Source organism: Cyrtonyx montezumae, unplaced genomic scaffold (genome assembly GCF_038088225.1).
Source record: "Cyrtonyx montezumae isolate F1298 unplaced genomic scaffold, pur_monq_1.0 scaffold_2, whole genome shotgun sequence".
Taxonomy (NCBI): domain Eukaryota; kingdom Metazoa; phylum Chordata; class Aves; order Galliformes; family Odontophoridae; genus Cyrtonyx; species Cyrtonyx montezumae.
The window spans coordinates 24,353,503-24,425,591 of record NW_027071936.1 but is presented as its reverse complement, the minus strand read 5'-3'; the positions used below and the strand labels follow the sequence as shown (position 1 = coordinate 24,425,591).

At 39.9% G+C, this 72,089-nt stretch overlaps 1 protein-coding gene across 1 annotated transcript; it reads right to left on the bottom strand.

Moving 5' to 3' along the window:
• Positions 1 to 53,906: 53,906 nt before the first annotated feature.
• BMP3 (bone morphogenetic protein 3) lies at positions 53,907 to 67,712 on the bottom strand. Its single transcript, XM_065736615.1, has 3 exons — positions 67,427 to 67,712; positions 58,190 to 59,100; positions 53,907 to 54,196 (listed from the first exon to the last, which is right to left on the bottom strand). The coding sequence occupies exons 1-3, from the start codon at positions 67,710 to 67,712 to the stop codon at positions 54,005 to 54,007; spliced, it is 1,389 nt and encodes a 462-aa protein (XP_065592687.1). The 3' UTR covers positions 53,907 to 54,004.
• Between the last annotated feature and the right edge of the window lie 4,377 nt (positions 67,713 to 72,089).

The window sequence follows — 72,089 nt, the reverse complement described above, 5'->3', positions numbered from 1 at the left end:
CAGAAGTATGTGAAAGTCAAGTGTTATAGCTGAGTTCAGAGCACTGTAAATTAAAGACTACCAACTCCAGTGTTTTGTCACCAAGGTCCTTGGATTTGCTTTCCCCTCAAAAACTGGCACAACTGGTGGGGAAGCATTAAGGAAGCAGAATCTTGGAAAGTGACATTATTTAAACAAGCCCTGAGCTGTCACTATGCCAAACATCAGCTCTGTTTCCAGTAAATAAAATATAAACAGATACTAAAAACTGCCATCTTCCCAAGGAAAACTTGGCCGGCACTTCTATTCTACTGCCCTCATGGTACTGCTGCCCAAATAAGCTGGCCACCAACCAAGTTACGAGCTGAAACAGCTGCAGCAGTTTCAAGCTAAGCCCAGAGTGACTGCAGATAGGCTGTTTTCTTTGCTCAGAAGTACTCTAGCAGATCACAGCTTCAGAAGTGTTTTACTATTGCTTGTAGAAGACTTAAAATGTAAAGCTGCGGATGAAATCTGTGTCAACCAAGATATTGCTGAAGATATCATGATAGTGCTTTTTCATTAAAAGAATAGTTGCATGTGCATCACAGCTCATTTGCCTTTTGGTGACCACACAGTGAAATCTGATTTAAGACAAACCAGTCAGCTTCATTTCCTCTTCTGGAAATGCTTCTGACCTGACAGTATTTTCTTCATATTGAAAACATTGCCATAATAAAGGATGCAACAATTACTTAAAAGATGTCAATCCCATACACTTAAACTGAGCAAGAACAGCCAACTAGCAAAACAGGATCTTCACATGTGAAACTGAATGAACGATTAACAGCAGAAACCCATTGTGGATAAATCAATTTCAAGAACTTTTTCCAAAAAACACAAGATGGAAGAACAGGAAATATCATATGAGCACGAATCCCAAACAAATACACAGGTTGCTGCAGTGACGATTGCACAGAACTCGTTCATCACTCTGTCCCAAGTAGTCCTGTCAGGAAGGCCCTCAAAGGCTCTCCCCACTTTGAGGAAAACTCACCGACCTGCCATGTTTTCTTTACCGTACCTGTCAGCAATTCCCTCTTGTAAACAACATTCAAGTTATCTGTATTTCTGCCAGGTTCACGCAGAAATTGCTTGGAGCCATTGTCCTGGCAGTAATCCCACTGTGGGACATTGCCACCTTGTGGGTTCTGCTAGTATGAGATAGGAAGCTGAAGAACGAAAAAAGAATTATCTTAACAGACCAGGGATAATGGTGAATCCCAATTCAGGAGCTTCTGCTTATACGTTTAAATTAAATAATATTTCTTTAAGAGATAAGACTGAGACAAGATCAAAGTTAAAAACAAAACAAAGACAAAAAAGAAACAAGATGAAAACTCTCAAATGGAACACTCTCAAATTCTGATGATAACAACCCAGAACCCCCACTCCTAGACCAGCTTCCTAAGCAGAATGCAAAAGCTGATCTTCCAAAGCACACAGGTGTCACTCGGACCAAGTAAAAAGCTCTCCTAATGGTCTGCAATGGTTTTTCTCCTGAGCAAGTACCTGCAAGTGTGTGGTTAATTGAGAGCTTAGCAGTTATTATGAGTAGAGAAGGTAGCATTTTACTTGCTAATATATAAATACACTAGGTTAATTGCCCTTCTGCGTTTCAAGTAACAGCATCATTACCACCTAATTTCACAGTCAAGTAGACTTGCCAAGACAAAAGCATTCTTCAAAGACGCTTTAGATTTGTGTTTTTTGTCCTGTTAGGATTTCATTCTACTTGGGAGTATTAAGTTGCATTCACTTTAATAAAAGGCACAAGCAATTTAGTAGTCCTTTTCATGAAGGATGATTTTACTCTCACTAACCTTTAGGAACTGAAGATGTCTCAAATGCATTCAAAACTGTGTTCATTTTCTTTTAATAATTCAGCAGATATGACAAGCGTCATCTCGTCTCTTTGCTAGCAGGCCCACTCAAGGACACCAAATGTGGTCACTTTGAATATCAGATGCATTTAATCAAAGCCATTACCCTCAATGATCGCTAGAGCCAAGAACACAGGTTAACAAAAGCTTAGAGAACTAAAATTAGAACTGATGAAGTTTTAAGAATATTACAATTCTCTTGCCATTTCTGTCACAGCTTTTAGTCCCATTGTTATGAAGCTGTCATTGCCTTAACTAGTCTTCTAGTCTCTGAACACTCTCTGAGAGCACAAACCCGAGCAGCAGCTCAAAGATACAGAAATTACACTGTGCTATGTTAACTTCCTTCTGCAATTACTTTAGGCTTCTAAAATCTGCTAGGAATTATTAATGATATTTTACCGACTAAGAACAGCAGCCTTATTAGATTAAGGGCAAATCAAAAGCAGAACCTAGTCTCATTCTCTTGTCATTAGAAAGCACCGCTGCCTCAAATCCATAGCTACTTCAGGACAGCCACCTGCCTCTTATATTTGGGATGCAAAGGAATAAGTATTTCTGTGGAAATAATTCTTATTTTTTACTTTCAAAGTGTTCCCAATGATAACAGCAAGAGTATGATCTGAGCACTCTATCCAATCCTCTACTTTCAAGTCACAGAAGACAACTGATGGCCAACAGCATGTGTTTTTCCCCTTATTTGTATGTGACTTGCCTTGGGACTGACTTGACTGCAATCAGAAATTCCTGTTTCCCCAGAGACAGAGCTCGCACCTGAAGTGCCTTTATAACAAAACAGCTAACAGTACAAGCTGCTCTTTATACAGAGTAGCAATCCTACACTGAGAAAACTGCCAGCAACATTTTGTACAACAGCACCATCTGGGTACTCCTACCAGAAACAGGTTTAGTAATTCTGCTGTTAATCTTTCAAGTGTGGAGGATGAGTCATCATTGTGCTAAATAAATAAACATGAGTTGTGAACTATGAAAAAAAAAGTCACACAAGGTCAAATTATGAAATAGATCACTATTTTCTTACTTTTTAATCATCACACTGAGAAAACAACAATAACTTGGGAATCTTTCCCCTCTTTTGGCCATCCAAGGCACTGTGCCTTCTCCACATTTTTTCCATACTGTCCAATGAGCCAAACAGTTCAGTGGAAAAAGGCAGCAACCTCCTAATGTAGCCCCACCATCTGCAAGCCTACTCCACCTAGACTTCATTAGTAAGTGGAAACCCATTTCCAAGCCTGGATTCCCACCTGTTCTTTGGCACAAGTTGGCCTGCAACACCCATCATGGTGCAACACCAATGGAAGAGTAACACTACTATAATTGTGCATATGACTTTGTGAGCTGTAAACAGATTTAAACCTCTGCATTGTCAAAGATAGAGGCCCACAGCAGAAGATACAACATGTTATAACAGATACAACATGTTGGTACTTATGTTATCTTCTATCTACTAGATGCCTGAGATAAGTCTTGGCAATTAGTACAGGTTTGGTAAAATAACATTCTTACATCAACTTCAAAAATCAATGTTTAAACACTTGGCCATAAAAATTTGTATTACAAATTACTGCAGATAGTAAGATTGACTCTAGCTGGATCAGGGACATGGTTAAGCGGGCATGATGATTATGGAACAACATTTTGGACTCAGTGGTAGAGATCTTTTCTAAATTTAATGAGCCTATAATTCTATAAAAGAATGATTGTTTTAATTTCTGATTACTATCAAGAATAGTCTTTATATTGTTACCACAATAGCAGATGCACTATTTGTATTCACTCCACTCCCCCTTTCCCTTCCCAGTATATTCAAGGAGATAGCTGATGGGTAGCCAAGCACTGGCAGTACCCAATGAACCATATCAAGTATTAACACAGCCTTGCAGCAGCATTAGCAACAGCTACCTCCAGTTTCATGCCAACAGCAGCAGGGAAAGCGTCACACTGCTCATTTTTTCCAAAACCTGCCAGGCTTACCTTAAGTTGCAAGGGAAAGCTGTAGAATCTAGAGGAAGAAAGGATTAATAAGTGAGCCATGACAGTTTTACTCTGGAGAGGTCTCCAGCATGTTTAGTATATTAATTAGTATATTAAACAGGTTCTTTTGAAACAATGTGTAAATAGTAAACTAAGCTGTAGTCAGGATGGTTAGAGTTATACAGACGCACAGATGGGATGCCTCTGAACCTGTGTACATGCACAGCAGACTAAAGCCTTCTCCCTTTTCAGGATGCTAACTCTGCATCAGATACTACCCGTTGTGAGATCAATGTAATCTCTTCCAATTAACATTTACAATGAGGCCTTTCCTGCAAGAAGCACAACTGTGGGTAGATTGGGAGAACAGAGAAAACAGGCAAAACATCACAGAGTCCATCCCTTCTAGGTCACTGGTCCCAGTTACAGCAGATTAGAAGGCCATAAAGCATTACCATCTGCTCTGTCTCAGGCACATTGCATAGAATGAGCTGAGTGATCTTCATCCAGCTCCCAGTAAACAAGTATTCACAAAGACACTAGCATAAATTACATACAAAGCAGTACATGGCAGAGGTCTTCAGCACTGCTGTCAAATCTCACACTGGCATCCAGAGCAGGTGGCATTTAATCCTTCTGGTGGCTGCCTATCCAGGTAGGCTCAGGAGCAGAAGTCACACCAGTGGGCCTACAGACCTGTCTTGTCCATTGACCACTACACTGCAATTCTGGATGAAATTGACAGTGCAGAGTGATCAGAAAGGTGGTGTGACAGATCATTCACCTCTGTTGCTTTCTTACCTATTTCTCCTAGAATAATCAAGGTTGGAAAAGACTGCTAATATCACGAAGCTCAGCCATCAACCCATTCCCACCATACCCACTAACCATATCCCTGAGTGCCACACCATACCGCCACAGCTATTGGAACACAAGACAAAGAACAAGCAGCCAAGAGCCTTGCTCAAGCCTAGTGGAATTTGGTGGCTGAAGATGGTAGACAGCAGATGAACAGGGAAAGTTGATGATGCAGTGAGAGGAACAGGTGAGTAATGATGGCATTTATAATAAGCGGGAAGATGACTGGGATATCAGGAAAGTAGCTGAACAAAACACCTTTAGCCCTGATTATTAGGTACCATTGCAACAGGTAATTTAATAAAAACAAAACCTTAATAGAGAACTTCAAACTGCAAGCAAGTTTGAAATAGTTTTTTTAGCTCATATGGTCAGCGAAAGTCTGCAGTTTCTTAAAAATGCATAGGATATCCTATCACTCAATCAGTGAAGATAATGAACAAACTTCTATCAGAAGTATACATAAGAGCTTATTTCTTGTAATTGACCATGGTGATGTAAGCATCCAGAAGCTATGTACAAGTGAAGCACCTCTGACAACCAAATACAAGAAACAGATGAGAAGCAGACATCCTCATTCTAGACTATAATTATTAGTGACACAGCGAGTAGCATATTTTTATGTCATTGCAAGGCAAAAGACACTTATTAAGTAAGACAGTTTGTCATAGAGTTTAACTAACACCATGCAGCAGAAAATTAAAGCAAAGCTAGGAAAATCTCATCCAAACACCAATGGGAAAAACAAAAGCAGAAAAAAAACATAACACATCCCTAGGCCCTTCCATGATGAGTACCAGAGGATTAAAAGGGAATTCAATTTGAAAGGAAATTTAACAGGACCTAAAGGGAAGCAGACACTCATCACTGCAGCAGGCTGTATAGTACTAAATTCAGGAATAATCTGGAAGTTAAGCAACTGACTGACTCTAATTTATCTATTTCACAATTAGACAGCAATTGTTTGATCTGTTCAGCTTAAGTGGGCACCAAGCAGTGAGCCTTATACCCAGCACCTTCATTTTTTCATGCTGCATACACAGTATGACTCATTGGGCTAAAATACAGTCTCTTTCAAAAAGATGTATGAATGGAAACCAATATTTCTCAGTCATATTCAAAATTATGGCCTAATGTCTTTCTTGTTTGAAAGACAAGGATCACTCCTTGTTGCCTCTAGCATTTATTCTAGCTTCCACATTGCCATATACGTGATTTAGAACTTTGACACCATTTACCCACACAAAGCAATTCATGGAATGCTTCCTGGTCACTATGACATATCAGAATAACTATATCATTTAAGTTAACAACTCAGTAGACAAGGTAGTGTAATTTTTTCGTGCCCCATCCACCTTTAACCCCTCCTGGAACACAAAGGTTTTGTCATACATCGATTTCACCAGCTCTCATTTGGTTAGCACTCCCCTCAATTCCTCTGGTGCTATGCTTCCAAATCAATGTCAGCTTTTCACTTCAACAGAGATCAGCTACTGCTGGACTGTATGTACGTGGTTTGCTGCTTCAAGACCCAAGCATGGTCAGCAGGCAGTGAGGAGACCAATACAAAATTCAAAAGACCCACCTCTCAAAAAAGTCAAATTAAAAGAAACTTCATTTAATCCCAGCAGTGCATGTACTACTGATATTGCCAGTTGAGATTGTCAGTTAGAAACAAGGAATCAAAATTCTCCATGGCACTGAGTGACATAGTTAGCAGGAATATTAGGGTTGGGCTGACAGTCAGACTTGATGATCTTAGTGGTCATCACATAGAACCTCATCTAAAGAGTCATGAAATGATCATCAGCGGAACTATTTGATTTTGTTCCATTTATAATGTATTGAATTATACAGAACTCATAAGAATATTAATTATAAGCATACTAGAATGTATCTTCAGTCTAAAAAAGATACAATCAAAAGAAACCACTACTGAATAATAATAATAAAATAAACATAAAAAGACAACAGAGTGCAATGCAATTGTGGTAAAAAAAAAAGATGTTTTTATTATCAACAAAATTTCTAACTGTACTTGAGCTGAAATGAAACTGAGGTTACTTCCATAATAACTCATGACTGCCTGTTTCTGCAAGATGAATGCTATATGATGTTCGGTATTACTGTGCTTTATCAGCCTAGAAGGCACAAAGCAGAACGTAGAGGTGTGGAACCTGCTGAATGTAGCCATAATCATACAAGCTATGTGCAGACCCAGCAATAAATTGATTCTTGAGTTTGTACAGCAACTAAAAACAAACAAAATTTAAAGCTTTTTCAGTTCTAACAAGTCTATCTTCAAGATTGCCTAACATTTGAAAGCATTCTGTTCATAAAGATGGAAATTCGTTTCTGATCAGTTCTTGGCAATACCAGGCAAAGCATTCACAGGTAGGCCAGGAATTACATTCAGAAAGAAGAGTTGAACTCACCAAACCCATGAAGGAGTGTCAGTCCTTTGCAAGAAGCAGCCTAGGTCCAAGAGATGTCCTACCTTCAGTGGTTGGCCCTTATGTGGCCAGCATTAGGGTGGCTCCACACTGGGTCCACCCCTTCAGGTGGCATGGGGAGCACAGGTGCAAACAATGTGTCTGTGCTCCTTCTGCCAGCCACAGCCCTTCACCAGGTGCTCCATCACCATTTGAAGCCATGACTTAACAGTTCCTCTGTAAAGGGTATCACTTAACATCAGTTTCAGAATGGTTTGGAAAGAGACCAAGGATGAAAAATATAAGCTTTGACAATGCAGAGCACAGAACCACACCAAGCTAAACCATGAGTACTAAGACTTTGGGTACTGGCCAACAAATAATCACATAGAAATTGAAAAGCCAGGGAATTCCAATAGGACTAAGAAATTCCAACACGACTCCTCTACCAGTAAAAGCTTTACTAACTACTGTTCTGTGGAAGTTCCAACTGAAGGCTTCACCCAGGTTGTCTTCAAGTCTTTCCAGAGCTTGTGTGCATGACAGCCATCAAAATAGTCACAGGAAAGATGCAGAGCTGCAAGCATTTACAGCCCATGGAACTGTGGGACCAGTTCGGCAAACACTGTGTGTCTCCCTAAGCTGTATTTGTTTTCAGAGCAGTCATCTTAATCACATTTGAACCAGTCATATCTATGAGCCTCCAGCAGAGTGCTGCAAAACAGGCGTTTGCGTTGCTGTGGTACATCATAGAACACTGGCAAGCCTCAGATCTTCAAACTTCTTCAAATAACTGAATTACAGACCGTTCCAGAAAAATAGACAACCCTTTTGATAATCAAAGGCAATCCTGCACTATAAGTATTCCTAATTTAATCTTCAGTTTCAGTCTTTATTTTTTTAATTTTAATTTTTAATTTTTATTTTTTGATATGTAAAAATCCTTCCAGTGTTTTTGGAGGTAACCTTAGAGTAAAACAAGTGTCAATTTCTTTGCTGACCTTTCAAAGTTGCTTAAAATGTATAAACTATACTTCAGATGATACATTCTATTGGTTCATAGGTACATCAGGTTGGAAAGGACCTACAAGATCATCTAATCCAACCATCCTCCTATCACTATCCCTACCCAACTACTAAATCAAATCCCTCAGCACCTCATCTAAACGCTTCTTGAACAGCACTAGGGATGGTGTCTCAACCACCTCCCTAGGCAGGCCATTCCAGTGCCTGACCACTCTTTCAGAGAAAAAATATTTTCTCAAATCTAATCTAAATCTTCCCCGGCACAACTTGTGGCCATAACTATACTTCAAGTTTAATCCTGATCATGTTACTTTTGCTATACACAAAGCTTAGTTATCTCTGTGAGATCTCTATCTTATTTTTAAGACAAACCTTTCTACAAAACTATGTAAACAGGTCTCTAGGAATGGGGCTTATTTGTTTTGTGCCTTCCCATTAACTGATTCTGAAATGTAACAGGAAAATAAATAAATAAACCCCAAAACTTGCCAGTTTTGGGGTATCAGATTTTATAACAGTTTTAAAACATACTGATTAGGATTTGAAGGAGTGTTAGGTAAAGAAAGCTGGATTAATGCTTAATTTAACAATGCCTCGATACCCATTCTGAATGGACCATCCATGTTCTGCTCCAGCACTTTCCCAGTTGAACACCTCTTTCTAAGAGATTAAAATGGTATAGTGTGGGCATCAGCTTCAGCTTATAGATAATGTAAATCCAGCAAAATAAATGAATCTAGTAGATATTTTCTTTATTTTATCAAAGCTTTGAGAAGAGAAGCAACTGGGAACATGCCTTACAAAGCATTAGTACTGAACTGCACCAGTTGATAAATTTCAAACCACAGCAATATCTTCTTTGAGTGAAAGGTTGATCAGCTAAATATTTCTGCATTTAACATGGGAAGAAGGTCCTTCTCCTGAGAAATGAAAAACATTTGGAAAACAGTCAGGACTTGGGAGTGCTCAAGTAAGATCAAGTCCTATGTGTGCTGTTGGCCCCTCCCCTCCTCTGGTCCACTGCAAGAAAACTCCCCTCTCATCCCTGCCTCCACCAAAAGACAGCTAAGAACCAAGGTGTGACAGTATGTGACTGGCACACTGGACTCAAGTTTCCATTTGGAATATGCTACAGGAAGGCCTAAATGCAGAGCACAGAGGGTTAAGGTGGAAAGAAGAATTTCAATCCCAAAGGAATTTTAAGCTCCCTCATGAAAACAATGTTGACAAAGGGTGATTATTAAAGAACTCAAGTCACAAGAATAGGAAACAAAAGATTTCCTTCTGCATATTTTCAAAACATTCAAGGCTGAATTAAATGTAATTACAGTCTCATGGCAGAAAATAAGCCTCTGCAGCTTGTACCAGAACTTTCTGAAAAGAATGAGCCAAGGGCTAAACATTGTGTAACATTGTGTCTGCCATAGACTTCTAAAGACTTCTTGCAGCCTGATTTTGCTCCAGCTCTAAACATTTTCTTAAATCAAGTACATTCTCCTATTCTCTTAATAGTAATAAACTCAAATATGTAGTCTGGAAACTGTAAGTCCAAAATAGCTCAGAGTTATGAATGGCTCTGTACAACAAGATGGCTATCATTAAAAACAATATTCTTAGATATCCCTTAAAGTGGACAATCTTTAGAAACATTTAATTATTGTACTAGGTGTTATTTTTGTTGGTGGTGGTGGTGGTTTTTTTTTTTTTTTAATCTTAGCAATGAAGCCTGGCAATTTTTTTACATTTTTACTCAACTCTAAGATAAAATTATTTTATATTGTCATCACAATCACTCACAAACTGCATACGACTAGGAAATTTCAAGGAAATTGTAGCAGCTTCAGTGCTAGATGCTAGGATACAGGCAGCAGACTCTTCTCAGCAGTGAGTGGTGACAGGACAAGGGGAAATGGCCACAAACTGAAGCATAGGAAATTCCACACAAATGTGAGAGGGAATATCTTCACAGTGCAGTGACGGAGCACTGGCACAGCTGCACAGAGAGGTGGTGGAGTCTCCTTCTCTGGAGACATTCAAGACCCACCTGGACGCCTACCTGTGCAACCTGGGCTAGGGAGTTGCTTTGGCAGGGGGTTGGACTCGGTGATCTCTAGAGGTCCCTTCCAACCCCTACAATTCTATGATTGTGGTACCTGCTGGCTTCATTGATAAAAGAGGAAAATGAAGTATTACCTGCAATCATGTTATAACTCCACTTTCACTGGTCATAATCAGTAGCAGAAATTAGGCTTACTGGTGCTATTACATCTGAAGATAATAGATAATAGAGTAAAAAGCAAAAGTGAAAACCAGATTTGTTGAAATAAGAATTGGTATCATGTCCCTTCTTCTTGGTCTCCAGGAAACAATAACACAGTTCATCACATACAGTCTTCTGGGGGTTCAGTTTATTGAACTAGAGAGCACTAAGATGAAGGTCCACCAACATAAAAGCAATCATGACATTAAATATGGGTATAAGCAACACAAGCGCACATCAGGGGAGACAAACCACTTAAGTACCTTAGCAGCACACACTAATCGATGCTCTCTGGCTATCATCCCAGGCCAATGTGTGTGTGCTAGTGCTGCAGCTGTATACATCGTCTGTTAAAAAATGATCAGCACTTCCAAATAAGGAGCAATGTGAGTGTATTTTTGTCCTTTGCTGCTTCTGTTGAAAATATGCCTTAGCAAAAATACACACATGACATAACAACCAAAAATATAATTTTACTTAATTTTTGTTCCAAAAAATATACCAACTCAGTTTTACACCTTTCCCATGTCCACTTTTCCTGCCTTTATCATTCTGAGAGTAATTTGTCTTTCCTAACCACCACTACCAATACTGGGCTGGAAAAAAATCTTCTATTCAGACTGAATATGTCTGCCAATTCCCACCTCCACCTATACTTAGACATAAAGAAGAACTTACTGAAAGGATGAAAGATAAGAGGAGCTTTACATTGTATACTTAGAATGCATTGCTGAGTTTTATCTAGCAAGTATAAAATGTGCAACATTTTTATACCACCATGTCTTTTACTCCTGTCTCTTTTTCACTCCACAGCTTCTTCCTTAGACAGAGCTAAGGAAACTAAGAATTGACAACTGCTCTGAAAAAAAAGTAAGTGCAACTAGAGGACACACTGCCTCCAACATGCATTCACAGCCTTTGAATTCATATTCTAAAGAGAAGAAGCTGTGTTTAGACAGCTATTCTCTGTCCCATTAAAGCATGACCCCAGGTTTGAGGAATCTCATACCGCTTTTCTAACTAAGCCTGTAGTACCTGACAAAGCTTTCCAGCTTACTGATTTGCTAGTGAGATGCTCCAGGTTTTTAGTCATCATCTAATTGCACTTAAGTGTTCTGGATTCAGCCCGTTCAGTTCAGGCTATTGTTCCTACTGCCTTTAGGCCTCATGACTCATGATTTCATAACAGCTTCCATTCACATTTAAATAACACATTACAAAGGTGATCTGAAATTAAGACAGTCAGTGGCAGAAAATTACTGTTTGAAATCTTCCTAGTAACTTTCCAAATGCATGCATCAAAACAGTACAAGACTTTTCACATTCTAAGCCACAGCTAATATATTAACTTGTATGAATGCCCTTTCACTTCTATCTCAGTTCAACAGTAAATGGATAAGTGTTCTCTTCCTGCATCTGTATGTTTTAAAGATGTACATTCAGCATGTAAGCCACTTATATCACAGTAATAGGAAAAAACAGTTGGCTTTACATCAGTATACTGCTTTAGCAACTTCAAAAGTGTGTGCTTAACTAAACACTTGTCTGAAATTACTCTTTCAAGTGTCTAAAACCATTCTTAACAGGAAAATAAAAAATCATGATGATGCACCTGAAATAAACATTTGAAGACAGTGCCTGACCTCAGGGGCTTTAAGTCATATCCCAGAAAAAAAAATGTAGCTTAGGTTGACTCAATACTTTCTAGTCTTTTTGAGCAAAGTAGCCATATATCAGGCTAGATCTTCATTTTTTTTAAATTGTTCAGACAAATTTGTTCGAACTATTTCTTGATACACTTGATCTAAGTGAAATTACACTCTTCAAGTACTGTTTTCCACTTTCAAGTGTCAAAAGAGCACTGTGCCATGACCTTCACAATACCCAGATTTACCCTCACAAGTCTAGTTCTAACAAGACTGCTGAATAAGGGGTGTATCAAATCCTTACTTCCATAATTGAAAGCAAATCTGCTAACAAACAAAAAACAGAAAAATAAAAAATAAAAAAAAGCCAACACAATTGTTTTCAAGTGCATGGCTGCCACCTTTCAATGCTTCAAATGCTAGTCATGTCTGCCTTTTTTTTTTTTTTTTTTTACCCAAGCTGCATGATATGAGGCAGCTGAAAGGTTATCTCCAGTGAATCACCTGATTTTGTTTCAGAGTTCTGGCACACCCTCAAACAAGTGAAGGCAGCGTGTATGCAAAACATATCATTGTTCTAAATAAATAAATATTCACAACGGGAGTAGGGAGGGGGTAAGCTCACAATCTGTCTTTCCATTCTCTTCAGTTACTTTTCCCTCTGGCTGTCTTTACTGTGCAAGATCATTGAAATTCAAAAGTTCCCTACCATTAGGAAATGTAATAAAACCTGAATTTATGTAATTGTAAAACTGCTAATTTACTGAAAGACAGAGCAAGATGAGAAGGCAGAACATAATTATCCCTATTAGTAGGTAACTACCTGGTATCTTATCTGATGTTTTTATAAGAAAATAATACATTTAGATTGTTCTCTTGCAAAGAAAGACCCCTAAAGCTGGAGCTACTGACTCAAGCACAAGGATGGCAGAGTGAATAGTCCTTACGTACAGACATGCAAGTATAATTAGATTCCTGTGATGTCCATCATGCTCACATCACATCAAACACAAACTGTTGGGGAATCTTTCCTTCTTTTCTTGTCTTACAATAAACCTATGTATATGTTTATAATCACAGAACTGCAGGGGTTGGAAGGGATCTCTAGAGATCATCAGTCCAACCCCCTGCCAAAGCAGCTCCCTAGCCCAGGTTGCACAGGTAGGTGTCCAGGCAGGTCTGGAACATCTCCAGAGGAGAAGAGTCCACCAACTCTCTGTGCAGCCTGTGTCAGATATAACCTGAAGAATTTCAGAAATACGGAACACAGTTATTCTTCCAGTTGACATTTATTTGGAGAAGACTCCAGCAGTAACTTGTAATAAATTTATATTTTATTACAAGTTTTTTAATTGTATTTATATTCTGCAGTATTTTATATTCTGCAGTAACTATGGGTACAGTATACCAACAGTATTAACAAAAACCATACCTTCGTAACTTCAGGTCAGCAATAAGCTGCACATTTATTGAGTTTCAGAAATAGATAGGCAGCTTGCACAAAGTGACAAATTCCCTTATATCTCTTTCTTTTTTAACTCAGGATACAGGAAATGTCTTGAAGCTACTGAGTATTTATTCTGTGTCCAGTTGAGCCTCAAATCAAATCAAAATGTAAGCCAGCCCATTTAAGAGAGTAAAAAAATGTCCAAAACAATACAAACTTCTTTCCATAGGGTGCTAATTCTTTGTGTAGAATACTAATCTATAGCTCAGAGACTTTTCTAACTAAAGTTGTATAGACAGACACAGCACCTATGGTGAATTACAAACAAAACACCTGTTGGGTGAATTTTTGCTTGAATAGGCTTTCTCTATTTTCTTTACCCCAAAAAGAGAAAGAATGAAAGCTAAAGACTCTCCTATTTGAATAAAGGGAGAGTCCAATGGGACATACTCCTGTGGAGTCTCCCAAAGTATTGGACTTTGCTGGTTTCTTTTTAGCCTAACTTCCTAATCTCATTGTTTCTTCCTCTTTTCTTTGTTGGCTGAAGTAATCAGAGGTTACAGACTTCCTGGTTCACCAAATACATGTTCCCCCTTCTATATGACCTATTAGGTCTGCACTTTAAGTCCAAAGTACATAAGATCAAATTGCCTATAGATCTTTGTAACTATAAACTTATTTTTGATGAGTATACAGACTGAGTGAAAAGGAATTTGCAAGCTTCTGCATAACCTGTGAGCAAGGGAATGTCATTTGCAAGCCTCTGCATAAATGTTTTATTTGCAAGTACATTTCAAGCTTCTTTTATCTCAATGTGTATTACAAATCACAACCAGATTTCTACACAGGTAGATTCTACTGCATATCCCTAATCCATCGTGGTTTTCTCTTCCTCTTTTACTACTAAAGAACAACCAGGAAAAAGGAGCCACTGTTCATCAGGGAGGGTGCACACATGGGAAGGACAGCTTACCTGTTTGTAGGCAGGTGAGGGCTTTGCATGGGCTGATGTCCTGAAATGCACTGTCTGCAAAATAGAATTACAGAAGATCCATCAATCCAGATTAATACTGTCATATATACTGGAGAACCTTTCCTTTAACAGTACATCTCTAAACATTAAAACAGGCAACTGCTGTAAAATAAAAGAGTGTCTCAGCACCAAGATATGTATGCTGCTTCTAAGCTCTTCATTCTCTCAGCTAGCTGACATGAACTGTAAATGTTTTTCTAGGTTTATGTTGTGTAACCTACACTCTTGAACATATGTTGAGGACCACTTTTTACATGGGTAGATTGTGATAGGATTGTGATACCCTGGCACAATCTGCCCAGAGAAGTTGTGGGTGCTATATCCCTGAAGGTGTTCAAGACCAGGTTGGATAGGATGTGCTAATAGCTCACTTAATAAAAGCATATTTGCTAGTGACGTGATCTATAAACTTATGAGTTCAAGGCAAGATTAGCCTCTGAAACTGGAATTGATTCCAGTGTGACTTCTTTGCTCTCACAACCCTTGGATCCCACTACATTAGACTGCCCAAAGCTCAATCAGATTAAAGGATTTCAAGGCATTAATCATATAACAAAAACAAATGTACACTATATATAAATTTAAGACATATTTCAAGTGCAGAATAGTGATTGCGTGGAAACAGCTATGCATTACATATGAAGTTATAAATTGCTCATGAGTTCCAACATGACATTTAACAACTGGAAACACAAAGCAATGGGATTCTCTTCAACGGCCACAGAGCTCATCACCAGTGGTTGTGTTACCCAACTATAAAGCAGTCTTTTATTCTGAGACATTTGTAAAACTCATAGAGCAGTTCTTGTTTCCATTCAGCATTTTCAGAGTTAGCAATTAAGAAAAACAGCATAAAATTTAGAGGAAAAAAAACAACAAAAATAACATGTAGCCACTGGAAAAAATAAAAAACAAAAAACAAAACCACGAATTCATAGTGTTACTTTTAGACTTAAGATTCTGTCAAAACAAACAAACAACAACAAAAAAAACAAAACCAGAAAAAAACTAGGAGGCCTTTATCCCCTGTTAAAGGAGATTTCACCCTCTGAAGTAAAATGACAGGAAGTACTGAAGTAAGATGTACTGGATGTGAAAACTTTCTCTGAAGAGTTATTACCTGACACTAAAAGGGGCCAATCTCCTTGCACTGAAATATGAAGAAGACAACAGAAAGAAAGATGAATATTAAGTTATCTTAGCTGCATACAGCTCAAGGTTAACTGGCAATGTAATGTTTTGGTTCACCTCAGGTCCAAGTTCTTATCCATCAGGGTCTCTTTATTTAACCATCATCCTTTCTCTTCACCAGATAGTCCTATGACCAGCAAGCCCAGAACTATCTGTCTTGTATACAGTCACTGTGCACAGCCTGTGCTAAATGTGTAATACAGGTTGAGGAAGTGGTCTTCTCTGTTTCAACCACCAAAGTTCAATGACAGGACGTTCAGTGCTTCAGTTGAAAAATGATCTCCAGAATTTTTACCAGTAGACATCATCCAAAGCTCCAAGAACACTGAACATACTTCAGATCTCTTCAAAGAGTGCACACAAAAAAAATGCTTGGGAAGCAGCCTTGTGATGAAATGATGCTTTTGATGCATTCATCCCGAGAAGCGAAGTAACACAGCTTGCAGCAAGTCTATTCACAGCAGAATGCCTTATTAAAACTCACAAGTTAAGATCCATCTCATTAGAAGAATTACAGCTTTCAGAACATTTACCCTTTTCAGGAAGAAGTTCACTTAACTGAAGACACAGCCAGATTAACATATTTAAGGGAAACCATTTAATATCCATGTAAGCAGTATTTCAGGAGGCATGACTGAATCAAATACATTTGAAAGGGGTCTCTCCTTTTAATTGATAGTACATACAATATTTAGTTTTAAGCAAATGAATTGAATGGCATTTCTCATCAACATGGATAAAATGTCCTTTGTTTTGAAAAAAAATCCTACTTTCAGCCAAGCAGTGTCCATAAAGATTTATGTGGAACTAAGTGCCACCTAGCAGTAGAGACAACAGGCCTGAAGGATAAATTGTTTTTAGAAGACCAAGGCTAGCCAATGCCTTCTTTCCCTTCATTTTCCTAAATGTTCCTGTGTTTAGGATGTACTGGAAATTTTTAGGACACCTGATGGCTTCTCACAATGAAAAGGTGAAAAATATTTTCAGCCTAACTCAAGTTCATTGACCTAGCCTAGGGAACCTGATCTTGAACTGTTCAAAGCATTTGTTTTTTTCAGGTTTTTTGGAACCAAGAATATAGGAACTCTTATTTTGAGGATGCAATTCATTTCTACAGTTTTCCCAGTCTCTAAAAATCCCATATTCCCACTTGATAATACACTGCATGTTTTTACCTATAAATATTCTATGCATCATCATCCACCACATGGAGAACATAAAGTAACTTCTTTAGATTGTGCTCACTATTATGACCATTTAATGACTGAGATGTGAACCAACAAGCCAGAATCTTGCTTACTATGTAACTATCACTTAAACTCTATCCTCCCCACCTCTTTCAAAAGGAAGTTTTCTTGTGTTCCACCCAATACACCCCTTGTACCTCTTACAGGAATTTGATTTGTGAAGAAGAAAATGCTATGATGCTAGCATCCCAAGTTGGTACCAGATTGAATATATTTTCTAACGTGTGAAGGCAATTTATGATTATGGATGATCTCAGAGCAAAGCAATATAAAAGTACAACTCAATCTCAGTGTTATAGTAATCATGGATATTGACAGTATATCCCTCAGAATCAGCTGCCAGACCAAATCACTTCCAGAATGTGTATCAGGAGAAAGTTTCACCGTTTAATTCTCCAGTCACTTCCACATTGTTTGATGCAAAGTTTGCGTTAACTTTCCATTCTAAAGGAAAACATTTATTTAAAGTAACCATTCATTTTCTTAGTGATATTTCTTCAGAAAATTTAATATAAAGTGCTTTCTTCTCATGCATCTAGTCCTGTCTTAAAATTCTGAAGTCCTTCACCATGCAAGGCTTCCCTCCTTTATCTAACTCTACTTGTACAAAAGACAGTTCAAGTTTCTCTTAGGAACACTAAATTCCATGGAAAACAACAATCTGTATCTAAAATATCTGTTTCTATGACCTCACATAATACCTTTCCAAGCAGGCAGTAGGATGAGCTTTATTCCCACCCTTTAAAGAACCATGCCCATAAGCAAAGCCCATAAACAATCCTTGTTTTTTAGTGTTACACTTGACAAAACAAAAAACTTAAAATGTCCATTAGGGTACAGCTTACACTGCACAGAGAAGGAAGAACAAGGTAAGGACACTGATTGTAACAGCCTCTGAAACTTAAAAGCACTATTCAGCATTACAAAACTTCAGAACTAATACTCTTCAAAACAGTCTTTAATATTTTGAGAGAGGCTAACAAACTTTAAGCACGAAATACTACAAACTAGCATTAGAGCCTGATAAACCGTATATAATGATGCACCACATGTTATCTACATTCTCAAATTAAGCAGTCCATTAACATATCCATTAAGTAAGAAGGGTCAGGACTCAGAATTAAAACAATGGAAGTTCTGTAGATGTTTGCTTCAGCAGTTTACTGCTTGCAGGAGTCCATTGCCCATAGCCCCTCCAAAATCAGTCCCAGCGCTGCATTTTGTTTTCTTTCCTGCTTAATTCTTGCAGAGTTCTGCTAGATTGCCCATTGTCAATTGATTCAGTTAAACTGCCTTAATGAGCAGAACATGAACTCACCAGAAAATGGAAGTGAAATACTGCATCTGAATAAAGTCCAAAAAACTAATAACTGATACTTGACAAGAAAACGTAGTCAATAGAAGGGAAGAGAACATGTATAGGCTGTCTTTACAAAGAACAACTTTTCTCTTTCCTTTCAAATTAGCCCAGTTTATTTAGATATGGAGTTTACATTCTCCTACCAGCGCAGCTCTTGCCCATCTCATCACCTAAGCGTACACTGACAGCAACAGTTTCAGTACTTAAAAGGGAGACCAAACCAAGGAGATGTTGAAAACAGTGTCCCAAAGATGATATTTTCAGCACATAAAATCTTTCAAACCTTGCACGCTGTCCTTGCCTGTAGGGAAGGTTTGCCACGTTATTTTAGGACTTGAATAATCACATTAGATCTCATGTGTGAAAACCAGACTCAGTCAAGGATGTGTGCAATTCTGCCAACACTTTTGGACATTCTCCTTGTTCCTCTGACATCAGTTCCCAGTCCACAGTTAAATAGAAGAGAGACCCAGGGTCAGTTTGTGCAGAGAAGAGAAATTGCTTCCTAAAACAAAAAGCCTTTTTACCCTAGTTGCTAATATACCTTTGTGCTCTTCCAGTATTCTATCTCCTTAAGTCTTTCTACTCTTATCACCCCAGGTTGGCTGAGCTGTTTCCTGTACTCTTCCCCATTACCTCAAGCTCCCTCAACTCTGCTACACTGTCTCCATCCTTTTCTTACAGGTATTCATTTTCTCCCAACAGGACATCTAATCATAGAATAATTTAGGTTGGGAATGACCTCTGAGATCACAGAATCATTAAGGTTGGGAAAGACCTCTGGGATCATCAAGTCCAACCCTGTATACACCATACCCACTAACCATGTCACTCAGTGCCACACCTCTACAGTTCTTGAACTCCTCCAGGGATGGTGATCCCACCATCTCCTTGGGAAGCCTGTGCCAGTGCCTGACCACTCTCTCAGAGAAACGTTTCCTAATATCCAACCTAATCTCCCCTGATTGCTTCTCCCCAATACTTCTGACTAGATTAAGATCTACTTGGTGCAGCAAAACCTATTGCAATTAGCAGTGAACCAAAGAACAAGCCTTCTGCAGTGCTTGCAAATCTAGCCAGATCGCTGATGAGTTGGGATTACTCAGTGCAGTGGCCAATACTGCAGTAAAGCAAAAGAAGAAAGGCAACCATCTTCCTCTTCCTTGTCAAGCTTGCTTCTCTTTTCAATTAGGCCCTGCAGGCATGCCAGCATTATAAGCAAATAACGAAGCATCTGGGAATCTGCAGTGGGAACACTCCAGTGCCACAGCTTATTACATTTTCACGAAGCACTACAAAGGATAGCAAGAACCAGAGAGTGCCAGGGTTTGGAGAATTACAAGGGTGGTAAGGTTATTGGGCTGGGAAGTGTGAAGAAAACCCAGAATTATCAGCAATTTTAAGGAAACCATAAAAAAATGCAACAGATAGTGGTGGTAAGGAAAACACTGAAATAGAAGTTGAAAAAACTCATCAGAATGAAAATAGTAGGTCTCAGTATTAATTCCAGTTCCACCATTCCCTCTTCTGACATCTACCTGACAGACTGCCAGTACTGCCTGTGGGCAGCTCCAGCTGTTCTCTTGTCCCTGGTACGCTGATCCAAGACTGTCTCTACACTTGCACATGATCCTCAATACCCTGAAGTGAAAGCATTAGTGGGAATGACAGCCTTTTAACCTCAGCTTGGCAGTAAATCGCTCAAAGCTTTTAGTTTTGCAATTACCTACGAACATGCAATTAATAAAGGACACCTTATGCACCCTTGTGGCAATTTTCAGTTATTAATAGAGGAAAAACAAAAAAAACCCCAAAAATATTAATATAACTTAACAGATTTAGGAGTTAGTTTCTTTCAGGATAAGTTCATTTATTTACTGTTAAAGCTGTTTCTGTACTGCATATCCAAGGCCTTTCCATGGATAGCTAACAGCTACTTGTTTAATCAACTGGTCCTGAAAGGACAAACCAGTAGAGCAAAACAGTTTCCTGCATCCTGGAAAATACACAGACTGCATTTGAGAAGATGCACCCCAAATCCAGAAATCTATGCAACAGGTAGCATTTAGCAAGACAAACAGGGAACTGCTTCACAGTACTGCAGGTTCTTGCTTGTTTAAGCTGTGACCCAGTCTGAATCTCAACAATGTAAACAGAACTGCAATACAGGAGCTAGTTTATCTTAACAAATCAGAAATGAAACCAAACTCAAAGAAACTAGTTATATACTGTTCCACAGATATCTGCACCAAAAAACAATAGGTCAGTTAACAGAAAGGTTCAGATCACACCATTCCAAGCTTTCTGTATGTGACAAAAATACCTTTGGTCAAGATCAGTTAGTCACAACAGGGAACAAAGATTATGGAACAGGCATCTTTCAGCTCTAGTTATATTGCTCCTCAACTTTACCTGTAGCTTGCAGAACCTAAAGTAAAAGCCTTAGAGAAGTGTTGAATCAAAAGTCAATAAAAGCAGACTTCATCTGCTGAGTACCATTCACTCTGCAGAAGTCTTGCAATCAAGTTTCATTGATTATGTGGGTGTCAAGAGACAAAAATTTGATTCCAGCTTTTTAAATGCAAACAAATATAAGTACTAAAACACTGCTATTTTACAACCAGAACACATTAGTTACTTCTGCTACACCAGCCTGCCCTAAGTACACCTATTCCCAGCCTGATGGCAACAGTAAATTGAATAATTGTAACATTGTCCCAGCTACAGATGAGCAGAAAGCATCTGAAAGTAAGTCCTTAGTCCTAAGAAGACTAAGTTATCTACTTCCTTACTTTAATAGTTCCATCATTAGAGATACAAAAAGGTTATACACTGACATTCAGTTTTGCTCAGTGTGTTTTTAGGTACTGCACTGAGTCAGTGAACTAAGGAAAGGGGTTAACAATCCATATCACCTCTCCTCAAGAAAGTTCTCTTTGGTCTGAATAAGTTTCCTTACAACTGTTACTTGAGTACCTTTAGAGGTCTACTTTGCACAAACAGCTAACCACAGTGCATTCAGATCTTTATACAGCACAGAAATCCATTGAATACTCAGGAACATCTTCCAAGTAAACAGTAGGAACACACAAACAGCAGTGTGAAACTGATGTCTAAAATAGAAAAGAAAGAAAGAGAAGAAGTGAGCGAAGCATTAAGCCTCATCAGAATTGAGCTGAAAGAAAAGGGTGAAACATACCAGAGACATTATTTAATACTGCTGCATTTCTGGGCTCTTATCTGACTGTAGCAAACCTCTCACAAGGCAGAAGAGAAGCTTGTCCCAACAATGCCCATGAGTTGTCTTCTTAAAGAGCCTCAAGTTCAGAGAATTTAATCAAAGGAAAAAGCCACCCAAGCAAATTCAGGCATACAATAAATCCAGGAGCTAGTAAAGGATAATTGCATTATAACAATAAGTAAAATGCTTAATTGCACCATGTCTCCTCTCTGACTGGGCATTTAAATGCCCTGAGAACAAATCTTGAGGTTTAATGCTTTGCTCCTGCACAGGCCTGAAGTTCTCCCTAGACTCATGTTAACTGCATCCAAAGGCAGGATGTACAAGTAAATAAGACAGCTGATAATATGTACCTTGTTTCTACCTTTACAGAACTTGATTCAAAGGGAATTTCATTGCACTCTGGCAAGTAAGAAAACAACTAAAATAAGAGGTCATCCAAAAAAGAAGTACCAAATTGTCCTTTTCCAAGCTCCTGGATCTCCATGCACACAAAGCACTGAGAGCAAGGCAGAGCTGTGCTGCATGATCCTACAAGGCAATGCTGTCAACAATATTCAGCTTGGTATCATCAGATTTCAAGAACACTGAACAAAAATCACAGTGCATAAGCCATTTTTCAATATGAACTAGCCCATTTGGGGGATATATTTAAGACGTTAATTTCATATGAACTGTATTTAAGAGCAAAGTCATTATGGATATTTGGCAAAAAAAATCTAAATATACAAGCCTACAAAAATAATACCATATTTAACAATGTATTGCACCAATTACATTGAAAGTATATTACAAAAATCCAACATATATTATGGAAAAGCAAACAATAACATGCTGCTGTCATATTAATTCTGTGCACATTCTCTCTGAGTTTAATTACATGTTACATGTACCAGTGTCTTATAGTGTCAGGGACAATCCCTTGAACTGGACAATTTGTCTTTTTTCCATACGTAGTTATTGTCAAGGATCTAATCACTACAATACATTTGTAGCCAAACTCAATTCAGCCTAAGAGAGCTCAGCATAGCAAAAGTATAAGCAATTGAAAACATCACTCAGAACAAGAATGATGCACACCATTAATGCATTAGTGGTATTTTTCATGATTTTAAACTGTCACTTTTATCTTTCCTTTTTAATGCTTTCCTTATCAACAGTTTTACCCATAGACTCGAAGGTATTTGTATACAAGTAGCTTTATAAAGAACATTCAGTTAAAAGCAGAGAATTATTGAAGTATTCCACATTTATTAACAGTATATTCATCTTTACGTTGACAATGTACTCTTAATAATCTCCACAGACTATTTCACCTTATTAGCTTCCAAACCACTTAAACACTAAATGTGTGCGCTTCATTTGTTCTTCAGTAAAAAAAAGGATGACTATTTAGCCAGTAAAACTTTCCAGTGACTAAATGTTCAACGTACTATCAAATAAACTACATGAAAACATATGCCTCAAATCTTCTGTGAAGAAAATAAAACCTTAGCCTTTGACAATTCAAGTACTCAATGGATTTTGTGAGCAAGTAGACAACAACTAAATTGTTTCTTCGGTTTCTGTGGGTCATGGCAGCACAAACATTTTACCCAACAAAAAGTAATGTCTACTCATTCTCAGAGACAATACAGTTCCCAGAGAACATTCTACTTCCTTTGATATTTCAGCCCCTTAGAATTAAGATCTCTTCAATGAGTGTTGATGAAACTTCATTAGTTTCTCCATGAAGTTTCTACACTAGTGCTACTTGTCCTATCTAGCTTCTCATTACTGAAGTACTGCAATAAAATATTTACTACAGAGTAGTAAACAGAAACAAGGAAAGGACAGACATTTTATAGACTTGCTGAAGCAGCTTCATACTAAGATGGCTTCTTTTTCAAATATGAAGACATCATAGAGTATAAAACATAACCTATGATTAAAATCCAACATAACCCAAAGAGTAACTCTTGCCCATGTTGAACCTGCATTAGTATGTCAGTCACCTGAAGTTCCTCTAATCACACACAAGGGCAATATTCTTGATACTTAACAGCAGTAACAAAATGTGACTGATTCCTTCTTTCCCTCCCTATGGAAATATAATGAATCCTATCAATGAGTTTACAGCAAACACTGTTCTCATACGGTTTCTAAATACTTCTCAGTTTAATGAATTCTAGTTGAAAATGTGATAAAATCATAAAGCTGAAGAAAAAACATTGAACTATTCTACTACTCTTCATTACTATATGAAGTCCTGTCTGATTATATGCTGAGATGAGACAACTAATCCCCCCCTAAACTCAGGATAAAATTTTCAGTAGGTGGTCAGAATTCAGCCAAAGAAAAAATAACAAAAAGTTCATTTTAAGGTCAGCATGCATGCCATTCCAGAACAGCAGAAAATAAGTTTAATATGTGCACTCAAACACTGAATACATTTTCTTAAATTTTACGAAAGGCAAATTTTTGCTTGTTACTTGTCTAAGAGAGTTTTTGTTGGAGGAAAGGAGGTTACTGAGCATGAGACTTCAGTTAATCCCACCTTTTTCTTTTTTTTTTTTTAATAACTGGATAGTTATGCAGAAGACATCATAGCATCTAAAGAATACGTTTCCTTTTGGATCTAAATCCAAATGATTGAATCAGCCTTCCATGGAGATGAGCTTTGTACATCTTTAAGAGTTGTAAAGTCTAATGGTGCGGAAAATGGAAAATGAAGTCTGAAAACCAGACAAACCTATCTATTTATATACACACATTCAGTTATTTCAGGATGCTTGAATTGTAGAAGCCAAGAATACCACTCAGTACAGCAAGAGGACAAGTATTCAAGAGCAGCTCAGTGGAAGATCATCTCAGGAGTCAAGTCCAGAAGATCAAATCAGCAACATATCTACAGTTTATCCTTAGGACACTTCGAAATTGGAGTGGGATTTACAAAAGCATTAGCACCAGCCTACCTCTGAGGTCACTGCTGTCTACATAAGGGGATTGCAAAACACTGAAAATCTCACTCTATCACTTGACAATGCCATGAGCTTCACTTACATCTCAATCCTCAACCACAGGACATATTAAAACAAGATCAAATTTAGACTCAACAGGATTCACCAGCCTGAAGTCTTTCTTGTTTTACTCACAGCTGTCAACACATTCTCAATCTGGTTTACAACCAGCCCTATCTGCTTGCTTTCAGTTGAGCCAATCTAGTAACCCCATAGCATCCTTCAGCAAGGACCCATCTGTTATATAAGCAATTGAAGAACCACCAGCTGAAGATAACTGAATGTAAGTAATTTTGAGTGTGCATGGTAGATGAAGTGAAAAAATACAGCTAAAGAAATGAAGAGACTGTCTGTAGGTTTTCTGGAAGTTATTCAGTAGTTTAACGACATGTCCAGCTCTGAGCAATCTAATCCCAGCACTGTTTGAGAAAAATGTCACGCCCAAAGCTAAGAAGGTATCAGGTGAAGAAGAGTAGTTATGATTGTTTGTAAATGACACTGAATGTATCACAGTAATGTTGGAAGTCATGAACACAATTGCCTGTTGGCCTCCTCTTTTTTTTTTGGTAGATATTTAAATAAGTTAGAATTTACAATTGCAAATAGAAATAATGACAACATACAACTCCCTTGCTACATTATGAAGTTATATTACATAGACACATAACAGATCTATTTATTCTATTTTGAATTAACACTAAGCATTGATAGTATTATGATTTCTAGGGCCTTCCAAGTACTTTCTGCTTCATTTTTCTTTTGACTCCATGAATGCGGGTGACCATTTTAAGATGTGTATTCAGGTAAGAAAACTATAGGCTATTTTCCCTTATGCATATCATTTATACTCAGCTCTCACTTCACAGTCCTTTTTGGCAAGGTTACTAGTCATATCAGTTACTATAAACATAAGACTTATGTTTACTAATGCTTCTAAGATTCAGCCATCACTGTAATGAAACTACAAGTGCTTCTCCTGTCAAGAAATAGAATAAAAATCCAAGTGAAAAGGAAGGATCTTACATAAGACAATTTTATTGAGCACCTAGGTTTACATGATTATTTTAACAGAGTGCAAGTATATTTATTCAGAGGGTAAACTGTATGATTAAAGAGACCACTGACTCTAGCCAGCTAAAAACTGCTTTATTTGCAAGGACACAGCTACGTAAGATCTGAAACATAGAGGTACTGGTATTTCAGACCAGGGCAAAAAGCCAGTACAGAAAGTTGAAAAGCTTTATTCCATAGCAATGTTTTATTTATGGATGGTACTTGATAATAGTGAACTTCCCTGAACCACGTTATTGAATTTCAGTCTCTGGCACTACTTTTCTTATCAAACATGAAAGTTGTTTTTAAACTACTGATTCAGGCACTTTCAAGATTCTACTTCCTGATAATTAATATAACCTGATAGCTATGTATTAATGTGTCTGATAAGTCTATTCTTGAATTCATATTAAGTAGTAGTAACTAGTATTCTTAATCCCCTCAGTTCAAAGCCCAAACATTTATGCCCTCTTACTGTCTTATTATTTTTCAGTCCAAATTCATTTGAATCAGTATTCAGATTACATTCCATTTGCATTCAGATAGCAATTAAACCAAGAATAATGAGAAAAGCTTGTTACTTAGTGCTCAGCAAGCCCAAGTAGTAATCCTGGCATTTTAGTATGCTTGACATTGAACCACCATTCAACCATTTGATTTACATCAAGGTCTCAAGAGGAACTTTCCTTTGTGCAATTGCAAAGTGGTTATGTATGAGCAACTGTAACATTCCCTTGTGGGTAAACTTCCCTGATCACATTTGCATGTAATTAAGATGACAAATCACATTATTCTCCAAGTAGCTCTCTAAACTAGTTCTGGGTCACCAATGAGGGAAGACTGAACAGGGAAAACCCTGGGTATGACTAAATTAGCACACTCTCTAGAACAAATGCTTCTACAGAAACAGTTTCACCATCTGACATAACACTTTGCTGGACTTCTGATGTAACTACAAGACCTAAGGACAAGCAGAGACTTAGCTTGGGATTTCCCATTGGATTTGCATAGCCTCAGTCTCAAAAAAAAAAAGTGCAACTAATTTATTTCAAAATTAAGATGAAGTATTTGGACAAATTATATTGGTAGGTCCCTTGTATCATATTTTATTCCTAGTCAGATTTTTAGGACTTTCATAGCTCTCAAACTACAGTTAAATTTCATTTTCAGCAGGTCACTGGATTCAATACATATTAGAAAGTCAGGGGGAGAGATTATGTATTTTTCTAATATGTAATAAATATGTATTTTTTTATTATCTGTCCATAATTGTCTTTAAGTTCTGCAAGGTTTATTTAGCCTTCAAACCACATACTTGTATGATACTAATTAAACCTGAGGTTGAAATCTGTATTTCTAGATAAAACCCAGGGAAGGAATATAACAAAGGTTAAGGAAAACCATCATGCAGGGTACTTTTCCTGGTGAAGGAAGATGATTTTTTATTAGACAGTGGCATAATGCTATGCAAAGAATGCAGTTTAAACCCTCCTCTCTCCATGTATGTGTACAGTAGCCAGTGGTACAGAGGACAACTCCAGGAAGAAGACAGGCAGAAGACTGTTCTTCTGCTCCATCATGAGTAATTGAAGGTTTTTTTGATCAGTGAAGGTGTAGAGTAAGATCATGAACTGTGATATATGAATCTGTTTAGAATTTCTAGGTTCTGGGGAGCGTCAAAGGAAATTTCATTAATTAAATCTAAAGATAACATCGCACAACTCAGGAGTCCCTCATTAGTACTTATTTTCCTTCCTTTAAGACTTCATGAACGATAGGCTGGTCCTGCTATCCAGAGAGACCCAGATAGGCTCAAGCAATGGGCCCAGGAGAACATCATGAGGTTCAACAAATCCAAGTGCAAGGTCTTGTATCTGAATCATGGCAACTCCCACTATCAGTGCAAGCTGGGGGACAAAAGGATTGAGCACAGCCCTGACAAAAAAAAAAGACTTTTTCCTCCAAGTTTCTCTTCAATGAGGACAGCTGCACAAGTTTTGAGTAATTTGCTGAAGATGACCACAAGCTTTAAGTGAAATCACCTATTAAATAGTACAGACATATGTGGTATAAGAAACATGATATGGATTTGCTCAAAACTTAGCAAAATTACATACTCATCTGAGGCTCCTCCAGCTAGTTCCATTACCTTCCAGCTTCTCAGTTAAGGACATGCTTTGGTCCAGCTTATCAATCACTGATTAGCTTCTCTGACCATACATGCCTGCAATTAACCTGTTTATTCTGATCTTATCAACAAAAGAATTTGGGTAGGCCTTTGGATTTTCATTACTTTAGGAACTTTAATCATTTTCATTTTTATATTTAGTTTGAGACCAAAAGGGATTTGTTGAGGTACAATAAGCCACCTCTAGATTTCTACATCTCCCCTACAGGCTGCCAGCAATGGGCTTCAAAAGTTGCACATTAGGAATTAATATTTCACTTTTTCAATTATCACCTTTTTCTGTAGGAAAATATTTCCCCTACTCACTCATTACACATTCTTTTTTCTGCAGCACTGCTTCCAAACTTGTTGCTGCCCACTTTATATTTGAACAGTCAAGCGTATGCTCCCACACAAGCCTCATAAATCTGCACTTAATCCTATTACCTTGCATTAGCTGGCTCTCTTGCTGAACCACTGGCTATGATCACTGGCAGCTGGTTCAGGCTGTAATTACAGACTTCTATCCAATGCAGGCTCATCCTGAGCAGGGTCATACTTCCTTTTGTGTAGCATGCTCCAGGTCAGCATACCTGATCACTGCCTCAGAGGACAGAGATAACACAAAATTGCTTTCTCTGCCTTAGAGCACCACATTTGGAAAACAAACAATGCAAGCTCCTATTAGACTCTCTATATTTCTCCTCAGTACTGTTCCCAGATTGTCAGACAGCTTTGAAAGAAAAGGAAACCCACCCAGGCATATTATGTTACTGTTCTGAAACTGATACCCCGAAGAACCAAATTAATAGAATCATAGAATCATTAGTGGGGCTCTCAGTTCAAGACTAATCAAGATAACACTGATTCGGTATTAAACAACAGTGACTACTTAGAGCACAAGTTCCATTGAATAAAGTCACACCAAGTAAAGGTAAGCATTTCATACTGCAGAGAATACACATTTGTCAGTTGAAAATGTAATAGATTTACAAAACTTGCATCCATCTGGACATTTTTGTGTCTAAAAAGTGAGGTAAAGAATTCTTCTAAGTGACCAAATGAAACCTTCAGACAGAAACAAACAAACAAGCAAACAGGCACCCCACAAATTCAAATGGAATAAAAGTTTTCCTGGAAGGAAATTAACATTTTTAGTTTCTAAAAAATAGATGGGATATCAAGCCAAAGGCTCGTGGTCCTATTGGGCTCTATTGGAAAGTGTTTTGCTCAAGGGAGGATTTTCCTATTTTTAGCATTTCTCAACTGTAGCTTGTACAATAACGGCTGGACACAGCTTCCAACAGAGAACTTTCTCTAGCCGAGGAAAGGATCCTGATATTTGCCACACCCCATGTGATTCAGAAGGGTGTTACTTTTAAGAGCTAACATATTACTGAAGGACTTCCTCACCTCCCTCCTATAGTCTCAGGGGGTCAGATAAATGCAAAATCACATACTCTGCTCAAACCTCTGCTAAACACAGCACAAAAATATAATGTTTAATTACATCACTTTTCATCTACTTGAATGGTTGGTTATAGCCATTACCTAATTACAGGACAAAAAGCATACTAAGCAATTTGTCCACCTGGAACTAATTTTCAAAGCCATGCATCAAACATGCTATTTACAAGGAGAGGTTAGGGCAGAGAATAGTAAGGAAACACGCCTACACTGCCAATGATCAAGATAGAAGATGATGCAAGCTATGAACTTCTAAAATTGGAAAAAAAATTGACTGTTTATTTGATAACCTTACTGTAGTTTTATCAGCTATCAGGTGCTTTAGGTACATGCCATGTTTCACTATACAAACCAAGGGAGCTGTTTGACTGCTGGTAGTTGAGAAATAAGCATCAGTTCATGTGCACGTAGTGGGGGAGGGAATTAATGCCCTGCAATTCTGCCTAAGCCAAGCACCACTCAGGTGAGCTGGAAGCAGCAGCAAAAAATTAAGCACCAGTTCCTTGTCCACTAAGATGTGAAAAGCAACGCAAGGCAGAAAAACAAACCATCCTAGCTTCTGGAATGCCTGCCACACCCCTGGCATTTGCCTCAGTGGAGAGTCATAGAGCTTTCCAACCTTAATGATTCTAAGATCACCAAGTCCAACCTCAACCCATCCCCACCATACGCACTGACCTTGTCCCTTAGTGTCACATCTCCGTGATTCTTGAACAGCTCCAGGGGCAGTGACTCCACTTCCCTGTGCAGTCTGTGCCAACGTACAACTGCTCTTCCAGAGAGAAAGTGTTCCAATCAACAACTGTCAATAGTTAATATCCAATCTGAAGATATAGATGAAAGCAACAGCCCAGAGACATCACAAAAAGAAACAAATCACTGTAAACACAGGTCCAACAACACTGCAGCCACCTACCTTGCGCGCAGAATTGCTGGCCTTATCTGGCAACGTGCAGCCTAGGAGCTCCGCAAGAAACTTTGCCATATACGAGCAGGGAGGAAAGGGTCTTCGTTGTCACTGTGCCAGGCAAATATCCTTTGGCAAGGGGAGAGCTCAGTGGAACATTTCTTCTTTGCTGCAAATCCAGGGCTGCTCTTGGGGTTTGATATCCAGGCCATCTGCCAGCATCATTCTAACAAGGCTGTGCAGGTTCACCGGGTGGTAGCTGAGATGGCTTACAAAAATAAATCAAGTAAACTAGCACAGCGCTGGGCTTCTCAGTGTTTGCTTCTCCCCTTTCCTGCTGAATGTCACTATTCCTATAGTAAAGGAAAGGGGCCCCACATAGGGGCGGTGAGAGGGACAACACTGCAGAACTGCAGGCAAATAGACTGAGGCAAGCACTGTAAATCACCTCAAGGTACAGCGTGCATCCTGCACACAGTGAATACAACTCCTTCCTGCCCGCACACAACGGCCTCTAGCAGAATTCTATTTACACTCAGGAATGTTTCAGTACTTCAATGTCCAATAGCAAAGGAATAAAGCGGATTTGTTTCCAGCCCTGACTGCTAGTGAGTAGCATCTCTATTACTATCAAAAAAGCAACTTGCCCCAAGTGTCCATATCACCCCAAGATGGTGACTGCTCCATTCCCCATGTGCCCAGTCAGGATGCTGCAGTAGGCTTGGGCAACCACTGCCCAAACAAGGGTTATGATCTGAGAAGCATACTGAAATATAAGTTATGCACTGTATAAAAGAAGCACTTTCCTGCAGAAACAAAGTCACCCAACCTCTAATCTCATCACCAGAAACGAAGTAGCAAACAAGTAGCCAGTGCAGCTCAGGGTCAGTTGACTGCCTCCCTTTCCAGCCAATGGTACTTGGAAGCAATAACTTCATGGTCCTGACTCCGAGAGGCACAGTACAAAACCAATCCTGCCTATCTTCAGGCTGAAGTCTATGGGAATGGATTCAACCCAGTGAAATGCAACTGAATCTTCATCAGCATTAAGTACGTGAGGTGCAGCCTTGGTGGTTGCTGTGCTGGACTCTAGTTTTTCTCCTCTGACAGAAACATGTCAGAAACAGCCCAGGAAAGTGCTTCTGTGCACATCATTCTTCCCAAATCTGCCTGACTGTACGACAAGCACTGGCTAAGGATATTTCTAATATCAGTTTGACATTAAGTATCAAAATCCTAATCTTCAGCAAAAAATGTCAGACAATTAAAGTTCAGGGGATTTCAATTCTTTGCTAGCAGAAATATAGGCTTGTCTGCTTGATAGCAGCTGAAATAACACATGGCATATCAGTAACACTAGAATTCAAACGTGCTACCACAGTCAGTATAGCTTCCTGCTCTACCAGCAATCTTGTGATACACTCTTGTATTTTCAAGCAGCGCTAGCATAGCTACAACATCCAATCCCCTTTTCCTTGCAAGGATGAAGTTTTATTTGTTCCCCATACAACATGTACGAATGGGTTATCACAAAGGTAGAAGCACAAGTGGATTTGGATGCCATCAGTGGCAAGGAAGGTGCACAATATTGGCACTAACACATTTTATTTGCACAGAACAAATGAGCTGCCTAGATGCCCAGTACAAGTCTCCTGCACAATCAAGACAGAAGAAATACTGCTTTGCACAAACTAGTTTAGAGAGTTTAAGTACTCTGGACAACAAGAGGCATACACCCATTTCTATCAACTTCCATATGTGTAACAGCATAATAAAACTATCTCAACATAGGAGAAATCCTTTAAATATTTCCCTTAACATTCTAATACTTCTCCAAATTCAGACATTTCAGGGACCGGAACATATTTTCAGTTTCACTTCAGTCCACAGGATGGCTCCTCTCAGGCTAGGACTCCCTCAGAGCCAAGTCCCCAATATCCAATTCAAGCAAGGAAAGGCATTCCATGAAGCTACAGTAAGAAAAGATGGGTGGTCTCAAAGAAGATCATACACAGAGTTCTTGTCATAAAGCCCTCAGCAGATTGTTGCAGGCCAAACAAAATAATAAAAAGCTGTTGCATGAAATACTGCACTGATCACTTTGGCTTAATGATGGCTAGATTTTTTTCTCAAGACTGACACAAAGCTGACAATATTAAAATTTAAGTCTCTCCAGTCTCACTGTGAACTGCATTCCTCTAACCATGCTGACCTGAGGTTGGATCAGTCAAAGAAAGAATAACTCAGGAGACACAAAAGACAGAAAAGGAAAGAATACAAATAACCCACAGCATCAACATCTCAAACTCTGAGCTGCTATTGATTCTTCTTAAACATAGAGAGCACAAAAAAAAATTAAGAATCCTTAGCAGACTTGAAGGTCCTTCTCATCTTTATTTAAGAAGGGAACAGTCTTGGCATTTGAAGATGTGTTGTAGGGGTAAATTAAAGGGGTTTTTTGCTCATTTAGAATGGGTATACATTGGCACATTTTGCACATCACAACACTCTTAGTCTTGTCCCCAGCCCCCTCCCATCTACCTCACTGCCTGGATATTCCCTGCCACATCCTCTTATTTCCAAATCAATCACTGCCTCACTAACAAACCATAGGGATTTGAGAGTCCTCTCATTCACTGAAAGAAGGATTTTCTCATTTAATATCTGAGTTGGTTTATGCTGCCTTGCCCCTGGCTAGGATGAAAGAAGTACAAAAGGAGGTGCTCTAGAGGTTTGATGCCTTCCTCCAGCTCAGCTGTTCAAGGAACACCACCTGCTGTGGACTGAGTCAGTCAGTCAAATTTCATGTTCAACACTTCATGTCATGAATAACTTATCCTGGGGGGATTATCTGAGGTCTTGGATGCTGTACGATGTTTTAAGACATAATTCCAAGACCTTAAATAATTTAAGCGAGGCTGTGACTGATAATAAATACTTCATTCTCATTAGACAGCTCCACATTCTTTACCAGCTGTACAAATCAGCTGTTTTGAAACTGTAAAATTTTGAAGTGACTGATTCTTTGAAATGACTTTCAACACAAGTTGCAGGTCCAACATATTCTATGAAAAAGTTACTGTAGGAGAAGCCAAGGTTATGTCCTACTGCACTCAAAACATGACATTAAAACATGTCTGCAATACATTAAGAACAGACGGCAACAGACCATACTAAGCTGAAGTGTGTCTCCATGGGCACCGAATCCACAAACATATCTTACAGTTGATGTGAAGTTGCACAATCTACTAAAGATATAATTTAGATAGATTTAGTCTCTGAAGGAAAAAAATAAAAAATTGAGAGCAAGAAAACACAAAATACTCTAACTGGGTTTTGGATGTTTTGATAGCAGTTTTAGATTTCAGTGGTGTCTGCTGAACAAGAAGATTCCATGTATTCACATTCACAGGTTGAATCCTATATCCTTTGGGCAGTGCACCTGCAAAAATTTGGCATCCATGGAACTACATCTGTCCTTATTCTAGCAAGCTACAAACAAATTACTTCTTGCCATGTATTTTTGCTAAACATGAATCATCATAAAAGCTCCCCTAACTTGGCAACTATGTTTTATTTCATTATGGAAAGCACACTTAAAAGCAACAAAGGGTACTGAGTTCTGAACACAAAAATCCATTTCAACTCAGTTAATAGTGCCATTTATCTTTTCTGCTGGGCAATTGTTTTTCTTCCGTGCAAAGCAACTCGGAACTCTGCTTTGTACTATTTTTGTAACATGCAGGAAGGCACCAAAAGGAATTGGGAACCACAGAAATACAGTCTGTCACATTCTACTTGGAATGAGAACAGGTTGCTTGAAGTGTTGATACATCTTTAAATCAAGAGAACACGTGTAAGTGAAGACGACCACATTGAAAGAGGTAGTCTGTTATGTTCTCTTGTTTACAAGTGTTACAAGTTACTTAAATTACCAAAATTTAAGTAAATACAAAATAAATAAATAAATAGAAGCTATCTTTTGTACCATAGAAACATCACAGATGATCACAGAAAGCAAATACTAAGCCTGCAGTAAGCTTACTATAAAGTTCCAGACACAAATGCAATGCCTTCTGTTGTCTCTCCTTTTTTAAAGATTAAGATCCCAGACTAAGAGAGAAGTAAAAGCAAACAACCAAGACATTTTATGAAAACTAAAAAATAAAGTCTTAATCAAAAACAGTTTTCTTATTTGCACAAACCACCCTCATACCTCTATAACTACATTTCATAGAAGCTAAATCAAATATCATGTAGAACAGGATAAATGAATAATGACTATAATACAACCAAAGTTCTTGTCGATTGACCATGCAGTTGTGCAGTACCAACAGTACTTCTCCAAAATGAAGCAGTAGTAGCATGTCCATTAGAAAAAGAAAAAAAAAATAAAATTATAGGAAACTATAAAGAATAAATTAGGGACAGGATGCAATCTTAAACTCCATCCAGTTATACCAGAAAGACAAAGTACATGCATAAATATAACACAAATCTAAAGTATGCCTTTCCTTTAATAAGCAAGACACCTGCCAGCAAACTTTGCAGTGATTCCTGTCTACGGCTGACATCTTTTCCTGATTAAAATCTGAACTCATTGTGAAGAACAATCAGTCACAGTACAAGTTCTACCTCAGATCTCCCTACAGCAGAGAACTTCAGGGTGGTCTGATTCAGGCATGTAGTGGCACGTTTCCATCCCAGCTGGGTAAGTGGTGGCAGAAGCGGTGTAGCCCAAACGTTGCACCAAGGGAGATTCATGTTGGATATCAGGGAACTTTTCTTCTCAGAAAGTGTGTTGAGGCATTGGTACCAGATGCCCAGGGAGGTCATGGAGTCACTGTCCCCAGAGGTGTTCAAGAATCATGGAGATTCTTGAATCAGTGGGCATGGTGGAGATGGGTTGGGGTTAATTTAGAGATTCAAGAGGATTTTTCCAGACTTTATGGCTCTATAAATGCCTTGGCACAAAATTCTCTAGATTACAATAACTTTTGTGTCAGTCAGCACTAACACGGACTGGCTGATAAGCAGTATGCTTGTTGTGGTGTGTCATAGCAGTTGTGGAAACTGTGGTATGTAAATGTAATGCTGTATTAAAAATATGATGAACACTATTATTGCTATCCTGTGATTATAAGTTTGGCAAAAAAAAAAAAATCTTTTGCCACTGACTTAAAACAGGCTAATGAAACACATCTGAAGTGCAAGAGCAATAAAGGAAAAGAATCAATTCCTATATCACTTACTGGGGAGAAAAGGAGGATACAGTGAGTGGAGCTAGATCTGCCTCTGCAGATGGAACCTCCCCCTCACAACAGCATAAGTCACCCTTAATGAAAGAAAGTTTCCCTTCCAACGAGCAGAGCAGTAGGGGAGAGGGTGAGCCTGGCAGGGGTTCTGACAGATGCCAGACCTCAGCCTGTGGGTCCTCTGGGACAGAAGGGAAGGGATTTCTTGACAAGTAGATGGACACTTTCCAAAGGAGCATCTGCAGTCAGAAGTATCTGCACTAGGGATTTGTGACATGTGCCTCAAACTCTGTGCCAGTGACAGCAGTGGGTATTATAGTTCCCTGCATAAATAGTGTTACGACAGCTTGGGTGAAGAAACCTTTTCCCAGCAAGTGTCAAAACCACAAAACGCCAAGCTGGGACATTAAAAACATTGATACAGATGATGTGCTAAGCTGTGTGCTAATGCAAAGCTAGAATGCAATGCTACAAACAGAGTATTGACAACTAACTTGGAGAGAAACCTGAGTTTGGTAAGGGCTTCTTAAGAGGAATGTTTTCCTCTAAAACTTTAATTTAGAAGATCTTAGGTCTTGTAAGTAAATTTATATTTTTCTTTCTAGTTATCTATCAGCCTAACTTCTAAGCATATATATCTACATACAAGTCTATCTATATCTACAGTCTGTATAGTGACAGAGAAAAACAAAAAAAAATATAAGATACCTCCCACTCTATTTATTAGCATAGCTACAGCCACTGCATTGTGAACACAGGGCAGTATTTTGCCATATGCTACCAGAATTTTGGAAACAGTTTGTGAAAGATGAATGTGCTTTAAGCACAAATGGGAATCCGAATAAACTACTTAATATTCTGCAGTGGTCCCATGATGAGCAGCTGGCATTCCCAAGTAATGGTTTAACTTCATTTTATTTCATGTGTGTTTTATTGCAGCACCTGCGGTGTGAACAGATTGGGGTCCATGCAAATACAGAGTAAATCACAGTCCCTGTGCTAGAGAAAAGACACCATAAAAGACCTGGCATACGTGGTGACAAGACCAATAAAAGCTGACTCTGGTGGAAGACCGAGGCATGGAGCAATGAAACTAGTTGTGTTGGCAACTTACTGAATAACCACTGATCTGTGAAAGCAGAGAAGCCAAGTAGAGAAGGATTTCCTGGAAATACTTGGAGTTAAGGCCTTATCTTTTGTACTATCATCTGTATGGGGAATAGTAAGAAAAAAAGCAGACTTTTCTTGTTCTCCAGAGAAAGGTGGCCTTTGGAAAGACTCATTCCTCCAGCAGACCTACAGATAAGGATAGTTTCCTAACCTTCAAAACATGATTCATTCTGCTTTTCTGATGCAAGCGAACAGCATGAAGAGCTATTTCCTGCCTTAATGACTTGTGATAATTTCCTATCAGTGAGGTATCACATTCCATAATAAATAAGTGAAAACACAAAAAGAAACAGTATAAGCTAATAGTAAGTTTATATAAAACATAATTTGCATCTTATGTTGGCAGAGAAAAAATAATAGCAATATATGGAACCAAGGTGCCTTCCTTGGATCTGTCACCCTCTCAGCAATATGCTGATACATGAGAAACTAGGTTTATGACATTGATCTAGATTGCAGTGGACAGACACCCATGTCAGATGACTGCCATCCTTTTCTGCTTGTTTGGTTGGCATTGAGCTTGGATTAATCTAATTTTGCAAAGCACACACAAAACATACTGAAGTGTCCACTTCCATACATAATATAACTCCCCTAGAACAGAGGGAAGGGCAGAAAGAATTAGAAAAACATTGGAAAAAAATAGGCATGCACAGAGGAAGAAAATCTTCCACTCTTCTTCAATAAGTCTGTCCACCATCCGGTCCAGAGACAACGTGGAATCGGAGGTTGGAAAAGATCATAAGTGATCATAAATGCCAACTCCACCCATCCCCACCATACTCACTAACCTCAGTGCCACATCTCCATAGTTCTTGAATACCTCAATGGATGGTGATGCCCCTACTTCTTATGGCTTCCCAAGGGACCAAAACACAAAAAAAGAAATGAATAATTCCAACACAGACTGTTAGGTGGAGAATGGTAATATGTAATATGGAGAGCATAGTTATGTACTCTTATTCCAGTTTTACTTCTTGCTCTCCTGCAACAGGCCCAGGCTGGGGGGAGGGGGAGGGGGGTGGTTGGGGCTTTCTCCGCATTACTAGTTTTGGTTTCACCATCTCTCCAGATCCTATGGTAGATGTGTAGATGAGGTTTTGTCACATAACCCAAAAGAAAGTAGGATAAATAGAACTAACAAAAATTTACCATAAGCACTGTTTGGAGGATGAAATACTTATGCTGGCATTGTCAAATCCAAGTCACCCATGCTAATGGAAAACAGTCAGAAATTCAAACAGGAGAAATTAGAACTCAGGTATGGAAGATTATATATAATTCAGGTGTACTGAAAAGCAACAGAAATGACCACTCTCTGGAAACTACTGTATCCTAGCAAATACTGCACTTTTTTGTTATTTTGATCGCCTTAGCCATCAGAAAGTAAAAATCAGGATGATTCACAGATCTGTTTGCATGTTGCACATCACTTATCATACGCCATGTTCTTATAATAAGCTTCCAAACTCCTCCTGAAAGACTTTATCATCCTCTCAAAACACTGAGCAAAAGTGGTGCACACCTAGAGGACTTAGCACTTTGCAAACCACTAGGAACATAGCCCAAAAACTGGACTTTCATTTGGGAAAGAAAATGGGTCTTTAAAAATGAAATGGGATTTCTCTCCTGAGGGAGAGAATGTAGGCTGGTAATATAACGATAGTAAAACTTGGTGAATTTTGCTGCTAACACAAGGAAAGAGCATGCCATATGAGACAGAGCACTATCTCCCATTTAAAAGGGAGATGGAAAGAATGAAAAACTTTCTACAGCCTAAGTGAATTTTGATGGAATAGAAGAGGATTATTATTGTCTTTCTGTAAGATGATGGAGTACTTTATCAATAAAATACTGCTGTCTTTGTAGAAAACAGTCCAGTAACAATTTTAAATAATTGTGGATGTGCTAGATAAGCAGACAGGGTGACTGTGAGTTACATGTCCCATACAAACACGTTTGTGGCAGAAGAAATGAAATACACAATTAGAGTACCAGATAATAGGTCCGAGTTAGATGAAAGATGTAATGAGTAGGTGTGAAAATTTTATCCCACAAACACTGCAACATTTGTCACCCTGTGCTACTTTAGAGATATTGTTTTCTACGTCTATTTCCAGAATGCAGTTATTTTATTTTAGTAGTCTTTTACAGAACAAGCCTCCATGTAACAGTGGCCTCTTGCAATGGCACATTTTAATTATTTTATTAAGCTTCAAAATTTTTACTCTGAAATATCCATCTCTCTTAATTGAAAGGATCTCAAGTAACTCCAGTATTTCCAGCATCCTTGACCTCACAGGTGTTTCTTTCTCTATTTATGTAAATCCCTCAGCAGCACATAAGATTACCCACACAGGATTTTCTACACACAAAATGCCGTAGTTGTGACTGAATAGTTTGTATTCATCAACTATCCCAAGTATTGCTCAAGTGCCAAATAGAGGTGATAATGAATTTTCATTTCTGGGCAAAAATGGTACTTTTTAGAGCCTCTCTCTGTGTGAACTTTGCCTTGGAGCATACCAATGTCCCTGATTTCAGCACCTCCAGCAGCTCATTCCATCTACTTCTGTCCATCTGATGTCTATCTGCTTCCCACCCACTGCATAAAACACAAACCTGGCTTTGTTTTTTGACCAACATGACTCATCTTCCCTTTTTGAGACTGGAAATGCAGCATTTCTTTGTTTTAGAGTCCCAGAAGCAGAAGATCCTGTTTTCTGCCCCCATTCCCAGACAGCGTGTGAGAAATTTGATGGAAAGGGGAAAAAAGAGAGAAGGGAGAAAGAAGGAATTTTTAAAAAATTCTATTAAAAAATAGAAGTTTTAAATGCTGTAATCAATCTGCCAAGATCCTAAAAAGAACCTGCCTGTCCTTGTACTGTTGGATAACAGGGACTCAGCACACGCAGAAATGAGATCTCTATTTTATTAATAAGTAATTCTCTTATTCTGGGTCAGTGTCACAAGTTTTTGGGTAGCATATCTGACTCATTGCAAGCTTTTTAGGAATTTTTTAGCTAATAAAGTCATTGTAGTTTCACTGACATTTAAGAAGTAAGTCTTCTGAATAAATCCATCCTTTCTAGTGCAAGAATGTGATACCAGTTAACAGAATCAAGTATCACACATAGGAAATGGCACAGTTTTTAAAATCACAGGCTTCAGATTGTTTCTGATATCTCCATCACCTCCTCTGTAACTGGAGAAGTAATATTAATCATTGGTGACAATTTTAACTTTCTACTTCAATAGATTTGTCTTTCAACTCAGTGCAACTCTCTAAAAATGCAGAACTTCCAAGTTCAGCTGACTGCCTTTCTTCCAGCTGAACTGTCCAGCTTACTGAGTATTTAGACCTTTCAGGGCAGCAATAGAATTTTCTCTTCTGTATTCCTGGAACTGTTCCCCTCTTTTCATCACCTAATTCCAGAGAGCCCCACCACAGAAAGAGAGGTGAAGATGTTCCCAGACACAAGTTTCCATCACCTTGTACAGTTAAAACAGTGATACTTAACAGAGAGGTAGAATACAAGTTACTTTCATTCACTGTATGCCCACACCTTTCCTAGCACATACATTCACTTTCTGAGGCTTAGCTGCTTTGATGCAGCACAAGCCAGACAAACTCATTGACTTCTCTGTGCTGAAGACGGCTGCCATTATGGATAATTACTCTGCCTCAGGAAAACAATTCTGGCAGACTGCTCCAGTGTAATTAAGAGCTACTAGACATGACTGCGCACAAGTGCAGAATGATATACAACTCAACAGACATGTCTGCGTTAATTTTGCCTTCTATAAGTAAGTTGCTGCTTGCCCACAAACAAGACGTGCACATTGTATCATCCCATGGCTTCACCTGCCATGCTCCCTTCTCTCCTCCTTTTGCCTCTTTTAAAAGCACACCTTCCACACTATGTCAATAAATAATCTATACTTCCCAGAAATCATGAGCACGGCACTTGCCCTTTTCTCCCCACTAGCACCATGTTTCCAAACTGATATACTTTAAGTATCCTGAAAAATACTGTCACTTAACCACATCCCAAAATGGCAAGGGTGATGCAGTCACAGTTAAAATAGAATTAGTCTACACCAATATCAGACAGATTTATACTTTATTTCCCCCCAAGTAGCTCTACAAAGCAGAGTCCTCTTTTACTTTCATTTGGACCATTTTAATGGGATGTCAAAACAATACATTCCTTCTCTCTTGATGCCTCTGCAACCACAGATGCAATGCATGTTTGTGTATTACATTTAGAATAACCCATTTTAGAGAAAATTAGCTCATGTCAATAATGAGCATGAACATATGCTATCTGTAAAAAATTTTATGGAATTCTGAGCTTACAGGGTATACAAGCACATCCACTCCATAATATTGGCATATCTAGAAATAATTCTAACAGACAACAAACCTGTTTGTGACGCTGAAACCAAGACTAGTGGATTGCTCATTCTCCCCCCCCTTTCCCAAACTGAAAAGAAAATCGTGAAAGGACTCATCACCAACACATAGCCTTATTCTGATCTATTTGTTGCATATTTATTCTAAATGCACTTGTCACCATCTAAAATTTAATTCAGGATCTCATTACGTGGAAATCTCTCATGAACTCTCCTTACATCATTTACTGAAAGAAATCAAACAGTTATCTACAATAATCACTCCCACTCAGGTATCAAACAGTTTTCACTCAGAAGTAAAGCACAATTTGTAAGATAACCAGAAATTCAATAAAGTAAAAACAAATATTTTCATTTAGTTACTCAAACTAAAGTTCACCCAGCTTTCCAAAACCTTTGCTCCCATGACTGAAAATAGCCTTGTCCCTTGGAGACACAAATGCTGAGCACATCAGCAGACTGAGTGCCCAGCTGATAACTATTACTGTGTCCCCCTCTTCTAGCAATATTCCATTGTATTTGCTTACAGCTGAACAGATGTAAAGCTACAAAATGTTCTGTGAACACTGGAGAGCTAGGATGTAAAGTGTGCCTTTCAGACTGACTTCATAATATATTATTAAATTTGTCACACATTCTCAGCTCCTTTCCCTTTCCAAAACACGTGGCAGCTGTTAATTAAGAAAATGCAACAGCACCAACTATCACCAGCACAACCTAAATGGCAGTTAATGTAATGAAGGAGATCTAGAATCCTGTTCCTAATGCATGCACAATATCCTCTTCACTTCTTTTCAGTGAAAATTACACTGCAGTTACTTGTGCTCATATGTTATGGCCACCTAATTCCTCATTTAGTGAGAGCTGACTGTAGAGGTTTTATGTTTTAAACCCAAATCCTTAGCCCTTTTTATTTCAGTCTTGCTTGAGAGATCAGCAAGATTTTATGTATGGAAGTTGACCACCCTCAACAATGTTTAGCTTCACAAAAATGCTGTGGCATCTCCGCTATGCTACATCATAAAAAATTAGAAGTATAAATTTCATATTTTAAAGAGGTTTTCTTTTTCATATTAATCTTATTATTTTTTATTATTTATTTAAATTACAACAATATCTGTAATACGGTAAGGCACATCAGCATTTCAGTCATACTGATATACACAAAATATTAATTTCTCAGTCAGGTGAAACTAGGTTTATATCAAAGGCCTTTTAACTGGGAACTAACTGAAGCTATCAGTACTATCCAGTTACACCAAAATAGCCCGTACTGTTGGAAAGGGAGAGAAAACTGTAATCAAGCCATGGTACTTTGAGATGCCGAGCACAACTTCAGCCTCTGCCCATGTGAGATGAATACAGTATCTATCAGAGTTTTAAACATCAGGGAATTAACGCGAGGAACCCACAATGAAACCTCTGCAACACTGAACTGCTGACATTTCCATCACAAAACAAATACTTGGCTAATCACGCGTGAAATGCCAATGGGAGCTTTGTGATATGCGAAGCTCTGAGTGTGGCTGAGAGATGATGGGATGGAAGAGATGTATTACAGCTCCCCTAATGGCTATCTCGGCAGAACACTGGACAACTTGAAGAGCTGGCTAGCACCTGAGTGTAGGAGGTTCTAATTTTATTTTGGTGGAGTTTAGCAATACACTAGCAAGACTGGATGCAGGATGCGTATTTTTTTAGCTGAAGACAAAGCTCTGTAGGCTGGTAAGTCACTCAACCAGACAGAAAAAGAAAACTTCCAGATACCAGCCTTCAGTTTACACAAGGAAGCAACTAAGTCATGCTCTGGATTGCTGCTGCACATAACTCTGTCCTCATTTCCCAGACATTGCTACAAAAAAAGGAAGGGAATCTCTGATAAACTTTCAGTGCATTTCAGGCCTATTTTCCTCAGAACATATATTTCTTCTACGTTTTTGTTCACAGTTAAAAATGAATTAAAATATCACATGACATCTTCATTATAACAGCTTTTTACGAAACCAAACTGAGAAAGCTGAACAAAGCTTCATCTGCAACTGATTCACATTTAGAGTCCTCCTCCTTGCATGCATCCAGAGGAGCACAACCTATTCCAAGGTACCTGCTTTAGGAGGGGGTTTTGACTCAATGATCTCATGAGGTCCCTTCCCACCCCTGCAATTCTGTGATTCTGTGAGAGTTACAGGGAGCAGCAATGGTGGTAAGGCTTCCTGGTTATGTTTCCTATGATCGATTGAATGACTGAAATAAATTGTTCTGAATTTCTTCTCCAAACAGTAATGCACTGGAACAGGCAGCTCAGGGAGGTGGTGGAGTCACCATTCTTGGAGGTGTACAAGGACCATGGAGATATGGCTCCAAGGGATATGGTTAGTGGTCAAGGTAGGGACGGGCTGAGAGTTGGACTACATATTAGAAGTCTTTCCAACCTTAATGACTCTACGAATTTACAGCTTGTAGCTTTGTTCTTCCATTTTATGTCTCTCTCTCTGGTCTTAGCCATATTCTTTCATTTAATAAGTGAACACATTTTCATGGCCAAAGCATTCTTTACTCTCCATATCATTTTTTTTGCATATGCTAGAACTTGCCACATGTATTTATTTCTCTAAAAGTTATCTGTTCAAGTAATCATTCTATTAGAAGGTCCAGATTTCTGATTAGGTGGAAGCTGTAACCAAACAGTTTGCATTTACTTAGAAAAGACAAAGAAATCAAGCTATCAAACAATGATTTTATCTTGGAGATTATAATGGCCCATTTCTGCTATAACTAGAGGATCTATGCACAGAAGGATAGAATTTTAAGAAACTGATTAAAAAATTGCCAGCCTTCATGTTCATGTAAGGTTGCCCCATTGTGCAAACAGTTTTTGATACTGGGTATATACACACACTAGGAAATTCACTTCTTAACAGCCAACATAAAAGTCACTCTGTGAATAATGTTGCTGGGTATCTGTGGATATGCTAAATGGATACACAGGGTATTTATAGTCCTAAAACAAAAACAAGGATACTGTGCAGATGAGATGCAGTCTTATAACAGCAGCATTCCTTGGCATGAAACAGTGACCGTGTGAGAATTCCTTGAGCAGCAGTGCCCTCTCCAGCCCAGTTCCACAATACTAAGACATGACATACAAACAAAATCAGCTCCTTCAGCCTCTCCTTGTGGGGTTTTCAAACCAGCACTTTCATAGTCTACGTGGACTGGATTAACAGTGCAGTTGATCTTCACTTTTCTCCAGGAGAGGTTTCCGAAACTAGAAGCAGTACTACAGGTGAACTACTATACCAGAAGAACTGAAAAGTGAAACATGATTCTGAAAAGAAACAGGATTCTGTCCTACAGGGCATAATTGTGTTTAGACAGCTCTGTGTGGTCTTTTCCTTTTTACTGTCTAACAAGCACAGGAGAGTTGACTCATTCATGCAGAGAATAAATGCTTCAGAAAATATGCATTATCCTAAAGTTTGTTTCAACTTATCTAGGCTGCTTTGTCATGCACAAGTTATGGTTACTGCCGACTACCTGAGAAGATATCGCACAACATGGATCTTTCCTTCAACAGAAACAACAGAAAACCTTACCAGCTTGGATGAAACAAACAAACAAAAAAATGATGCCATTGTGTAGCTTTCATGCATACACTAAAGTACTCAGAGTGATTGTTTTTGCTACCTGTAGATTTAATCCTTAACCTGGGTCTCTTTCTTGTTATGCCTGATTTTCCAGGTTGCAGCTTCTCAAAAATAAAATTACCACCGAGTAGGGAGGAGTAAGAACTCAAAAGACAGAGATAAAGACAGATATATAAACCTCCATGAGTACAATACACCAGCATCTAGCACAATAACCTGTAGAAACATGCAGATGTATGTATGCATCTATGGATGCATACATTTTAAACCAGAGTAGGCATGAAATTTCTACTTTTCTTAGGAAACTGGGGTTAAGTTTTTCCAACTTCAGCCTTTTTCTAGATTTAACCAATTTTTCAGTTTACAAGCCCAGAACCATCACAAGATTGGGTTAGATATTATGAAAAAAATATCCTCTGAGAGAGAAGAGACACCATCCCTGAAGCTATTCAAGAACCATGGAGATGTGTGTAGGGTAAATAATCCCCAAGGATGGTACTCAAAAATAGCACAGAAGATGGTATATTTCAGTAGGGCTATATAGATGGTACACAGATAGCAAGCAAAAGAGGGTAGCTCACCTTTAGGATGATAAAGGCTTGCTGTGGACTCCACATGAGAAGGATCTCCAAGAAGAAATCCTTCCCTGGTGGTGGTCAGCCCTTAAATGGGGTCTAGGAGAGGTGGAGCCAGGCTCCACCCCTTCCAATCACACAGGTATATCACCTTCACCTGTGCCCCCCATGGCTGACTCGGTGCTCACCTCAGGTGACCAATCAGTGGTTCAGGCCATGATTCAACAGTTCTCATACAATGTGGCACTGAAGGACATGGCTAGTGGGCGTGGTGGAGATAGATTGGGATTGGACTGGGTGATCTTAGAAGTCTTTTTCAATCTTTATGATTCTATTATAGATTAATAATGTAGGCTGAGAAGATAACGGCGTAAGGGAAAGCTACCACAGGTCAACCAATTCCAAAGTAAATCCCACAGCTCTAAAAACCTGTCTTATATGCATAACTTTTGTATACACTGAATAGTGCAATGGCAACTGATAAACTTCAAATCCAGCTGTGAACAATTCAACATGAGATTCAAAGAAATTATATAATTATGTAAGATCATTTATCTTAAACTGTAACCTAGGCACACATCACACAAATCATTGCTTCTACATCAAGAATATCCAGTATTGTAATAAAAAAAACAATGATGAAGTAAAACATTTCTCAAATACAACCACATCCTCTCTGCCTTCAGGCCAGTACCCAATTACTCTGCTCACATAGATCTGTCAGTAAACCTACTCACATAGAGACTCCGGATGATGCTCCACCAGTGCAAAAAAAGACATCTTCCAGCAATGATGCTGCTTTTTGGAGAAGCCAGTTATCTTCTTTTTTCAAGAAAATAATTCAGAAAAGAAACCTAACAATGATTCCTAGGATGAAACCCAGAAGACAGTCACCACAGTAATCCTGATGCTTGCTACTATTTTCATTTGATAGAAAGAACTTTATGTTCGGGTGTAAGAAGCTGAGAAGTCAGCAGCAGTGATTCATGGTTACAGTGCAAGGGGCCCTCCCAGACAGGTTGGCTCTCACTTGCACCTCTATGGCAGCAATACTGTAGATGTTTTCAATTAGGTAAAAATCAAGGCCCCAGAGAGCATGCCTTTAGTCTGATAAAAATCTCCCTTGAGTATCAGCTTTTTTGTTTTCCTGCATCACGAAAGTAGTTGAGACAGCTGCTATACACAGGTGGTACTCCATATGCTGTGCTTTTATGGGTGGCTTGAGGCTCCAAGCCTCTGAACAATTAGTTTTACCACTACAGTTTTGACCTATCAACACTTTTTATCACTGCAAGAACTCCTTATCAAATCCTCGTGTGCAGGTGCAACATAAACACCTTAGGGAGAACATAGGACCTGCAGTAGGTACAGTTGGGAGCAAATAATAGAAAAAACAGGGGCAATAGAAATAGAAGCATCAGACAAGAAAAAACAAAAAACAAAAAAAAAACCAAACAAAAAAACCCCCACAACCTGGTCTAAAGGAATATAATAAATAAAATAACCACTACTGCATCCTCTGTTTTCAAAAACACACAGCCCACTCTCAACCCAGGTGCACACAAAGAAAATTTCTACCAAAATCTTGGATAATTGCTCTTAACCATCTGCAGCTGTGTTTGCCTCAGTGAGCCCTCCACAGTGAGAGTGGTGCAACCAACATCCTCCCACCCTCACACTCCTTACCTCTGCCCAGTCATTACCAGAACCAGCTAAACCAAGAGCCACAGCTGGGAAATGAGCTGGGAAAAGCCTAGCAAAGAGCCCTTCCTCCAACTTCACTCTTTGCAGGAAGGAGCTCACCTGTGCAGCTAGAACTTATCTGCAGAGAAGGCAGCAGTATAATGGGTAAGTTTTGCTCTGGATACCTTAAAATTGGATCTGCAGAAAAATCTGCTTTAGCTGGAGGGGTGGACTAGAGGATCACCAGAGGTCCCCTCCAACCCTTAGGATTCCGCAAAAATGGAAAGAAGGAAGTGTTGCTCAAGGAGATTGCAAATCAACAAGATAGTTTAGCAAACAACATCATATGTTGGATACAGAGGAAAAAAGCACTTTTAAAAAACACTTAACACATCAATGATTTTTACTTCCACATTACAGCCATGAGCTTCCTACATCCTCAGTTGCTGATATTTTTGTCCAAGGAACTGTTCCCAGTTCTTAGATTTTCTCAAAGCACTTAGAAATATCTGATTTTTTTTAGAACCAAAGTTCTTCTCCTTTCTTAAGAACAAAAGCTGCCATCAGCAATGATCTACAAGTAATCAAAGATTTCAGTGAGATTAAGCCAGCTATTTTCTTGGTACACAGAACTTGGGTAGAACTACCTGGATCTGGGCAGGAAAGTTACATTCTTGTTAATACACAAACATCAAATAAGGGAATTTTCAATCAAAGACCAGCAGTACAATAAGAATTGGCCAAAGTCCCTAGACCCAGATGTAGGTTTGAACTCCGCAGGTGGTATGAAGAATACAAAACCACCAGCTTGTGCTGAACTGTGAAGGCATCATATAAACACAACAAGAAAAAACAAACAAGATAGCAAGAAACATTCATGCTTTTAGGTTATCTAAAATAGTCATAAGCAATGCTAACCAAAAAGCAGCATGTTTTAAATGTTCATAAACTCAAATGATGAAGTCTTTGCATCCATGTCTATTTTGTGACTACAGCACCTCATTTGCCTTCTGCCGAGCTTTCTGCTTGCAGCCCAACGTAAGGATTTGTGTTTCCTATTTCATCACCAGAGGGCAGCCTTTGCCGCATGGCTGATGAAATCACACGGCACTTCTTTTCTTAAAACTAGGTAACGCTCTTTTAAAAGAAGCTGGGAAGCTTTTGAGAAATTCTTCATTGCTGAACAATTGCTGACTATGAAAACACCTGTACTGGCCTTGACAAGGGAAAGAGATAAGGGCACCTTTGCACAGAGGATTCTTCTTCCTTGAGGCTCACTGATAACTGAGTAATCCAGAAGAATGTAGCTGAATTGCTGAGGCTAATAATATTTGTTTAACAACATGCATGCAAACTATTGACAGTCATCATGGTGTTAGATTACCTGGGTCACTTGTTGACCAGAATTATTAAGTAACAGAAAAGGGAAGAAAACTAACCACAGCACACCAAACTTTTGAATTTATACATGATGGAGCATAGGATAGATATTACAGTGGTAACTGGGTGAGATTCTTGTTTTGAATGAGAGAAAACAGCTAGCCTGACACACAGAGAACCTCAGCAATTTCATGCAGATTGGATTCAGCCAAAGCTGTGATTAGCAAAGTGTGAAGTCTTGAGAGATTTAAGCCCCTTGGTGATTTCTGAATTCCCTCTGGTGAACTGCACATAGGTTTGAGCATAAACACCTCTGACAGTTCAACAAGTTGACCTGAGATAATAGAAAGTGTGGGAAAGGATAGAAAATTTAAGCCAGTCTCCTCAGCTCCATAAATTCATCCTCCCACCCCGTTTTTCTCAAGGTGGCACAAAAATGGCCCATTGTATCTCTGAGTTCTCTAGCTCAGTTATTTTTCTTCCTTGCATGGATGGGGAGCATTTGTGATTGACTTCATACCTTTTGAACTAGTGCTAAACCACGTGTTACAGATGCACACAGTGGAATATGTCAGCAGTGGAACACAATGGATCAGTTTCTCACTGCTGAAGTGATCACACGCTTGTGCTCAGGTCAATGTTTTCAGTGGCTGTGGTGCCTTTTAAGTGTGGGAGATCCTTTGAGATGAAAGGCCAAGGAAAATGGATTTACACCGTGTTATGATTAACATATTTTGTGTGTGGTACAGTTTCAGGAAGAGAGGGGAGGCACTACTAAAGATGCATCGTGAGTAAAATAAGAGAATTCCTCTCAGAGGTGAAAATAAAGGGGGAAGTTTTGCAGAGGGCAGACATGACGAGGTGAAATTAATAACAAAAATCTCACACTGTGGAAAGCTTAAAAAAAGTTATCTAAAATTAGGTCCAGCTCCCTGCTCACTATCATGTTTCAAATTCCCTTGGAAATCTGGATAACCTGGGGCTCAATAAAAGGCTCGTTTACGAGAATGGGATTCTCTGATCTGTGTTGCAGTAAAGGAACCTCAAAGTGAAACATGACGCTGAAAAGAGGAAAATGTCTTTTCATAAAGACCTCATGAAAATTCCACATGGCAAGAAAAAGAAGTGATATTTTGTGCAAGCTTCATACATCAAAGTTCTATTACTCTGCATCCTTTGAAACACACTTGTCTCCTTTTCAAAAGATCAAAAAACTTTATGGGAAAAGATTGAGCCTCTTGGAAGTAAGCAGATAAAAAGTGTGAGCTTTGCTCAAAAGGAGAACATCGGTGCTCTTAAATGGAAAATTCGAGTGAAAATTGGAGTTCAGAAACAAATGCTAATCCTTAAGGCTCTGTACATGCAGATGCGGGTTGTGACTTTTGGTACACCAGGAATTAGGGCTGGATGGTGGGACGTGGGACAGAGCTCCTGAAATAAGGTGAATACACAGTTGTCAGTGATAAGCTGTGGCTGACCTCACATAGCCAACATCTCACTGATGCACAGCAGTTAAAAAGTGGCAAATGAAACTTTTGAAGCTTTATCTGAGTTAGTTTGCAGCGCCATAGACACTACTCTTACTGAGCTGCAGGCCAGCAACTTCAGAAGTCAGAATGAATTAAATTAGTGGGCTATCAGCAGGAGGCGCAGCTGCTTAATAATCTAGTTAGCTGCTAGGTAAGTAAATCACAAAACCACAGCATGGCTTGGGTTTGGAGGGACCTAGAACACTATCAAGCCCCAGCCCCTGCTTTGGGCAGCGTCGTTCCCCATCAGCTCAGGCTGTCCAGGGCCCCATTCAACCTGGCCTTGACGGCCTCCAGGGATGGGATATCTACAGCTTCTCTGGGCAGCCCGTGCCACAGTCTCACTACTATCTGAGTAAAGAATTCCTTCTAATCTAAACCCTCCCTCTTTCAGCTTAAAACCATTATCCCTTGTCCTATCACTACGTGCACATGTAAAAAAGTAAAGTCCATTTCCAGGGAGATTGTTTGACATACTGCCCTGCTAAAGAGAAAACAGGAAAAAAGGTGTAGATCCACCCCAAATGGACTCAAAAAGGTACCCAGCAATGCCTGATTACACCTCTTTAGTGCCAAAAGCTTATGTTAGTGTTTTTGTGAGCAGATTTCCCCAGACAAAGGAAGAGCAACAGGAAAGTGCCAGCCCTTACCTTCAGCGATATCCTCCATGGAATGTGGACAGCACAGGACAGACACTATCCCTCACTCACCACTCTTGCTCAGTTGGACTAGCAGGAAGCCAGGAACGAGTCCAGCTAGGACCTCTTAAGAACAGCATCTTTAGAGGCTTCCATTTCCTCCCTTCTTTCACAGCAGTGTGCTACATGCCGTAATGCTAAAGCAATTACTTTTCTTCTTGGGTTTAACAGAACATGCTTGGGTTTTGTCCACCAAGAAAGCAACTAAGCTGGCCTTGCTCTTGTGATAAACTGCAATATGTCAACACAATTTATGCACTGCTTTTGTAGGCTAGAATAGGCCTCCAACACTTGGTAGACAATGTATGGAAACCCACAAACTTCTTTGGGCCTTGGATCAGTTCCAGTGACCTTTGTGGCTTATTGCTATTGTACTAGCTAACCTTTAACTGAGTCCACAGTGCTCACTCCCCAGCCACTGTGTACTTTGCACTATAAATGCAATCTATGTTTGGATTGCTTCCAAATGAGCACCTGAGATGGATGCACATGAACACAGAAGCAGTGAAAACTACAACATTCTTGGAAAGACCTGAATACATCAGAGAACAAATGAGTTTTCATGTAAAAAGTGATTTTATTTTATATTTTATCCAGAGTTCATAGTGAAAGTTTCCTGTTACTGAAAGGAAACAAATACAAATTAGGCAAGCTTATACATCAGTAGTGAAACGTGTCTTTCACAGTGCTGCTGTGATTTGTTCTTGCAAACCTTACCACGCTCTTTGCTTTTCAGCTTTGCAAGGACAGTGACAACTGTATTATTTAGAGGGTGTTGAAAGGAAAATAGGAAAAAGACAAGATGGCCACAGATATAAAATAAATTAGAAACTTTTACAGATACTTTTTCCATATACAAAATAACTTTTTTTTTTTTTTTGCTATTTTTCTTTAATTGACATTGTCTGTACAAACATTAACTTTTAAAAAGAAACCATTTACAAAGGCTGTTTTTACAAGGAGGAATGGGTCTCTCAACAAGAAGTCCAAACTTTTGTAAATCTCCAAGCATCTCCTTGGAGATGAAATCCAAAGATTTTGGACCAGTCCTGCACCAGAGCAGATTGAGTCACAACCCCATGGGCAAGTGGCACCTCATTAAACCTGCTCTGCCCCTGCATAAAAATAAAGCCATAAAAATAATGCACAGGCTTCAGATGCTATATAATTAGATGGGAAGCAATTTATAGTATTTAAAAAAAAAACAAAACAGAATATGTGGCAAAAGCCCCTCATGCTGATTTAAGACTAGAATGGTGATTAATAACATTGGTTGGACATTATTTTGAAGTCCCTACTCATACCATGTTATATACAGAAATCATTGCTTACATGATTAACATCTTACAGATTATAAAATGGCTTTATTTAGAAAGCTGCATGTAAAAGCAGAAATGTAAAACTAAGTCCTGTGCATAAAATGTCTCACACAGAGTAAACACTCAGTGTAGAGTTGGAAGAGGCAGATCAGATTTTACTTGGGAGGTTGCACCTGTTCTGCATTCCACAATTATTGACAAAGACTGGGTGTATCCCAGTGACAGCCAAGTAGAACATCTTTATGCTCCTTTTCAGGTGATGCTATTAAAGTCTTGAATTCCTAACCTACAGCAATTGGGTCTAATAGCTGTGCTGGTTACTCTTGCTTAATTGCAGTCAATAAGAAGGTTTCAGGCTGCAGTACTGGGGTATTCTCCTCAAGCAGGATAATAGAAGGGCTGTGAGCCTGACTTGCATCTGGGACTAATCTGTGCTGTTACTTTTTCCTTTCTTTCTTTCTTTTTTTTCTTCTCCTCTTTGTTTTGTTTTGAAGTGAAACTGCCATCAGCTTTGTGCAGTAAAAAAAATGATTGCTGAAAGGATCCTGGGTTATATGATCCACGTCCACACCTCTCACACCCATGCACATGACTCAGATTGGTAAACACAATAGCACCAGTGACCAAACACAAGAATCAATCATCAAGTGTTTAAATTACCTTCACATAGCTATGAAGCTGCAAGGAGGCATTCACATGGCAAAGTTGATCACCTTCAAAACACGGAAGAAAGTAGAGAACTGAACTCTTCTGACCACAGGAAATTAATTTATTCCTTGTGAACGTTTTCCCATTAAGTACGGTATAGTCAGTTATGTAGATAATTTACTCGAAAGATTAATGTTTTCTCTTAGCATGAGCTAAAACACGGCTCTTTCCAGCCAGAAGTGCTTTAAAAAGCTTCATCCCCTATAGAGGACATCGCTAGAAACTTAAAGCTTGAAGTGTTCCTCTGACATCCACCCAAAATCAGAAACAACTTTTTGCAGAAGTGCCTATGATTCAATAGATCTTTCTTTCCCTGCTTTTAGTTTCTCACATTATTTTTTTCTCATGCAAAGAATATTTTGTATTTTTGTTGTGGAAAACTTGCTGGTAAGATTCCTTAAATTGACAGCAAGAGTACAACACATTTCCAGAATAGAAGCCATGAGAAAAAGAAAAGCTGCTATTTGATTAATGTAACGTCAAAACACCAACCAGAGCTAATTCTGGTAAAATAACTGTTTTGAAGGTCTACAGATAAGAGTTACACACCAAATAAATTCATGTTAGGAATTAATGACCATAACTCACTCACAGGTTATTTGCAGATATACTCTAGAATATCTGTTACAATCATGTCACTGAGTGTGACACTTTCATACCCTTTGCCTGCTGAATTTCTGCAGTGGCATGGAAGAGAAAGCTTTCTGAGATACCACAATTTCCCATGAAGCAGTGATATGTTCTGCCTTCTTTAGCCAAGATGACATCTTGTAAGCTGAGTTACGAAGAATATATTATTGAAAGTGAATGCACGCATGCAGTCAGCAACATGTCATACTGAGAAAAGATATATCTGAGTTGGGTTATCTAAGGCTCTTGGAATGTCAGAGTTGTTTAGTTTTTTGTCTTGCTGCATTACTCAGTAACCTATGATGGAAAGCTTAGCTTTGAAATGAATAAAAGTATGTTTCTAATCTCGCTCCCCATCAGTCACTGGAAGAATGGAGACAAAAATTAACAGCTCCTGCTGTTTCCAAAATCATGTACAAAAATAGATCGGTGTGTCCTTCTGACAGTCCCAAAAAAATCTCAAAGTCCTCTGCAAATTTCTCTTTCATCTCTCAGTTTCAACAGCAACAGTCAGTCCCCATTGCCATGAGTTAACACCTCCATCAAATTTAAAGATGAATGAAGTTCATGTTTTCTTTCCTTGGAATTACTATTCAGAATCCACTCCATTTTCATCTTTTTTTGTTTGGATTTATTTACTCCCCCCCACCCCCCCACAAAAGGAAACGCCTTGGCAGTGCAAACAAAAAGTAGAAATCATGAAAAGAACCCACTGAACAGCGAGTGTTCACCTTAGTGCTTCTAAAGGGTCTTCTGAGATGTTATCTGCATGCGCAGGATTCTACTGTCATGTTGGGGTACACCTTGAGAACCACGTTCTTATTTTCATCAAAGAATAAGATGCTGAGAGAAGACATTTTGTCAGGAACACAGCACGGCTCGGGAATTCCAGGGACAACACCAACAGCTCTCACTATGCTCTGAATGGTGGCGTGGTTGGATGGCTTCAAGGCCTGCAAGAGCAAGATAAAGCAGAAAACAGAACTGCATAAATGTTATATACATATACTCTAGAATAAGATTTATTTTCTGAAGAAGGGACCTGTGGCTGATTGGTTGCAGAGGGTGGTGTGTGCAACTATCTCCAGTTGCCGCCACGGGTGGGAATGCAAATCTGGTGCGGTTCCGCTGGCCACTGGATGTCACTGCTGCTCCACTGCTTTCAGCTGGAGCATCCCAATGGGGACGTGCCTTCCCAGGAGAACGCCCAGGCAGCAGATCTTGCACCAAGGTGTACTTTTGGGTCAAGACAATCTCTTCTGCTGTGAATTCAGTTTCGAGTGAGTTGCAATTTCGTCATAAAACTTGAACAGCTAGGAGTGAGGCAATCAACATGCTGGCTAACTGATTCATTGAGGGAGCAAAATAAATATAACTTCTGTGCTGAAAAATTACTGTGAGTGCTATGAGAAAAGAAGTGGATAGAACATACACAGAGGACAGTATGGAAATACGTCATGATGCTAATTGCTCCAGTTTTCTGTCTTTCAAAGCTGGATTGTTTTGCTCATTCTTCCATGCCAGATCACTGGTCTACATCAGTCTGCAATACACATCAATAACATTGCTGAATAACTGAGACCCCAAAGCCCACATCAGTTGTACCTCATCTTATGATGACATTTTGCTCCAAAGGACAAATCCTCCTGGATTAATACTCAAGTAAATTGGAAAACATTGTTGGTTAAACATAAATGAAAGGTGATTCCGCCCAGTGGGTTAACTATCTTTGTTAAAAAAAAAATCACACATACAAAAAACAAACAAACAAAAAAAACCAACCAAAACCAAATACCTGGAATTTTAATATATTCATAAAATGGGAAGTCAATATACTCTGAAAAGTGAAAAAAATGAATACGTTATGTTTCTCCTTCCAAGCATTTTCAAATCCAAGTACATGTAGTGCTGACACGTGAGCATGAAACATTCTCAAAACAGGTTTTAGCCAGAGAGTTTTGTTTCTGTAGGAGTGAAACATTAACAATGCACTTGAGAGCTCATCTTACACACATGCCTGGGAATCCCCTGGTTAAAAAATATGCTCAGTCAGATGTCACTGAGAAATACATGCAACGAGATCAGCTGGGCCACGTTTTTAGTTTTGCTCTTGAATAAGAGATGATTTGTCTTGGGATCAGATGTCTACCTACCTCATCCTCAAGTCCTGATGACTCTGCATGCAAGAAACATGGCTGTAGGTATCCCAGCATAGTTACAAAGACATTAGTCTCACTCTAACTGGTACATCTCAACAAAAGCATTTTTTTCATTTGTTTGCTTTTAATCAAAGAATACCAATATCCCCTAGCAGTATAAGGATTTCTGAAGTGTCTTAGGCCAGTACACAAGTCACAACAAATTTTTGTATAATTTCTTATTTGAAAAAAGATGTGAAAGCAGCCAGGCTTGCTTCTTTAGTCAGTTCCAGCATAGCATTCTTCACAAGAGTCATTGGGAACCACACAAACATCCTAGGCATGCTGATCAGATGCAAAGAAGTAAAATATTGAAATGAGTTGGAGATATTTTCCACTGCTAATGGTAGTGGAATTAAAATCATTTCAGCAGATGCCACATTAAGGTCTCATCAGAAACCCTTCATTTCAGATAAGGAATCTGAACCACCAGAAACGTTTTGGTTTTCCTTCTTTTGTGCTTTCCATTGGTCACATCTGCAATTACTAGGGATAATTACAAGGTAGTGAGGAGGAGCCCAACAGCTCACTGGCTTATGGCACTATGCCCCTTGGTAGCGGCTGAGGTTTTGATGCAGATTATCAAACAATTCAACTCTTTGGGTGGAGTTTTAAACTCTTCCAATCTACTCCTTTCAGGCTTGGCCCCAAGACATGTTATATTCAGAAGAATTCTTCAGAGCAAGTGCGGTTCTTTTACATACAGAACTGATTTTAAGAATTGCCGAGAGAGCCTCGGATATCAGCCTGGATACATTCAACCACTGTATGGTAAGAGAGCTCAGCAAGAAGTCTCTATTTGACACAGGTATACCTTACAGACAGAATATCTCCAGTGCTGACTTCATGTCTGCCATGAACACACTGCTCTTAAAATGCACTCCTGATGATAACCAGCTGTGGCACAACTTTCTTTCTGCCAGCAAGGACTATAACAGCAACTGCAGGAAAACCCAAAGGCAAGTGCTTTTGGGAGAACTGAAGTCTACCTCTGGGTACTGAGGCATCATATCCTACACCTGGAGGGGTGGCTGGGTCACTGCCTTCATGCTCTGTCCAGAGCATGCTAATGAAAAGCAGAAAAGAGTTCTTGTAGGAGGTGACGCCAAAAAGAGCAGTGGGAGGGAACAGCACTGAGCAGACTGCAAGCTGCCAAATCTGTGAATGAGTCCAGCTGCGGCCAGGGCTGCACCTGCTGAGCTGTGTGCATCCTTGGGAGACTTGCTGCCCTGTTGAGTTTCATTAGAGATATATTAGGAGTGGGGTGAATGATGTCAGTTATGGGCTTTCATTCCTGACTTGGGAGAGGGTCTGCCTGACTGTTTGCTCTACGGTGCTCTGTAAGCCCAACACACATGAGTATAACAGCGGTCAAAGCAGCTAATTGAAATCAGGGGAAGGGTAGGGCCAGAAAATTCGGTTGGAGGTAGAGAAGGAGGAGGGGACGAGGCACATCTGTTCCTAATTACCCAACAGGTTGTCAGCTTTAGGAGCTCGCCCTCAGCAAGGGAACATTATATACCCACAGGCACAGATTAGTTTGTTATTGCCTGACGGTTAAGGTATCATTTTGCAAACACAGTCTTATTTGTAGCATCAGATATTATGTATGGCTCAGGAGTAACACATGGCTCTAGAAGACACTTGCTTCACCTTTATGTGGAACTTAGCTTTTCATTCTCCTTGGAAAACAACATCATTTTGTTTTATGCATACAGAATGAACAACCTGAATCCCAGTATGGACAGATATCTACCCGTAGCTTCCAGTGTACCACGCTCACCATAAGGTCTCAGTTTCCCCCTCTCCTAATGAGCCATCTCTCTGTAGTATGTGACAGCAAGTATTCATCAGTGTCTAGGTAACTATAATGCTCTAATTCTGTATTCCTCACCCAACCAAGACTATGCTATTATCTGCAGAAAACGATTCAATTGTGATCAAAAGCATGTATCTGGGAGGTTTTCTCCTAATTGGAATATCATTCTTATGGTTGGGATGAAGTTTTTATAACAAAATCTGCAATAGGAAATGCTAACCCCCTCTTAAATAGAAGTTCACAGTGAGTATTCATGCAAAGGTAATGACTGTATCTCTCCCATTCCTTTTCATTTTTCTTTCTTTAGATTCAAAACTAGAAAGCCTACCACTGCAGTTTGAGGGAGTCAGGTACATCACCTTCCAACAGAGACTCATCCCCTTCTCAGCTTGCTTTCCTTGGGCTCCATCTCCTTTGGTACAACACTCCACCTGTCATTGTTAAAGGGTGACTCCCTTGAGTCCTTCAGCCTCAGTGTGGCAGCAATGCCTCCTGAGATACACATCTTTCCTAGAGGGTGCTCTATCAACTGACTCCTCTGTGCATCTGGCAGCAGAGACTTCTTCATGGCATGACTACTACCATCTAATAAGCAATTTTCCGAGTCTGGCCTGTATTATGTTTATTAAACAGGTTCATAACAAGTTCACACATCATTAGCACTATCCAAGAAATACTTTATGGTGATTTGGGCTCTGGACAAAAAAAAAAAATTAATAGCATGTAATACTTTTTTAATTATCTTTACAAGCCTGTTTTTTTTTAATGGTTGTTTTAACCACTACTCTATGCAGTACAAGACAAAGACACCACTTATTTACCAAATCCCCACACATAATAGGTGACCAGCTGCATTTCACTGATGGAAGGAGAAGAAAGTGCATTGCTTACAGTAACAGATAGTACAAAAAGATCAATAAACACAGTACCTTTGGAATTGGGAACTGACATTCCCCTGAGCAGTAATAGGCATCAAAGGATTTCGGGGAAATAATCCACTCGCTCCAGCCAATGTCAGCAAAATCCACCTTGAGATAGCGTCGGGCGCAGTACCGTGGCTCATTCCACTGCTTCCTCCTCGCCTTCTTCAAGGTCTGCTCGTCAAATTGGAGAGTCTGGCTCTTCTGGTGATGGTTCTTCCTCTGCTTTTTCTTACTCTTCGCCCTCTCTGCCAGTCGAGGCTGGAAAGTTTTATATGGTTTTCTGTCTTCCCACCTCTCATCCTCATTGTACTGGTACTCAGCTCCTGGAAGCTCATTGTTCTGCAATGGCAACAGGACATTGGTGGAGCGCTTTCGCCGCCTCTTTCCAAGGCTGCTCCTCAAGTGGTTTTCTGGCCTAGGGAAGACTCTTGCCAAAGGATTGTGGTGCCCTTGCAAACTAGAAACAACGCTCTCTGGCTCTGAAATGGCAGAGTCATTGGCATATATCAGAATGTAGGGCTCATAGTGAAAAAGTGCCCTTTTCCACAGGTGACGGCTGGGTGAATCCATTTTGACACCAATCAGAAGTTCATTGCTCAGTTTTGCTTTGTGCAGGACCTGAGTAATATCTTTCCACTGCCAGGAAAGGACATCGCCATAAGAGCTGGAGATGTTCACTAAGAAATGGCCCAGACCCCGGGTCTGGTTCCCAGCAGATGGAAAGGTCCACACTGAAAGATGTATTTGAATTTCAGGTTTCCTGTGCCCACGATGAGAACAGCCTCTGGACTGGGAACAGTTCCAGTCAGCATCCAGCAGATCACCAATATAATAATGCAAGGAAGCTGATAAGATATTTTCTGACTTGGTGAGTGAAGTCAAGTTAAAAACATACAGCTCCTGGCTTCCAGGGCTCCCTAGAAGAATAAATATTTAGATAAGAATACAGGCGATTCAAAATGTTACAGAAACTAAAAGGATCAAATGTATCACTTTCTCAGTTATAAATTACATTTTTGAGAAATGTTCATGCAGTGCTGTGGGAACAGGTTTAGGCTACTAGTCAGAATCATGAATTGGCGATTTTAAAAATCACATACTTACTAACTGGTTTCCTCATAACACGTAACTCAGTCTAGAAAAAATCATATACATTTGCTATCACTCCTCCAATTCCTGGAAACAAACTAGGTCACATGAACACAGCTTGATAATAGATGTAGTATAGACTGTATCTATAATCCAAAACTTGAGTTTCATAATGCAGTTTTGCACTTGCTCTCTCCTTTTATTTTTCTTTAATTTTAAATATATCCTCCCATCTCCCAAGTGCTCCTTGAGTACCAATGGCTCCTTTGTTCTGCCTACAGGTTTGTTTTTCTTTGTCTAAGACAAATGGGATATTGATAGCACTGAACCACACCTTAGCCCAGATATAGCTGATGCTGGAGAAATGTTTCCACTGGCTTCATCAGGCATTTGGATTGTCTGTACACCTCCACTATTACTGATGAGCCACAGGCCCCTTGCTAGAAATAAGGAAGTGAATCTTGTCCTACTGTTATCTCAAAAGCTGATTATTTGACATTTTTGCCTGGCAGAGGTATTTTGAACAAGGTTGATGCTTCACTCTGACTTCCAGACATCCTGCCTATCTCAGACAACAACCTTCCTGAGACGGGATGTTTCTCTTCAAACGTCCAAGACAGCCATAAATAAGAATCAGTAAGACCAGACATCCTTGAGACGAGGCACAAGTCCAAAAAGTTAACCAATCAGAAAGTACTAGGAATCCTTGAGCCCAAATATGGATAAAGCGAGAAGTGGGACACCTCCCCAGACAACCACCAAAGATTGTCAAATACACCCACGCAAGCATAGAAGGTTCAAATATGTCATATAATCTTGCACTTTCATAATCTATGAATATGTAATAAGTAGGTGTGACTGAGGTATTAGGCAGGCTTGTAGACAAAATATTTTGGATTATAAATAGAAGCCAGGGTAAAGATTTGGCATGCTTCATTTTGGGTATTTCCCATCTTGTGCAGAATAAATCAGTGTCTCCTCTCTAAACACTTGTCTTTTTGAATGTGTTGCCACAGGCTTTAAAGTATACTTTCAAATATGCCATTTGACCTCTGATTGCTAGACTGTTTACTGCAAATATGTCTAGCTGGCTCCTGTACACCTTCTGCTCTGCTCCTCTGTGATTTGGGCACCATCTATAAGATGTAGACTTCGGGGCCTGTGGAGGCAGCTTCTAAACTGTAAGAGAGCGTATTAAAGAGGGACTTAAATCTATTTAATTTGATATATCTATATACACTTGCCAGGATGTGAATTGGGCAAGCAATACAGAAAGCACAGCATACTTCAAAAGCTAAACCAACAGAGAAGCTGAAATCCTGTATTACAAAGGATGCTTCCTCTCAAGGTTAACGATTTCTCTGACAGAGAGAGATTAATTTAGTGGCTCCTCAAGTTGTCAGTCACCTTTGCATACACAAATGAATCTTCATGACCCAGAGTCCCTCACAATAGAAAGGGCAGAGCAGGGCACAGAACAAGATGACAACAACCTTGCACATGGAGAAGGAACATGCCTTGCCTTGAAAGACAGGGGGAAGAGAAGCAACAGGCTAGAAACATTGTTTAATCGTATTTAAGGCTTGGACGTTAGCAGTGGAGAGACATTTCACCATTTGTAATGAACTAAAAACACACAAGCTTGTCTGACAGTCTTTTGGCTAGGTCAGACACTAATTATAACAGAAGTTTCCCTCTAGAATAATCAGAATCAGGACTGCTTCAATTACACAGGATAAATTCAGTCATACTATCTAAGGCATTTCATCACTTTTCAAGACAGTCAGTTAGGAAGCATTTACTAATGTAGCTGGACATAGGCAGATAGCACCAGGGTAACCCTAATACTAAAAAAAAAAAATAAAAATGACCTTTTAGGGTGGCAAGAACAAGGGTGGGTGGTGGCAAAATGTATCTGCATCTGCATCTATTTGCCTCTGCACAGACTGAAATAAGTCAAGAAAGGACAATGTTTCTTCATGGTCAGGATGCTGCTATATCAGTAAGGTGGGATGTGGTGGAAGGTGAGGTTTCCACAGCTGTGAAATTAGAGAAGTCAACTTCTTAAATACAGATATCTTGCACAAACCCAGAGATGCACTCCTAACTCAGTCTGATCTGTAAGAACATTCAGCTGACTGTGTTAAGCCCCTGTAGGTTGTGAGAGAAAGGTCTGGAGGTGAGACAATTTTTGTTTTAAAACATCTTGGTTGAACTGCAGTTACATCTATCCTTCAGAGTGGGAGAAATACAGACACAAATGTTCAGGTGCTATCGAGAGCTTTAAAAAAATAATTATATATATATAAATATATAAAAATATATCGACAGCTTTATGTTTTGAATGACATTCTGGGTGACAATCTGTGCTTTTGGACAGTGATTCTACAACTGCTAATGTCATTCTGACCAAATCAAACAAAAGATTCTCTGCCTTCCCATCTCAACCACCCAAGTGACCTCTTTTTCTAAGAATATTTCTAACCAATATCCTAAACAATATATTAAAAGAAGAGGAATGAGCCTCACAAGAAAGACAGAACCCTCCTGACCAGTGTATCACGTGCATAATTCAGAAAATGTGGGAATAATAAACCAAAAAAACCCAAACAAATACCAATAAAACATGGGCTTGTCTCATTGTGAAATTGGGAAAAAAAAATTGTGACTCATACCACTGTGACACATTCTGCACAACTTGACAGTGGAACACATAAGGTAAGTAAGTTCTCGATATCTGAAAAATCATGCACCAAACTCATCCAACTTCCAGCTATTAGTTACATCTGGGATTTTCCTTGATTATGAACCTATATTTAATTTCTGAAGGCCAAAACTGGCTACTTACTACCTTTGTAATAAGCACATGCCTCACCTGATCTCTGCCTGGTTTGTAATCACTAATATAATAAGGTTAATATGTAATTTTGGCAGAGCACTAAGTACATCAGTCTTAGGAACCAGAATTTATGATGCCTCGTGCATGCCTGTTAAAGAAGTTATTATTTGAATCACTGGTTTATGTTGAATGACAAGTTCTTATTTTAATTCTTTAATAAGAATTTAATTTAACCAATGCTGCTGGTTGTAAATTGGCATATTGTGGTAGAACACAAAATAAGCTGCTTTTGTTTATAAAGAAACTCTAGCTGGCGTGAAGCAGACACAGGAGGAATATATACTTTTGATTAAAAGTAAAACCTAAGAAGCCACTCTCAGCACTTAAGTCCACACTAAAGCCTACTTGCAGTAGGTGGAGCTATTTTCTCACCGAACACCTTCGGAGCTCAAAATCCCTAAGAGACTTCGAATCATTCATTCACAAAATCACCTACAAACAGATGATTGGTATCCAGCACAGATACCTGTGGCTTAGCCAGGTTTCAGTTCATGAAAACCAAACTGTGTGACCTGGGCTTCTGGCACAGCTTAGGAACACTGTGTCACATGCAACCTGTGTGTTACAAGTGATACCTTCTAGTTCTTAATTGAAGGGAGTTTTGCTATCCTAGCTTTGCTCTTCTGTAGTACAAAAGCCTTCTCAGCAACCAAGTCCATAAGAAGATATAAGAAGAAACAAGCAAAGGAAAAAACACACTGAAGGAAAAGACTTCCATGCAAGGAATACGCTTCCACCTTCCAGATAGGATCACAGAATCATTTGAGTTGGAAGAGACCATTAAAGGTTATCTAGTCCAGTTTCCCTGCAATGAAGAAATACTCTGAGGCCAGATTTTAATGGCATTCCTCACCCCCATTAAAAGGTACAACCATAGGAGCAGATCTGAAGACCAGACTCTGCAGGACAAAGCTTTTTTGGACTACTAGGTAAGACACGCCATCTGTGTACTGGTGGCACTACTTATCTCTACCATGCTGAGATTAGCTTGGAACAGCAGCCATGAGCTGGGCAGAAAAGGTACTTCCAGGGAGAACTTTACATTGCTTGTATTCACGTGGACAAGAAGCAATGACATTATGTTGTACCAGGAAAGGCTCAGGAACAGGGTGTCCAGAGCAGTGGTGGAGTCACCATCCCTGGAGGTGTTCAAGAATCACAGAGACATGGCACTGAGGGACACGGGTAAGCAGGCACGGGTTGGTGGTTGGACTTGGTGATCTTAGAGGCCTTTTCCAACCTCAGTGATCCTATGCTTCAAAGGCAGAGCTCAGTGTAGCAAGGGAAGTGAGGAGGTGCAGCCTCTCCAGGCTCAGCAGAAACATCTCAACATGCCACTCACGTGGCTATCACTGAGGCACAAAGTTGGGGTGTACCAACAATCACCACCTGGGCTCTTTGGGCTGCCAATACACTTCCTGATGGCTCAGACCAGCAAGTGGCCTAGTTCACAGCACTACAACTGAAGTTTGTACCCACTCAATCTTCAGAGCACAGCTCGTGCTTCTGCACTTCCTGCTATAACCCACAGCTGTTTGTATTGCCTGTTCCTAGCATTAAAAAGGCATTTCAGGAAAAAGCAGTATGTCTGTGGAGACTGACATCACCAGCAAGAATGTATTTATGTTACAAGGGGCATTTCCAGGCATCAGTAAGCTGGAACAACTCCACCAACATGTGGTGTGTTTACCTTTATGGAGGATGCACTGACATTTTTATGGACTGCCAAATCTATCCCATGGGTGAAAAAGGATGCAATAATGAGGGCTGTTTAGTTATACAGTCATCATTAGCCGTCATTTAAATGAGATATTAAAGTAGTGCCCTTGTGCCAGTGCACAGTTAAGAACATACCAGTGTTTCAGAGTTCACTGAGAGCTGGAAATGGAAATAAGTTTCAGAATAGGAACACAGATTTTGAAGGCAGATTTTTGCTTTCCTTCCACCTTTGTTATAACTTGATTACACCTTCCCCCATTACTGATTTGAGTACTCTGTAAAGCAAAAATACAGGATCCAGCTCAGGTTCCTGTGTGTGCGTGGGCATTTTGTACCGCAACAAAGGAAAGAAAAGCATTTTAAGGAGGAGGAGAGCATAGTTCTTAAACCACAGGAATTGGCCCAGGGGCAGGTGTAATGCCTAAAATTGCTTGAAATTCAGTCAATAAAAAAGAGTTTAAAGTAATTTCTGTCTGTATAGCTTTACTATAACATCATTAGAGAGACCCTCCAATTAAAGTCATAGCTTTTTAAATGACTCATTTGCAAGACATGTTCCTTTAGTGATGCTATGATTAGAAGTACTTTCAAAAGCCATCTGTAAGCCTTGTGCTCTCACCTTTTATCTTTCCACCCTCTACTATTAATCCCAGGTTGTGGCTTTTCGTCATGTCCAGAGCCTCAGAACTACTGGAGGTCAACAGCTTTCTATCAAGCTAAGGATTGGTCATTCAGTGATTTTGCTAACTGGTAGGATAAAAAAGGTTTATGCGCAGAACCCAATGCAGAGGCTCAATCACAGAGTTCAACTATGCCATAGGCATCAAAGGTTATTTCTCTAAGTATCTCAAAGTTAACAATGACGTTTTGAGATAACTTAGCAGGAATAATGACAAACAAATTTGCCTGAATACAAGATCACATGAGCAGTCATCGAAGTCAAAGGCCAAAAATCCCAGCCCAAAAACCAAACGACTGGATTACCAGTGAAATCTGGTGCACAAAAGATCGTGGGGCCAGAGGCTCCCATATAGTGTCAAAGCTCCTCCTCCGTTCCCTCAGAAGACTGAGCCACAGAAAGGAAAGCTTGCATTTCACACCTGAGATGCTTCTTATCATTAACCACATCTTCTATTTGCCCTTTGGCTGTTTACTACAAGACTCATCTGCTCTAGAATCAGAATTGTTACGGTTGGAAAAGACCTCTAAGATCATCTCATCCAGTATCAACATTATGCCCACTAAGCCACGTGCCTCACTGCCGTATCTCCACGTTTCTTGAATACTTCCAGGAGTGGTGGCTCCCCTACCTCCTTGGGCAGACACAGGCAACACTACTTCTTTTTTAGACTAGACACAGAGAAATGGTTCAACAAGACTTATAAGATCATCTTGTCCAACCATCAATTCGTCACTACCACGCTCACAAAGTCAAAGCATAGGATCTGGAAACAAACCATACCAGAAAGGAAACGTGTATATGTGTGGGCACGTGCTGCTGGTGTGGCAGGGATGGCCAGGCAGTTGGACACAAGGAAGAAGACTGCTTCATTTTGTGCCTGCTACCCCAAAGAACGTTTTAATCTCAGGGCTTTCTTTTTGCACCTGTATGCCATCAATAACCATACAAATGAGCCGCTGTTGCCTACAGGGAGAGAAAGACAACAGCTGATTGGTTAAATATTTTGCATAAATACTTAGAGAAGTGTCAGAAAGCTTATAACCACTTCCAATTTATTACTTTGGCACTTGAACTGTGAAAGTATTGGAGGAGGAGGAAAGAGATTAATGAACAGTGTGTTTATAGGACTCCTGCCACCCAATGTCAAGTGATAGTATAAATACAATCAGAAAGACCACAGATATGGGATTTCAACCAAAGGCCTTCTAGGTTTAGAATAATAAATATCTTTAATCAGATATGATTAAACAGAGTGTTATTTTTTCTTTGGATTATATCTTCCCCCCTTCCCCCTCTCATTTTTTTTTTTTTTTAATATCTCTTACCCTTTTTCAATGAGGGCAACACTTATTTCAGAGCAGAGGAACATCTATTGGATCTATATTGAAAAAATATGCTCACTTCAGAAAGACAGGAGAGCATTTTTCACGCACAAATTTTGTGGAAACAACAAATTGGGCATCCCAGCTCTCCAACTGACCAAGGTATGCAAGCCTCTCACCTCTCAAACCTCTCTTGTGGACAGAAGTACTTGCAGTAACATACAATGGAGAGTGTTTGCAGCACAGAATCCTAACATGCCAAAGCCATTCAATTATTTGTGGTATTTGATCTCTGTGCAGAGCTATCCTATAATAGACATTGCTGCCTTTGAAGAATCAGCAGTAATGACTCCCAAATAAACCTTAGCGAGGCCTGGCACCCAGCTCTCAGCTGGTTTTCTGCAAGACAAAGGAATCAACGCAGGCCAGTGAAACTCCTGGACAAAGCTGAGTGTTACTGGTGTGTGCCTGTCTGTGAAAAAGCTTCTGGGTTAACTCACCAGCATCGTGGAAAAGAGGAGGTTGCCACATCGGGCTGCTCTGTGCAGCAGAACAGTGATAAAAAAAAAATAAGAAGAAAAAAAGCATATTTTCAGGATGCAGTAGATATGGGAAACTCAATATAGTCAGGGCTACATTCAATATAGTCAGGGCTACATTGGAGTTGTGGCATTCCCAGGTAGCCCCTGAGAGAGGTCAGGCACACAGAAGCGTGAAGCAAGGGAGTCCAGCTGAGGTAGTGCTGCCCTCCCTTTCTGCAGGGCACAATTCTTCTGGGATACCGCCATGCTAAATACATATCCCTCTCCTTATAAATAACCTCTTAAGAAAAGCAACATCACATTTTCACAGATACACTTGTGCAGAGCACTCTATAATCAGGACTGAGATCTAGCAGCTGGTGCCAAAAATGCTAAAATGCAGTGCTCACCGTGCGCAAACTATCCTTCAACTCAACCCATTGCCACTGAAAAGGGGAGATTTAGATCGGATGTAAGAGAGACGCATTTTACAATAAGGGTGGTGAGGGGCTGGCACAGGATGTCCAGAGAGGTGGTAGATGCCCTGTCCCTAGAGACACTCAAGGTCACACTGGAGGGGCTCTGAACACCCGATGTAGCTGTAGGTGTCCCTGTTCATTGCAGAGGAGTTGGACTGGATGTCCTTCAAGGGTTCCTTCCCCTCAAACGATCCTATGATTCAATTGCCTCCACTCACTGTAACCAATAGACAATCTGAAGAATCGCCAGGGCACGTTACCGCTCCATCACATGCGAACCAACCACGATTCCAACAGAAGCAACACATGCACAGCACAGATAAAAGGAGTCTGCAGAGAGGATATATTAATTACCCCACTTCCCTCATATGGCATTCAGATATCACCCAGGAGAGAGCCGCACAGATAAAGCGGTCATTACAACACGCTGCACACCACATCCCCAGGCACACAAGCGTCGCCGCAGGACGCGTTACTTTCCTCATCTCCGCATTCCCCGGGGCAGCAGCGTCCCTTCCATCCCTCTGCTCACCTGCAGCCCTCGGGCGGAACCCTCGCACAGTGTTCCCGAGCCGGAGGTGCGGGGCGGGCGGCTCTCGGGGCGGCTCCGCCGGACCAGCGCTGTACTGCGCGTAAAGGCGCAGCATGTGCTCCGACACCTTGTCCTCCGGCTGCAGCCCGCGGTCACCTGCTCTCACCCGGCCGCCCCGCGCAGCCCTCCGCCGCAGCCCGGCCCAGCGAGCCCGCAGCACGTCCCCCGGGGCCAGACACAGGCAGCCCAGGCACAGGCACAGCACCCAGCGGGCAGGAGCTGCCATCGCGGAACCCGGCACCCGCGACGGTGTGCGCTGCGCTCAGAGCCGCGGATTCCTCTTTTTGGGGAAAAAAGAAAGAAAAACGGAGAAAACAAAAATTAAAAAAAAATTAAAAAAAGCAGTGCGGGGGGGTGGAAAGCACCGCCTCACAGGGCGCCTGTCCTTCCCGGTGTTGGCAGCAGAGAGGGTGTTTATTTCCCGCAGCGAGAGGTGGAGGTGTTGCTCGCTCCTCGCCCCGACTGCTGCAGGCGCACCCGGCTGAGTTTTGGTGGGGTGTGAGCAGTGCGTGTGCAGCGTGAGCGCGGCTCCTGGGGCCGCTCCGCAGCCAATCGCACCGCCTCCTCGCTTCTGGGCTCCGGCTGCGAGCGGGAGGCAAAGCGAAGGGGAAACCACCACCCAGAGAGAAACGCGTATAGGGACGGAGGTGGCTCTGGAAATGCAATCACGGCGCTGAGTGCAGCTGGGGAGTCAGCAGGGCGGGGGGACGATCCCCTCCCACCTCCACCCAGCGCCTTCCTAAGGCGGTTATGCTTGGAATGAAACAGAAACCTTCAGTCAAAGTGCACCCGACCATCTCCCCTCGAACATCTCAGCAGGTGGAAGGGGTGGTGGCCAGGTTTGGCGGACCGCCTCCTGTCCCCAGGTCCGCTTTTGGGCACCAAAGCCCTTCTTCAGGATCAGGTAGGGAAATCCTGCACACCTTTTGCAGAGCTCAGCTGAGAGGATTTTGCGTGCAGCCTTTCGACACCTAAAGGGCAGAGAATTCTCACCGTGCTAGCAGCACAGCATCAGGCAGCCCCTCAGGTGTGTAGCGTTGTTCCTTCCAAAAGGAACACTGCAATACAAAGATTCTCCTACATCTGATGGGGGAAAGCTCAGCAGGCAGAAGAGAAGCCTCTCTGCCTTGTCATAGTTTGTGGATATGCAGATTCAAACAGAATCACAGAACCATTAAATCACAGACCTCCAAGATCACAAAGTCCAACCACCAACCCGCTCCCACCGTGCCCAGTGACCACATCCCTCAGTGCCGCATCTCCACGTTTTTGTAACACCTTCAGGGACACTGACTCCACCTCCTCCCTGGGCAGCCTGTGCCAGTGACTCACTGATTTTCCTGAGAAAAAAAAAATTCCTAATATCCAACCTGGATGTCCCTGCGACGTGTGCTAATGGCAGGGCAGTGATGAGTGTGTAGGCATCCATATTTGAGTGCTTAAAATCAAGAAAACCTGGTGTTTCATTTTCAAAGACTGTTAAGGCTTCTGATGCACCACATAGATGTAAAAAGTTCATAGCTATCTCTACACTCATACACAATTTCAGTAATAATATCAATAGTAAGACTAACGCTTCATTTCATTTGTCTATATAAGAAACTTAAACCAGCACTGCATAAAAATTGTTCATTTGATCATACTTCACTAAAGCAGCAAGGTGTGTTTGGGTCCTTGGACACTAAAAACAATGCAGTTCTCAAAATAGCTTGAACTGACAGCTAAGAAATTCAGCACAAATGGCAATCTCTGGTTCGTATCCATGGCCAAACTGTGAGTCCCAAGGAAAATCTTCAGGCAACTGAAATAACTGAAGCCACTGGTGAGAGAAGTGATTGGAAAATAATACCACCACATGTAGCCAAACCAATCTACAGAGCCAAAAAATTGGCCACAACACTGTGATGTGTCACACAACCAACACATTTTCTTAACTGAGACCTTGGGATTGGACCACTGAAAAACAAGGATTTCCATCAGAAATACTCCAAGACAAGAGACAGCCAACTCATGCCACCTAAACAAAGGAGGATTTGTTGATAACTGACTGAGGTGCAGCATGGAAGCTTGTGCACTTCATGGCTGAGCTCATGATGCACACATTGAGTTCCCAACACTGCCTGCTTCATGGATTGTCCCCACACTGGTAGGACATACAGTTTTGAAGCTCCCAAAGTTAAAAGCGATGTAATCAGCTCAAACTAGACATGTGATTTTAAATACCAGAGCACTGTGTCTGCACAAACCAAACTGAACCAGTACATGTTAAGTAGTTACTCCTCATTAGTAAATAATGGCAGGCAAACCCTCAGACTTGACCTAGGTGATAACTTTGCTATGCACCTTTCCACTATTTCATTTCAGCATGCAAGTGCTGTGAATCACTTTTTTTCATTTTCATTTTTACTGCCAACATTGCCAAGTGCCATGGAAACCACCCCTTCCTCAGACGGATGTGCTGTTTCCAATCAGGAGGCACGCTGTGCTTTCTAGCTTTGGTAAAATCATCTTGAAGATCAAATTCAAGGGGCTATTGAGATGATGGTCGGAATCCAGATGCTTTTACAACCCTTTAATAATGTGTTTGCATATAGTATTTATGGGACGGGAGGAGAAGTGGAAAGAAGTAATTCATGAGGGGATGGGGACAATGATGTAAGAGGAAGAGGATGTGCTATGACCAATGTACAGGCTGCCTGTTCTCACCCAGCACAGGTCTAAGGGCTCAGGTGATAGGACAGCAACCAACGCCACCAACCATGGGTGTGACACTGCTGGCATGCCAATCTCAGCAAGAGGGAGAGGAAAAAGGGACTCAGCAGCATTTAAAGTAGACCAAGATCATGAGGACAGAGACACAACTTCCAACTTAATCTTTCTTGAAATTCTCTGTTGATGAGTGATAGCTCAATGACTTTTTACCTCTGTACTTCGCTGGGTGGGGATACTGTTGTACTTGACTTTGCATCTCTCAGTTATGCACCACTCCCAAATTATGACAAGGTAGCCCTGGGTCAGCGTTAGCTTCTAAGGTCAGTATAAGCAGACTCTAAGCTTATAAATCCACCATGCTGCTTCATGTATGTTAAAACGACCCTAAAATTCTATTAATAATAAATTTAAGTCTTACCATACATTCGGCAATGTAGCATGCAAAAACAGAGATTACCCTGAGCAGAAAGAATTCTCTTTTGAGGATGATTTGATCTTCGTGACCTTTTTTTCCTGTGAGCTTCCTGCTATGACTGAGCAGCAAGGTGTCAGTAAACCCCAGCTGCTCTGGTCAAGATGCTAGTCTGACTGTTGCAGAACTGGGGACTGTCCTGCTATTACCAAGACAATACACCTGTTTCTCATAGCATGATATAGTAGAAATGTAAGCACTCACAGTTAAGAATAGTGCATACCTGTGGAGATTAAGACATCTGACTACAGGTATCCAGTCTAGCTGGGTGTCTATGCCCAGCCCCTCTAATCATTGTATGAAGAGGAATATGAAGAGCTACCTCAGTTCACCCAGCAGTAGATGTTGGCCAGCCAGTTTGTGTCCATGCCAATGCAAAGATACTCTTGGAGTTGTTCTGCTGTAATGTTCAATTTTAAAAGCTGGAGCAATATTCCTGAGCTAGACCAAAAGCTCCCAGGACGACCCTTCATATTCAGGGGCAGCCATGTAAATCTTTGGAAAAGAGGGTCTCCAGATTAGTGCCCACTTTTCAAAAATATAGATCTTGGCACACAAATATCAGTTTCTACATCTGAAGACAGCATTTGAATTTGCTGATTGAGGGGAGAAAATCTTTCATTAGTTGACAAATATTCATTGCTGCTGGTTTGCACACTTACTGCCCTTTGATGAGGTGGCAGAAGCAACACTGCTGTCCTGTCAGCCACGGTTTGTTTTATTTCTATCAATGCTTATTGCTAAGATACGGCTGCATTAAAATATTGAGAAGTAGGCAAAGTGAGAAAATGGTTTCCTTTAAAATGAATATTTTTGTTTAAATAAATTGTGGTTGGTTAGTTTGGATTCTGACTACCTCTCCATCTGAAATTCTCCATGGGCATCTTTTCAGTTCAGTTTCTTAAATAACATTTTACAAACAGCAGTGAGGGCTATGGAAAGAACCTGTGGTTTGGTTTTCAGTAGATATTTTGACACTGGCTCTGCTTCCAGAATGGAAATGTAGTTCTGCACTTTTTCATACTATACTTTGCGGCCTGAGATTTGCTCCAAGTGAAGCAGATGGATGCTCTAGCCTAGTCGCACTGATTCGCCAAGTTTCATAGGACCAATGTACTTAATAATGCAATGAAGTCAGCATTTACCGATGCAGTGTATGTATCTCCTTCTCTGACAAAAGAAAGCAAAACAAAACAAACTAATTTCTTCTGCTTGCAGTTTAGCTCTTGGTTAAAAAAAAAATAAACTCATTAAATGTGTTTCTTCCAAAAAGCAAATGGAGATCTCCCTGAAAGAGACTGCTAGTTTTGTTTTGGAAAGAAGGGAGAAGTAGGAAGACCATGGTGCTGCTGTGACATTTTCATTTTTTCTATAAAAAAGGACAAAGGAAAAGGTCAGATATGAATTTCTTCCCAGAAT

What these genes read in the sequence shown, in the direction of transcription:
- BMP3 (XM_065736615.1), bottom strand. Translation starts at nt 67,712, where the DNA reads ATGGCAGCTCCTGCCCGCTGGGTGCTGTGCCTGTGCCTGGGCTGCCTG. An exon ending in GTTCCGCCCGAGGGCTGCAG is followed by an intron (nt 59,101 to 67,426) that starts GTGAGCAGAGGG and finishes TTATTCTTCTAG; the next exon opens with GGAGCCCTGGAAGCCAGGAG. An exon ending in GTCAGTTCCCAATTCCAAAG is followed by an intron (nt 54,197 to 58,189) that starts GTACTGTGTTTA and finishes TTGCTCTTGCAG; the next exon opens with GCCTTGAAGCCATCCAACCA.